Source organism: Parasteatoda tepidariorum, chromosome 3 (assembly GCF_043381705.1).
Source record: "Parasteatoda tepidariorum isolate YZ-2023 chromosome 3, CAS_Ptep_4.0, whole genome shotgun sequence".
Lineage (NCBI taxonomy): Eukaryota > Metazoa > Arthropoda > Arachnida > Araneae > Theridiidae > Parasteatoda > Parasteatoda tepidariorum.
The window spans coordinates 48,223,519-48,277,243 of record NC_092206.1 but is presented as its reverse complement, the minus strand read 5'-3'; the positions used below and the strand labels follow the sequence as shown (position 1 = coordinate 48,277,243).

General features: G+C 29.6%; 2 protein-coding genes across 13 annotated transcripts in view; both read right to left on the bottom strand.

Moving 5' to 3' along the window:
* LOC107452304 (Aryl hydrocarbon receptor nuclear translocator homolog tgo) overlaps positions 1–2,804 on the bottom strand; it is a 112,492-nt gene extending 109,688 nt beyond the window's left edge. For 2 of the 12 annotated variants that reach the window (XM_016068683.3, XM_071178561.1), the window contains exons 1-2: positions 2,570–2,795; positions 557–660 (exon numbers count right to left, since the gene is read on the bottom strand). In XM_016068683.3, the coding sequence (XP_015924169.1) occupies positions 557–575 (19 nt within the window). In that variant the 5' untranslated portion in view covers positions 576–660; positions 2,570–2,795. The other 10 variants (XM_016068681.4, XM_071178560.1, XM_043043119.2 and 7 more) reach the window with 9 other exon arrangements.
* A 15,187-nt stretch (positions 2,805–17,991) lies between these two features.
* LOC107452306 (chaperonin containing TCP1 subunit 1) lies at positions 17,992–52,614 on the bottom strand. The gene is made up of 12 exons (XM_016068695.3): positions 52,329–52,614; positions 49,846–49,931; positions 46,563–46,691; positions 41,660–41,757; positions 40,351–40,461; positions 34,997–35,178; positions 30,894–31,020; positions 24,369–24,544; positions 23,794–23,917; positions 23,388–23,580; positions 20,731–20,894; positions 17,992–18,361 (listed from the first exon to the last, which is right to left on the bottom strand). The coding sequence occupies exons 1-12, from the start codon at positions 52,396–52,398 to the stop codon at positions 18,184–18,186; spliced, it is 1,638 nt and encodes a 545-aa protein (XP_015924181.1). The 5' UTR covers positions 52,399–52,614; the 3' UTR covers positions 17,992–18,183.
* Between the last annotated feature and the right edge of the window lie 1,111 nt (positions 52,615–53,725).

Here is a 53,725-nt window from a genome sequence, read left to right as displayed (position 1 = left end):
AAATATAAATATTTAAACAATTTTTGTGCAAAATTTTTCTGCACATGCATTTGAATATAAATTTCTGAGATTTTAAATCTGTTATTTTACCTTAATTTTAATTAAAAAATATTTTAAAACCTGCTGATTACCTATAGTATAATTAAATTTCAATATAATGCATGGCAACTGTTGGTAGTTTTGAAGTTTATATATTTTTTTGGCAAACTTTAGTTTTTGACATTTTTGACGGTTTAAACCATTATTATACCCTTGTCATGTCAAAAACCACTTTTTGACGTCAAAAACCCAACCCTGATATAAATATGTAATAAATATATCAAATTATATATTTATTGATTATTTATAAAATATCAAAAAATATACTTAAAATATATTAAATAATAAAATACTCAAAATATTATGTAAATAGATAATTAATGAAATTTAATTCAATATTTTTAAAATATAAATTAATCTAAAAAATGTCCCTTTAAGTTAATAAAAAATTTCATCGTTTTTAGCATGAAACATAGCAAATCAAAAATTAAATTAAAAGAAAACAAATAAAAAATACCTCCCAATAATCTTTCCATTAGAAAAAAGTAATATTTGACTTAGAGCAGATGAATATCTTTTCTCATAAATATGAAAAGACAGACCACTTCAATTTTTCTAAAACTAAAGAAAAAGAAAATTTTAATTTTTGAACCAAAAAATTACAATAATGAAACAATAAAAAGTATTGTTTTACTATAGGTTGCATATAATGACATAAACATAATTTGAATATACCATAAAAAAAATGCTAGAAAAGGAAACAGGAAGATCTAATCTTTAAATAAATTCCTCAAAATTAATTTTTTAAATTTTAAACATTTATAGCACTAGTAATGTGCAAACTTAACATTAATACCGAAAGAATTTATTTATATACTTATTACAAAAACTAAGATTTGAAACCTATTTAATTTATTAGAAATAAACTGACAAGAATAATTTAATGACAATTTGAAAAACAACTAAACAATAATTTGAATTCAGATATGTGTAGCATAATAAACAAAAATTGAAAGAAAGAAGGTACATAAAAATTTGATTTTTATAAAAATTACTTTCTCCCAATATCATTTTATGTACTTCCTATCTTAAAGAAAGACAGATCTTCATCTGTTAATTTAATTATTTTAAAATTAAATTGTTAAAAATAATGTTAATTATTTTAAAATTAATTTCTTTAATAACTATTGAAGAAATTTTATTAAGACTCATGTAAGATGATAGAGGAAAAAACTATACATTCTCACATTTCAACTAACACGTCAGTGGTAGATCAACCAAGCAAAGAAGCAAAATATAAGGCTATTTTTAAAAATATAGAATTTTCGCAATGTTTTTTTTTCTTTCAATTTCTTTAAAAATGTAAGATTTATTCAACAACTTCTATGCACCTGAAATAAACAGAATTCTGAAAGAAACCATTTAAAATCTTTTTAGTTGAATAATTATTTTTATTATAAATGATTAATAAGGTAGGATCCCATTTCAAACAATTTTGAATGTAAAAGTTTTAAAAATCTTATCCTATTTTATAATAATTATTTTAATCATATAATTACATTATCAATTACATACATTAACATATTATTACAAATTATTATACATTTAATAATAATAATAATCGATAATTTAAAAAAAAATAATAATTTTTGTTTAAATCAAATAATATTAAAAAATAGGAAGATTTTGGCATTTTTATCTGCGGCAGTAAAATTGCAGCAAGAAACTAAAAAACATTACATAAGGGGATCAATTCAAAGATTATAACTACATTTTCCTTTTAAAAAAGTTTGAAGCCCATTTTGCACTGTTAAGTTTTCACTTTTTTAACAAATTACATTTCAGGTGCATGTTTCCAATATGAAATAGCTATTACTCTTATTGACTTTGAAAGATTTTAATTTCATTTATGAAAAAAACTTTACATTGATGTTTAATGTAGGGTATTACAAATAAAGCATTATTTAATGCTTATTAAAACTGTTTCTTTAACTTTTTTGTGTAAGAAAGACATAAGACAAATAAAAATAAAAAATTTTTAAAAAAAGAAGAAAAAAAAGCAACTTTGAAACATTACTCTGTAAAATAGTCTAAAATAAACTATCAATATTTAAATACTTAACAGATTTTTCTAGGAAAACCACAAATATAAAATTTTCTTCACAACATAATCATAACTATTGATTATTGGAAAAATTTTAAAAGAAAATTAAACAAATAATTCTAACTACATTTCTGCTGTATACATATCAACGCTGTAACAGATTTTAAAATTATTACAACTCTATGAAAACAATGTAAATTAAAGTAAAAATTTGCATCGCATTTTAAAAAGGTCAACATTAAAATACGATGATACAACTTGATAAACACCTCACAACAGTTCCGCCAAAAATCAATAAAACCTAAGAAACTGTTTTGGCATCCAAACAGTATTGAACTTAAGATGGCCTTATATTATGTAAGAAACCATTTAAAGATGCACATAATTAAAATTCCAACCTAGGTTTTTTATTTGCGAAAGGCCTACCTGGTAGTGGCTGAGATGAGGTTGGTGCAGCGGTAGTTGCCATCTAATATTCACGATGACTTTGGTGTATTTATTGGCCTTACGCCACTTAAGGCCCAGGTATTTGAATGTGTAAACAATATCATGAAGGTATGTTTACAAAAAAAACAAAAATGAAATTTCATTCCAACATCCAAAACACTACGGCAGTCACCGTTGTTAAACGACAGTAGGGTTATCAGACGTAACTAACTAAATTCCATATTTGGCGAAAAGCTTTCTTCCAATGATTTCTCTAAACAGCTGGCGAACTTTTTGGCTATCTTATGGTCGGAGTGACGGGGGAAAAAATATTCCATTTGTTTCTCTAAGCATGGGTCACGGACTTAACTTTATATTTTGTTTTACTGTGCAAAATCCACAAGATTTAAAACGTTGAAGTTACTAGATGTGTGTTGAAAAGTGTACAGGGATTACGATGGAATTATTAAAATATTAACATTCGATAATTAGTTCAAGAATTACGAATTACGCAAGGGAACAATTTTATTTTTGTTTTCAACAGCAAGCAACTTTTTAACTGATCTTCGATAATTTCATATTGCTGCTTCCAAATATGCAATCTGTTTCTCTTTCTTTCTCCAAGTGTCAGAAAAATTATTTAAAAGAGAAAATAGCATTTTCCCCCTCAAGTGTAAGAGTTAATTAACTGGGGATCAAATTTTTTTATGGATTTATACAAAAATTTGATCTTTGCCTGATTTGATTGAGGGAATTTCATATCTGAAATTAATTTCGCACCAAGAGTTAGATTTTTTTATAAATGAAATTTTTAGTCAGTTTTGCCAGATTGGGCTACAAGTAGCGGATTGGGCTACTTTTAAGAGTCCCCGCTACTGAAAATCGAATTTTGGCTATCCGCTACTTTTTGGGCTACTCATTATTTTTCGAACGCTACAAATCTTAAAAATGCGCTACTTTTTTTAGAACAGAAATATTTTTTTCCCTTCCCATTATAAAATGATTCTGAAAAGTCTGCAGTTTCTTCGCCTTTTTTAAAAATGAAGCCTTTTTTTTTGTTGTTAAAAACGCATCTGCTTCAGTTGTGGATTCATGATTTGTTTTGCTGCTCGGAGTCTATTATCTTTCCATATCTATGCTTCAAATCATGAACTCGTGAAATCGAAAAGATATATGGGTGATTCTTTGGAAACATGACAATTCGGAGAAAAAAAATTTCTTCAAATTTCAAGTCTTCAAAATAATTTTTTTTTTTGTATATTTATTTAGTTGCATTTATTAATATCTTACAGATAGCAGTGTTGTTTATTGACATTGCTCAAGAAAAAAATAAAATAGAAATTCACCAAATTTTGAATGGCAGGAAAATGACTAGATGGCCAGGAAAATGACATATTAGCTTTGATGTTAAGAAAACAGTCATTTTAAGCTAAAAGTAAGTAACTCAACTTAAGAAACTCAAAAAAGACAAAGTTGAGAAGTTAATTTTAACTTTTTTATGTAAATAAATTCCAAAAATAATTGTTGTGAACAATTCTAATAAATTAGTTAAATATAATTAAAGTGAGAGAGTAACACACACATTGAGTTAGTTTTTAATTTTACTACACTTTAATTTGCAAAGAAATAGTTAAAACAAAGAAAACAAAAAACTTTGTAAAATTTCATTAATCTTGAAGCTTTCAGGGGAAATGCCTGGAAGATATTGGGTAAGAAGCAGACATTTTTGAATTTGTGACATTCTAAGAAATTCTGACACAGTCTTTTTTCCCTGGCCACTTAAAGTGATTAGCAGTCTGTTTGCCATCACGAATAATAAAGTTAACTTTAATATCTTTATGAACGACTACAAAAGCTTCTCCTACAGTAAAAATGATAATCTTAGGAATTTTTAAACTAATTTTATAAAAATTTACATTAAAATTAATTTTATAATAATTTACATCGGAAAATTTTTTATAATATTATTTAAATTTAAAATATTTCAAACCATTTTATTTTACCACTTTATTACATTTCTTAATTTATACACCCAAGAAGCGTTTAAAGACTATGACAGAAATAAATTGTACAGTGATGTTCTAAGTTTATCCTTTATATTTGTTAGCTATCTGCGTTTTGGAAGAAAAAAATAACCTAAAGCCTTTGCGTTAGAGATGAACCATGAATTGCTTAAATTAATTACTTTATCCACTGTAGAAAGAATCAAAAATGTTTGTTGTTGTTGTTGTTATGTACAGAATGAAATTATGTATCATTAAATAAATAAATAACTTTAGTTACATACGAGCATATTAAAATCTTTCATAAACTGGGTATTAGGTTAATATTTGCTTTCCCTCTCTTTACATTATAGTGTTTAAAAAAATTTCTTATAACTCTGTCATTTAACATTACTTTAATTAAAGATTTTGGCCTAAGACGTTTAAATTTCCGCAGGAAACATTGGGATTTCTTGAAATAACTAAGGTAAATGTAAATAGTCTATGTCATTAATAATTTCAAGAGGACAGGAAAATGACAGCATTAAAACCTTCTCAGCTTGTAAAATTTTTTGACTCAGAAAGTTGGTTCTTTATTCTTGTAATGAGACATGTTCTGATAGGAAAATATTCTAATAAATCTGCTAACCTAATATAATGATTGCTGGCGCTATCTATTTTGGTTATAAATTACTAAAAAAAGTGCCAGGAAAATGACGGATTTTCATGCGACAGACAAATTATTGACAGAAAAAATTATTTTCAACAAAGTTTTTGGGAATAATAGATACCCTCTGCATATATTCTAGAAATGCTTACAACGGTTCAGATGGAAAAAAATTGGATATTTAGAAACTTATGTGAAGTTTTGAAGCTAGTTATTATTGGAAATATTGTTTAAGACATACCAGGAAAATGACGTTTCGATATTCAATTAAATTTTTTAACTATACAAAACAGTCAATGCCAGTGCAAAGTCATTTTAAGATGCTAACAACAATGATATTTATTAATTTTTTTAAAAAAGTTCTTTTAGTAGTATAGTATTTGTTCTTGGAGCAAGAGACTCCGAATTGTCATATTTAGTGAGAATCGCCCATATATGGAAAAATGCACGAATAACATAGCATGATGGAAAATGATGGGAAAAAAATCTTTAACTCCAACCATTATTAATTGTTTATCTCCCAGAAAAATAAATCACGTGACCTTTAATCAGAGTTAAAACGAAATATTGATTTTGACTATTTAGTTGTTATATGATACAAAGGTTATAGTTGCATATTGTTAACAAGGAAAATGATTTTTCATTCATTGCTTCTCAGTGTGCCTCTCATTCTGTATTCCTAAGTTCAATATCTTTTTTCAAAGTACAGTTTAAAGAATAGCTGGATTTAAAAATAATTTCGTTCCGATTAACATAATAAAATGCTCTTACGTCGTATTATAATTATATATTTTATAAACAAAATGATAGTTTATCGGCTTTAAGAAAAAACTTAATATCAAAGAGGAATAACTGTTTATGCCAATAAAAGCAGACTTAGAAACAAATTTGTGCACGGACAGGAACTTTATTTCCACCACACGGCTTATCCTCACTCTATAATAACTCTTGGGGAGAACCAATTTGTCTCTATCATTGATTAAAAAAAACTTAAAAGGCAACAGATGACAATCCAAAATTATTGATATATTGTAGTTGTAAAAATAATTGATATAATCCTTTTCTCCTCCTCCCTTGATCTTCAATGATGAAAGAAGAAACCTCCAGGATTATGAGCTTAGCGAACTGGAGGTGGAGCAACCTAGTTTAATAAACAAGAACTATATAAATTCAACTTAGCCCTTTAGGATATGTAAAATTGTAGGGTCTGTTTGTAATAAATTTTAAAAAATACTTAGTCTAGAGTATTTTTTATGGAAACACTAAGTCAATTTGATACTTTAAAAAATTTAAATTTGTAAAAGTTGTTTAGATTTGAATAACTAAAAGGAACTCAAATCTCACTCATTTTACGAATGTTTGGAGAAAAAAAATTTCAGTTCGCGTTAAGTTTTTCTTAAATAACTGAACTAATGGTGACTTGTTTTAGAAATCTTATTTTTAAATAATCATTTTTACCAAACTCGTTTTAGATTTTGCTGTACAAAATTAGTCTTAAGACAATTGTGCGACATTTGAATAATTTCATTACTGTAAATAATTTCAATGCTATTTCATAATATAAGTTTATTGTATACAAAACTTTTCTATGTATATATATACCCGAAATAATATAATTACGTACAATGTCTCAGCCTACCGTCGTTAATCGATTCAAAGATTACTTTCTCAAGTTCGTCAGTTTTAACACCTACTATGCACGAAAATACTGTCTTGGGGCTATATAATGATTGTGTTTTCAAGTGATTAATATGAAAAGTTAGTTTTACAATCAATTGCAGTAAGACTGCTGAAAATAAATTTTCCTCAATTATAAACCAAATCTTTATCATTCTCTTTAAAAACAAACTTATCGAATCAAAATTTTAGAGCTTTTGTTTCAATTACTAAATTTAATGTGTGTACATTTTAAAATGTAATGAAGACTAATAATCTTTTAACACTTGAGCAAAGTAATTTCATATCATTGCATTGCAAGGAATTAATTTGCGCCGAGTATATTTTAAGTATTATAGACGCAATAAAATTTAAAAATTCGGATATTAAAATTGAAGGTAACCACAAACTGAAATATGGCATCACTCGTTTAGGTATACATGAAAGAGCGATCGAAAGTTAGGGTCATTTACACTTGTTACTCTAGTTGTATTTTTAAAATTCTATCCTGAAAGAACTCACAAATTTCCTTAAAATTTTGACTTTTATAATCATATCAATTAAGTTTGTGTAAAAATTTGTACTTACCTTACAATTCAAAGATTTTCAACCATTAGACAAAAAATCAAAGAATAACTTTAATGTCACTTAGACTGAACGTTCCCGAAAAACTAGGAAATTTCTCAAGAACAAAAATTACCTTTGAAATAAATCTGAGTAATCAGTGTGTACAATTGTATAGTGTACAATTTGTATTACAGGATTATTTCCCCAACATGAAGTATGCAAATAAAGCTTTTCAAAACAGGTCAATAGAATACAGATAAGAATGTTTTACAACAAATGAAATAGCCAATGTTTTAAAAGCAAACTTTTTTTTTTTTTTTTTATAAGAACTCCATTTCAAATGTTTATTTTAAATCTCAACTATTTCTAAGTTCTGTTACATTCTAGCATAAAATTATTGACAAAAGAGTGGTTAAACTGCCGAAGTCAAACAGCCAACGCACTATAAAAAACACTCGAAATAAGGCTTCAAATTATAATTAAATTTTTTAATTAAGTTTTTTTTAATATCATTTATTTAGTTAAATTTTTTATTAGAACTGCTAGACAATCTCAAAACTCTTATTAAAATTTTCATACTTTGCTCAAATTTAAAATGACAGTAAACAATGACAAAACCGAATCTTCATTAAAATATAAATTTTACAAGGAGTTTGCACTTTGCATATAGTGCTATCTATCTATTGCTAGATCCAAGATCTATTGCTAGAGACAGGAGGCGTTGGAGGGATATGCTAGAGGCCTTAAGTGCCCAAGGCACTTGGAGGATAAGTAAGTAAGTATATAGTGCTGTATCAGCGCATGACAACTTGAAATAACTACCAGCACAATTATACGAGCAAATGGTAGCATATACAGTCTGGACGAGGCTGCAGATGCTAGCATGGATGAATCGAGAAGTTCCGGAACGGCTGAACGAGTGTGAAACACGAAGTGAAAGCAAAACGGTTGTCTACCACTTTCAATTCGTGCTCCACACTCGTTCGGATATTTCGAAACTTTCGATCCTTACATTCCGAAGTCTCCATATCGATAAATTTCCATTAAATTTTAGCTTGCATTATTTTTCTGTAAAATACCTCAAATTCAAATTTCAATAACTCTTGAAAAATTTAATCTCAAAATTTAGTTATTTCAGAGAGTTTTCGCAAATAAATTTTTAAATAACTCGAATGCCAGAATTCCTGCCCTTTATTTTAAAAGCAAAATTTTTAAAGTCTGACGTTAAAGAAAAAAATTTGAATTTTAAAGATCGAAATAATTTGGATTTTTATTATTAATTTAAATATTTCACGCGAAAACTGACAAAAGAAAAATATAGCTTATTTTATCAAATACCGATAACTTTGAGTAACAATTTGCATTTGTAATCTTTTTCCACCCTGTTTGTTCAATGAAACATTAAATGTGAAAAGAATTCAAATTCAGTTTTTGGCACAACTATTTAAACTAGAGCTGAATAAATTCTTTATAACGTTGAAATTTCTTATTGAGATTATTTCAATTAGATGTTTTGTTTTTGTTCATTTACGTCGCACTAGAGCTGCACAATGGGCTATTGGCGACGGTCTGGGAAACATCCCTGAGGATGATCCGAAGACATGCCATCACAATTTTGATCCTCCGCAGAGGGGATGGCACCCCCGCTTCGGTAGCCCGACGACCTGCACGCGAAGTCGAGCACTTTACGGTAGAACAGTTTAACGAGGACCAATACCGCTCACCCTCGGTCCCTACGCAGACTGATCCAAGTGGTCACCCACCCGCACACTGACCGCAGTCAGTGATGCTTGACTTCGGTGATCTGCTGGGAACCATGTCTTAACGATCAGTCCACTGCGGGACTATTTCAATTAGAAGAAATCATTTAGTTTTGTGAAAAAAAATCTTTAGTTTTCAAGGTGAACAAAATTTGTTAAAAAAAATTAATTTATCTTCGACTAGTCTGAGAAAAATTTCATATTTGACGAATTATTAAAACTTATTACATTCACAGGAAATAAAATTGTAGTGCTTGCTCTAGTACCCTTTACTCAACCAGAATCAAATTTTTTTATAGCAGTATCAGAAAGTATACTTACTATCAGATAAAAATGGAATGCCGACTGCTGGTGATAACTTTCGAGTCACGAAATCACATTAGTTGAAATTAATAAATAGATGCATTTATTAATTTCAACTCGTGTCTACAATCTATATATGGGTCATTCTCACAAGAACAGTCATTTTCATGTCCCCAGTATATTTTATGTTTGTTTTACAGCTTACGAGAAAAAAAAATTCAGGGAAAGTGTCCTTCAGAATGCAAGCTAACAAAAGAATAAAAATAAAATTATCAATTTTTATTTTTTATTTATTTTAGGTAATTAAAATATACCAATATGTCATTCCCTCACTTGTCCCCACTGCTGATTTAAAAAAAGAAAAAAATTGTTTCTGAAATAAGAATTTTTTTTTTACAAATTCGTGTTTTTTATTTCAGAATACTGAAATATAGAATTCAGAAAATCAATTTTAAATTTAATTTCTGATAAAAATATTAACACAGCACTATTTTAAACTTTGTCCCCAGTGTTTCGCGTCATTCCCTCACAACAATGTTCTTATCACCTGCAATCTTCTTAGAATAAAAATATTTTAATAAAAACTTCAGAAGTTAACAACTGGCATCATAGAACAAAATTGCAGTATGTTTCCATCTTCAACTTAAAGAAGCTTTGCTGTGGAATAAATTTGAATGAATCAAACCAGGTAAAATTTTTTACATTTGTCATTCCCTCATGTCATTTTTTAGAGTAAAATAAAATACAACTTCATCGAGAAAGTGGATAATTATATGTTGCTTTCTTGTATGAATATAATTGTATGTGATTGACTTCAGAAATTAATTAGGCCTAACTGTTATTTTTAAATTTTATTGAATTCGTCATTCCCTCACTAGTGTATAAAGTGAGGGAATGACGCTGAAGTGAGGGAATGATTCAAGATGAGTATATTATCAAATTTTTTTTTGTTCAATCGTGCCAGCCAATTTTATTTCCCAAACCTGTAAAAACTATTAAATATATAAGACTAAATTATAATAAATATTAGATATACTTAGTATGTTATCATTTTCAAACTTTAGGTAGATGTAACTTAGATAAAAACATGTATTAAAATAAAATATCATTCCCTCACTATTAGTGTCATTCCCTCACTTTTTAAATAGTGAAAATAATTAATTTACTTATTAATTAATTTGAAAAATAAATTAAAAAATTAATAAATTAATTTATTAAATTAATTAATTTATTTATTAAATTAATTAATTAATTATTAATTATTATAAATTAATTAATTATAAATTAATTATTTAAAAAATTAATTAATTTAAATATTAAGTATAATTTATAGGATATATACTTTCTTTATAATGCCATTACATATTTCTATTAATATAAAAAGTTTCAGAGCTTTTTATTCACTTTACTTTTTTGGGATTTTATGAACTGAAAAATGACAGTTTTCGTGAGAATGACCCATATATAAAAGTGAATGTGTATTTGTTTGTCCTCTATAGACTCCTAAACCTACCGACAGAAAGCTATGAAACTTGGCATACAGATAGTTCAAAGCACGAGGAAGGTTTCTGTCGACATTAGAACATTCTGCGAAAAGCCGTTCCAGCGGTATCAGCAAAAATCTAAATGGAATTTTCTGATTGTTTAAAAGCTAGCCAATGTTTTAAATTTTGCTATAAGCGATTCAGTTTTCAAATATCTTGAAGATAACAACAGTGATATTTTCTGTATTATAACTCTATTAATTTAGAAAAGTAAATTACATATACTTTAATATTTAATTATAATTCGCGCGTTTCTTTATGTCAGGTGAGCACAAGCAAGTAAAATCAACGAGTTGTCATTTGAAAACTATTAGATTGTTTATTTATACAAAGTTTTCGAATTCATCCATTTTATTTCTTTCATTTAAAAAATAGATTTTTGTTTAAAATTTTATAATTTTTATATTTCTTATTCATTTCATTTTTATTGCTCTTTTTATTATTTAAAATATATATGCGAATTTTCGGTTTAGCAAATTTGCGACCACTGTCAAGTTTTACATTTCTTTTAGTTTGTCAGAGAGAATATTTGCAAAAATATGCCGACTAAGCAAATCGCTCTTAGTCGATCGACATCTCAAGCGCGCAAAAAGAGAACTACCAGTGTTTCAGAAACATCGGCGCAACGGGAAAAGAGGTCCCGCAGTGGACTGATCGTTAAGACACGGTTCCCAGCATATCACCGAAGTCAAGCATCACTGGCTGCGGTCAGTGTGCGGGTGGGTGACCACTTGGATCAGTCTGCGTAAGGACCGAGCGTGTGCGGTATTAGTCCTCGTTAAACTGTGCTACCGTTAAGTGCTCGACTTCGCGCGCAGGTCGTCGGGCTACCGAAGCGGAGGTGCCATCCCTTCCGCAGAGGATCAAAATTGTGATGGCATGTCTTCGGATCATCCTCAGGGATGTTTCCCAGACCGTCGCCAATAGCCCATTGTGCAGCTCTACTGCGACGTAAATTAACAACAACAACAACAACGGAAAAAGAGACTTGAAACTAATCGAGAACAGAATGCTTTTGCTGGTTCCTTAGAAACGTCTGAGCAACAGGAAAGAAGACTGTTAACAAATCAACTACGCACTACGCAAGCCCGTTCTTCGGAAACATCAGAGCAACGGGAAGCAAAAATGAAAACCGATCGAGAACGCACAACTCAAGCCCGTTCGTCTGAAGCATCAGAGCAACGGGAGGCAAGAATGAGAACTGATCGAGAACGCACTTCGCTATTCAGACGCTGCCAATCTCTGATTTGAATATCAGTGTTGTTGTTGTTGTTGTTGTTAATTTACGTCGCACTAGAGCTGCACAATGGGCTATTGGCGACGGTCTGGGAAACATCCCGGAGGATGATCCGAAGACATGCCATCACAATTTTGATCATCTGCGGAAGGGATGGCACCCCCGCTTCGGTAGCCCGACGACCTGCGCGCGAATTCGAGCACTTTACGGTAGCACAGTTTAACGAGGACCAATACCGCACACCCTCGGTCCCTACGCAGACTGATCCAAGAGGGTCACCCACCCGCACACTGACCGCAGCCAGTGATGCTTGACTTCGGTGATCTGATGAGAACCGTGACTTGACGATCAGTCCACTGCGGGACTTGAATATCAGTGCATTTCATTATGATCCGACAACCAACTATAGTTTTCCTCCAAGTGTCATCATCGGAAAAATAGACCAATTATGTATGTTTTGTAATGCTCTCAAATTTAAAAATGAAACAGATGGAATTTGCTGTTCTAGAGGTATACTGAAACTACAAGATTTAACGTCGCCTGGCGCCTGCCAAACCATTATCAACCTTCTTATCTGGTCAAACAAGCCAATCGAAAAAATTTTTGGTGAAAATACGCCGGTACAAATGACTTCATTCGGTGCTACATGTATCGTGAACGAGAATTACATGCCAACATTCAAAGTGCAAGGTCAAATTTATCATCGTGCAGGATCACTTCTTCCATTGCCTGGCGCAGATCATAAATTTCTATAGATTTATTTCATGGGTAACACAAATGTTCGAGTCAATCAACGTTGTCAGTTAAACAAAGGCACTAAACGTCATATGTTCGTGCATATGGGCAGTCCGATTTATTTATTACATTTACATGTCATCCTGCTTAGGTTGAAATTAAAGAGCTTTTGTAACCTAGGTAAACATCATCGGATCTTTAAGATATTACCGCACGTGAGTTAAAACAATTATTGAGCTTTACACTTGGTTTCATTGCGAAGCGTCATGCTTTTGGAGAGACACGGTGTTTGATGTATTCTATGGCAAAAAAGAGGATTGCCCCATGATTTGGCTTATTGAAAAAAATCACACCATGCCAAATTGGTCTTCTCATATCAGCAGAAATACCTGATATCGCCATTGATCCAGGCTTATTTCAGATCATCATCTAAAATATGTTTCATCGTCAGTGTGCATCACCATACATGTCTGTTTGACGGTTCCCAGCAGAACACCGAAGTCAAGCATCACTGGCTACTGTCAGTGTGCGGGTGGGTGACCACTTGGATCAGTCTGCGTAGGGACCGAGGGTGTGCGGTATTGGTCCTCGTTAAACTGTGCTACCGTAAAGTGCTCGACTTCGCGCGCAGGTCGTCGGGCTACCGAAGCGGGGGTGCCATCCCTTCCGCAGAGGATCAAAATTGTGATGGCATGTCTTCGGATCATCCTCCGGGATGTTTCCCAGACCGTCGCCAATAGCCCATTGTGCAGCTCTAGTGCGACGTAAAGTAACAACAACAACAACAACAACATGTCTGTTTGAAAATGCGCTAACGATATCCTAGAGAATAAACTGCTGAAACCATCACTGGTCTTTTTCACCATTAAATAAAATTCTCATTTCAAATCATAATCGCAAATCTCATTTACACACTTAAACACAAAATTGAAATTCAAACTGAAGTTGTTGTTGTAGTTCATTTACGTCGCACTAAAGCTGCACAATGGGCTATTGGCGACGGTCTGGGAAACATCCCTGAGGATGATCCGAAGACATGCCTTCACAATTTTGATCCTCTGCAGAGGGGATGGCACCCCCGCTCCGGTAGCCCAACGACCTGCACGCGAAGTCGAGCACTTTACGGTCGAACAGTTTAACGAGGACTAATACCGCACACTCTCGGTTCCTACGCAGACTGATCCAAGAGGGTCACCCACCCGCACACTGACCGCAGCCAGTGATGCTTGACTTCGGTGATCTGCTGGGAACCGTGTCTTAACGATCAGTTCACTACGGGACTCAAACTGAAAGCGTTGCAGGTTGCAACGCACGCAGGGTACAGCAAGTTTTAAATAAAAGAGAGCGCCGAGGATTAAATAACTGGGAAGTCTGAACTAGGCCTAGTGCCTTTAAACTGAATCTTTGCATTCTCCTCATTACCAAAATCAAGAATTAGTATTTGAATTACTTATCAATTCCCACTAAAAGCCAACTAATAAAAAAACCTTATCTGCAACTGGAGGCATTTAAGACTAACGAACTTTATAAGTTCAGTACTTTAATAGTTCTCAATAATCCTGATAACGATTATTTTATGTCTTAAACGATAACAGCAGAGAAGAAAAATTTTTTAGGAACACCAATGGTTCCTCATTGGCTAAGTAATCTCTCCTACCAAACGCTCTTTAGCGTGGAGCTAGCGGGTTCGAATCGCTCCGTAACCACGGATATATATTTGTGATGCTCTTCTCTAGCCTTTGCTCTCTGTTTTTCTAACTTGACAAGGGCTTATAAGCCGTATATTGTAATTATCACATAAGCTAGCTTAGGTATGTGCAACTGAAAACCAAGGTTTTTATGTGTCTAAGTTCCCAAATAACTACAGAGTAGTTCTTAGGTTCATGACTTGAATTAATTAGAGAACCAATAAAGCTTATCGAATTGCGTGTGCAACATGAAATTTTTTGACTTAGACCAATTAAACCTTACATTCAATTCAATAGATGGATATCGTACAAGTTCTTGATTATAAGATGACAATTTACTGTTTCAGATACGGTAGTGACCTGGATTAAAGATTTTTGCTGCTATATAGTAGGAAGTAAGTTTGTGTCTCCTCGTCAGTTAGCCTCAGCATTTTCGGGAAAATGGCACACAAAAGATTTTTCCACGTGGGGACAATTACTTTAAGAGTATTATTGTATCGACGGTAGCCTGCTGTTGACGAGTTGTTGAAACAACGGACTACGATAATGAAGAGATCTTTGGTTCGTGCCTAGAAGAACATTAACACGTGAAAACAAATTTAGTGCTCTATATTATAAGCATGACCTACATACACTCGTAAAAAACTGTCTCGTATTTCATATCTCAAAATTAAGCGAAATTTGTAAATACACGAAAGAGATAGGTACTGGTACATTAATTTACGTCACACTAGAGCTGCACAATCAGCTATTGACGACAGCCTGGGAAATATCTCTGAAGATGATCCGGAGACAACATACATACGCCATATCCCGTTTTACAGGGACACATTCACACACCATCCATCAATCCGCAGATCGTAAATTTGACCTGATCCAGAACACGATCAATCTCCGATTCAATACACCTTAGCAGAGGAAATTGATTGTCATGGGAACTTGGAGGATTTTATGACCCCTACAGATTTAGAGTGCACCAGCCACCAATTTGTGCACAGGGAGTCTTCGGCTGCCATTGATCGAACTCACGACCTCTCAGACATGGGCCCAACCAGGCTATCCCCGTGAAAAGAAGTAGGCAATAGTTTTATAAAATTGGACCTACGATTTCCAATAAAACACGTGATTTGATTTAATGGTGGTGGATAAGAAAATTCCTGCTGCTCGCATTTGTCTTCAAGGTATTGAGAAAAATCGAGAAATTATTACAAGGTACTTCAATAAACTGTCTGTTATTTTCTCAATTAATGGTGTTATGAGTATAAATATACAATAAAATTCATTAGAGATAACTGAAGTAAATTTATAGACTTTAAATGCCAATTAGAAATCTTAATGAAAACTATTTTAGCGTAAATTCAATGTTAATAAAATTAGACACACAAGTTGAAGACAAATTCTTCATTCATTACATAATCTTAATAAATAAATTTAAAAAAAAAGTAAAAGAAATCTTTACTGTTTACCAGAGAAGTAAACAAATTTTTATTTTAAAGTAATATTCCCTTCATCACGATCACCTGCATTTTATGGATTTTAATTTTAAACCACATTTCTCTAGGATAGTTATTAAAGATATTTACTCATTAAAGTGAAGGTAAAAAAGAACATAGCATTGTTATTGGATGCTTGAAAATGGATGATTTCTAGAGCCCCCCCCCCAGATGTGAAGCATCGCTCTGGGTATTTCTGATCCTCCAATTCCCTTTTCGTAAATTTTGGTGCGAGATCAAATAGTTTAGATTCTGATATCCGGCTTTTATGTGTTTGAAAACCAAAGAAATTTTAATATTGTCTTATATAAATGATGGCATCCTTATAAATAACTACACTAAGTAGTTGATTCCACTAACCATTATAACCTACAGTATTATATTAATATCTTCAGGGTTGCCACAGAAAAAAATGAACAAAAAAGCTGCTTTTAGTTGCCCAAATAAGAAATTTTTTTTCTTCAATAATATGACTAAAATTTTATTAAATGACTTAATTGTCATATACCATGATCCATTTAGTCACACTGGTGGCCAATATGATAATTTTTATATAAACCTTAGTGTTATAGCATAAATTTTTTTCTTCCTTTTATCAATAATTGATTTAGCAATTATATATATATTGTGAAAAGTGATGACTCAAATTCGAAATTCACGTATCGTATTAAAAGCTGTTTTTTTTAAAAATCATGCAGAATTTCGTAGTAACCGTTGAAAAGGCGACCGAGAAACAAAATAGACTTACAATTGAATCTGTGCAAATTGAGAGCATTAAAAAGCGATGACTCAAATTTGCAATTCAAAATTTTCAACATATTTATTTTTAAGGAAAAAAAAAATTATTGTGTTCACTGTTTGTTGCAACACTGCATTTTATACAGTTCTTTAACCTAAACAGGGGTGATTGTGAGCCCAACTCAAAAATCCTGAAAATGTCTAGAGTAAAATCATTAATGAAGCATTTCAAAAAATTAATATGCTTAAAAATTTAAATCATTGATATTTTTAAAATACGAAATTCTAAATAAATTATATGCAGCATAATTTAAATGAATAACTATAAGTTTACTTTTACCTCTTGTCACATTCACTATTCCACCAGAAAAAAATACTTCCAAATAAAAGAGATGCCAAGTATAAAATCTAGTTATTTTTTAAATAAAATAGACAAGAATTTTTATACATGAATGCGATCGATGATTTCCGGAAACTTCCAGATAGCAGTTAGCGAAAAATCCGGATTTTTTTTTGGAGCACAATAATTTCTGCCTAAAGGATATCAATGTAGTTAACTCAAATATGATGCAAGTCTGATTAGGTATTAAACTCGGCCAGAATTATTTTTATGCAATATTATATTGCTTTATAAATAAATATAACTAGATTTTGATTTTAACTAACCAACTGGGATTAGTTTTAGATGGTTAAAGGTGGAAGCACTGGACGTTTCTCAGGGCATCAATGTAGTTAATTTAAATATGATGAAAGTTTGATATTGTGCAAGAATTTTTTTTTAATGCATTATGTAATATTACATTGCTTTATAGATGAATATAACTAGATTCGGATTGGCTAGACTTAATTTTAGCTAGTTAAAGTGCTGGAAGTTCTTTAGGCTTTATAATAGAATATGATAGGAAAGCACTTTAACTGATCAAACCTAGGTTTATTTTATTTTTGCTTTATCTGTAACATGCACAGTTTAAAACAAGAATAATTCTACAAAGCAATAAAAAAAAAAAAATTATGCTTTGCTTACTTGTAAAAAAATAACAAGACATTCCAACTTTTACGTTATAATGGATAATTTATTAGGAAAAAACCAGTACCAAAGTGTTATTATACAAGCAAATGTGATCAACACATGATGAAATCATAACAAATATTAAGCGATGTTAAACAATGAATGCTTCATAAGTTTAGTACGTAGTTTAAGCACTGTGCAGTTCAGAGGTTTGTCCTTATATTTTTTTCCCTTCTCAATCATCACCCCTATCTTTTTGTTCAGGCGCAAGTTTAATAAGATCATCGATGCGAAGAATGGTAATTGCTGCTTCAGTTGCAAACTTCAAGGACTTTATTTTGGAAATAGCAGGTTCCAGAACACCATATTTCTTGTTATTTCGCACAGTTCCATTATATAAATCAAGACCTACCCTATAAGATAAAAATAATTATGATTACAATTAAAAAATTTAATGCATAATTTCAAAAAAACAAATAAATAATAATAGAATAAAAAATATATAAATTTTTTTTTAAATGAATCTAATATAAAAATACAGATCAATCATACAAAAGAGTTAAGAAGGATCAAATGAAAATGCACCATTCCTTAAATTAAGTTTTCATTAAATATGATTATTAGCAAAATATAAATTAAGTATTATAAAAGAAAGTTAAACATAGTACAAAAATAAAGATAAAATTATTAATCAATATTTTGTAGCATTCTCTAACATAAACCAAAGCCAACTAAGCAATTGAAAAAAGTACCAACGAAGATCAATATCGTTCTTTATTATTCAAAATAATTATAACCACTAAAAACTTCATTATAGTAGCAGAGTAGCTGAAAAGGTTGGGAGAGCCTTATACAAAATAAAATAGAACTCCCCTAATTTATCAAGGAAGATAAGGGTTGCTTGTTTTCGAATGCAAACAAGTCATGATTACCTTCAGCAACATATCTTAATAATATAGGCATAGTAGCTTCTGCCTCATGCCCTCTGTGTGCACCATATTGAAAGATATTGAGAATGGGGATACTTTCGTTTCTGGTTTGTCACATCTTAATTGGACAGCAAGACAGAGAATCATTGGACATCTTTATTGGTGCATAAATTTTTTTTTACTTTCAAATTCAAAAATAAAACTTTCAGAACTTAAAGATTAAAATCAGAAGTAAAAAGATAATCAATATTTTTTTTGCAAAGACAAATTTTTTGATAAAAAAAAATGTATTACCGTAAAATTTCCACAAAACAAAATAGTAGAAAATATTAATATGAGTCTTATTATAATTTTTTTAAAAAAAATATTGAATACATTTTTACAATTTTTCTTTATATAAATTAAGCCAAAAACTAAAAATCATCAAATGATTGATAGTTTTTGTCAAGCATCCATAACAAAATTATTAGATCCTTAAAAACAGAAAACGACATATACAGGGATGAGAGTAATCAAAAAGTAAAAAAGAGGAAATCCAATATATATATATATATAAACAAAAATTTGACAAAAAAAACTTGTAAACCACGTGAATATAAATCCCGATATGAGATAAATCACGTAACTATGAAACTCTACATCGAATTTAAAAAATGCGAAAATACAAATCATGATTTTTTAATTTTTTGATCACGATGCATAATTTTTAAATAGCGCGATATTACAATCACAAAAATGAATCACGATATTGGATTTTAAGCTCGCGTGAATACGAATTGCTACATAGGGCTTTAAAAGTTCGAAAATACAAATTGCGATATTGATTTTTTAAATCTCGTAAGTAAAAATCGCAATGTACAATATTTAAATCGACTGAATAAGAATTGCAACGTTCAACTTTTAAATCAGGTGAATACGAAAATCGAGATTTGATAATAAAATCGCGATTTTATAAATGCATAAATACAAAACACGATATTGGATTTTTAAATGTCGTAAATAAGAATCATAATATACGATATTTAAATAGCGTAAATAAGAATCGCAATGTGCAACTTTTAAATCAGGTAAATACGAAAATCAATGATTGATATTAAAACCGCGTGAATAAAAATCGAGATATTTGCAGAGTCTGGACTTGGGATTTCCAAAAGGCTTGTTTGTATTGTTTTTGTTTAGACATAATAAATAAAAATTTACAAGATTAATTGAATGAGCAAATAAATATTTTCACCGCAAATCCACCTGTATTTTTTTCCTCTTTTTTTGCTTGTTTTCACGCCAGAATACAAGAAGCAGCGACGTCTGAATTACGAAAATAAGAGCTATCCAGCCGATGGATAAAAAATACGGAAAATCTTATTTTCTGTGCGTGAAATCGGAGAAAATAGCTAAAATAAGTAAAAATGCGGAAGGGTCAGCAGCTAGGGCGTAGATTGAATTTTCTGTTTATCTTTGAAAATCGTAAATAAATATAATTATTTTACTTCAATGACTGAATTTAAAAAAAAAAAAAAAACGGGATATTTATTTAAAAAAAAACGAAACTTTTAGAGAATCGGAGTTTTTGATAAAAAGGCTGAAATTCGAGAGACAAAAAAAATCTCATCCCTGGTCAACCAGTTTTATCTCAAGGAAATGATTTTTAGAGAAACTTCAGAGGCAGGAAAAGGGACTTCAATAATTTCCCCCCTCGGAAAATTAAATTCCTCATAAAATATTTTAACTTGTGCAAAAAAAAAAAATTTCAGCGGAAATTAGCGGGAAAAATGGAAAAATCTGAAAAAAAGCGGAAATCCGAGAATCCGCGGAAGAATCTCATCCCTGCATATAAAAATTAAAAGCAAATTTACCATTTTAGATCAGCATGTTCCTGTACTGTTTGTGAACTATTATGATAAGCTCGAAGCTTCGAAACTAAATCGCTAGCATCTTTAGCAGCATTGACAGCTAATGTTTTAGGAATAACTAGCAGACTTTTTGCATATTCAGCAATAGCTAACTGTTCCCGAGAGCTCTGAAAGATAAGTGTACTAGTGTATAATAACAAAATAACTATTTGTAAACTAAAATATAAACACAATTATGCAATAAAAGTAACACATAGCTGCACGTCTATTAGGCTGGAAAAAAAGTATACAAATTGAAAAAGAAAAAATTGCGAAATGTTACTTATAGTTATTACAACATACTTCTGCATGCTTTTTAAAATCGCAAAGATTTAATAAGATTTTATAGTGTACCATGAATTTCGAATAATTATTTTTTATTTAGACAAATTCGATTAGCAAAGATTCCACTATAAATCCATTTGGTTTGCCAATCGCTATTTGACAGCTATTGTTACAAATTTCCAAGATTTTTAAATTCTCGACATTTTAATATATTATTATAGCATACTGCTAATTTCAAACCATGCATTTGAGTAATCATTTTTAGACCCACCTGTTAACGATGATTCTACTGTCAATCATTATTGCAGTAGTTATTAAAACTGATTTTCACATGATTTTTAAACACTATATTATCACACAATGGAACTTTCGGAATTTCTTGATTTTTTACTGCCCCATAGTTTTGTAAGGGAAATTTTTAATCATACGTACTGTGAAACGAAGAATAACATTTTATGCACTCGCTTAGCGATAATTTGATAGTAGTTTTTAAAATTTCAATTTCTTTTATGATATATTATGATCCTCGAATTTCACGTAACGCTTCAGAGTAATTTTTATAACAGTCTAGTAATGGCAATTTCATTTCAAATTTTTTCAAAATGCAAGAGTCTAGTGTAGATTGAAACAAAGTATGTGATTCTTGGCTGCAGTAATCCTTCTGCGTGTGAAGAGAGAAAAAATGCTGCGGTGTAGTGAAACGCCGCCCTAATCACAAAACTACGGACGTAATTTTTATGATGTAAAATTTTTTTCCTTCATAATATAGATGAAAATTGATAAAAATGTAACAAAAGTCAGAAACCGCGTAAAAAAAATAAAAATAAATAATAATAATAATAAAAAAAAAAAACGGAGGATTTTTCGGCTTAGGCTATTATTAAATGTTTATCTAATGTTTGTTAATTAGAAAGCTTTGATGGTCATTTTGTTTTAGTAACGAAAATAAATCATAACTTAAGAAATCTTTTATATTGACCTATAAAAACATTAAAAATTATAAAGAGAACTTGTGGATGATTAGTCAATAGTTCTACTGATTGCCCTAAGTTTCCGTTGGAAACTATAAAATAAAATTCATATACACAAATATTTTTTCCATTATTTCCCCCCAAAAAACCTGATTTTTTTTGGGGATAAAAACATTTAATACTTCAAAATAGTATAAAGACTTTTCTAATAAAAAATAGTGATTATTAGGGACAGTTCAAATATTATACATAAACAGTGTGTTAATAACAATTTTTCAAAAATCTTAACATACAAAAGTTGCAATGATACACAGAAATAAACTGACGGTTTTGCTAGGTAATGGTTAATAAAATAAAAATAAACCAGATTCACATACCTGCCAACTTTTACGTATTTGGCGTAAAATTTTATTTCTATATTTAAAGTGGTAGTAAAATGAATGCTTTCTATATATTCCTTGCATTTATAAACTTAATTTATAATATTTCTGATCCACCACTATTTTTAAAAAAATTAAGCATATATATTTATATAAAATACAATTTTTGTATTACGTATAAACTTTTTCAAAATACAGCGAATGTTTCTGTCTAAAATTGCAATTTAAAATTCATTTTGCTACCACTGGGCAAAATCATCTTTGAAAAAATAAAAAATTGGCAGGCATGGATTCAAAATAAAGAATGATTTCAGGCAGGCTTGGTAGGACAAAGTAAGGACTTTCTTTTGGCAGAACAATGGAAAACACAGGCAAAATTTCAAACTCATGATAGCAAATGTGTTGCGCTAAATTCTGTTAATTAAGGAATAACAGCAGGAATATAAATTCAAATTGAAAATATGTATGTGTAGTAGCAACAATTTTAAATCTCCGCTAAAACATATTTCAGTATAATTCAATAAATACTTCTATAAGAGCAATTCTACCAATTTAATAAAATCCTTGAGATTAATAAATCATGAGATTTAAAAATCATGAGATTGTTTAGGTATTTCTTCAGACTATACTTAAATTTTTAATTTTAACTAAGTAGTCTAATTATATAGAGAATTATTAATTGCCTCCCTCCAAATTTGGCAAATATATATATATTTTTTCAGATGAGAAGGGCAAACAAATTACATATGTTTTATTTTTATGTTAAAAAAATTAACAAAATTTTATTTCTGAAATATTTAAATAGTATTTAATTTTAAACTACAAAATAAGATTAAATTTTATGAAATTTTTAAAAACATACTAAGGAAAATAAAATACAAAAACTGCACACAAAAGCTTCAAATTGTGGCAAAAACTTGCCAAGCCCCGATTTCATGCAAAATGATTTTCAGCTTACAATAAAGAGCACTTAATTTGCACTTACCAATGAAGTAGCAAAATTTTCTAAGTAGATTGACAAAGCAGCTTCAACAGCTCCTCCTCCAGGAACAACTGTCTTTGATTCTAAAACCCTCTTGACCACACACAAAGAATCATGAATGGATCTTTCCATTTCATCTACATAAAAGTCATTGGCACCCCGCAAGATGATAGAGCTGGCAGTGCGAGCTTTTGGCCTACAAAAAAAGTTAAGAAAAATAATCACCCCAAAATTGGTACACACAAATAGATATTATGCATTTTCCTAAATTACAACTTAGCTGCAATGGTAAAATTTTTCTCCATAAGTTGCAAATTTTTTTTTTACTTATTTGAGAAGTTGTAGCATAAACAAAAATAATTAGATACATTTTGAGGTAGAAATCTTGCGTAAAAATAATAATACAAACCCTTTGATAAGAATAAGTTCATCATCACATATACGTTCTTGGCAAACTTCTTCAGCTTCTCCAAGCATAGATGCTTCAAAACTCTCTTCTCCTTCCAGGTTTGCTAAGCTTTGCAAAAATTGAGCTATTTGAAAAAGGGGAGGAAAAAAATCAATTAAAGCAAGCAATGTGAAAAATCAAATGCACAAAACAATGTTTTAAGTGCCTAATTTTACCAAATTCTTTCTGTTTCTAAGCAAATTCTGTTGCTGAGAAAACTTTATTAAAATTTCCTAATAAGCAGTCAATTTTTTAAATTTAATAGTTGCAAATCAACAGACCTTTCCACAGAAGAAATTTCTTATAAATAACGTTGGCAATATAGTGTATAGCTTGTATAGATTAAAGTATGGTGATAAAAATAAAAAAATTTTTTTTTTTTTGTAAATTTTCAAACTTTACTATTTAGTGCCTTGTATCTTTTGAATAAAATAATTTTGTTCTGTTTGAGAAATAGTAGGTCACGTGTAGTTACAATATTAAAAACAAATAAGCAGAAATAAGTATGAAAGCCTTCATTTGAATTAACCACATACCTCCGGTAGCTTTGGCTATTCTTTTCAAATCTTGTTTTTTGCATCTCCTCACAGCCATAGCACCAGCTTCAACAAAATATTTCAAACACAAGTCATCAATGCCACCAGTTGTAAGAATAACATTAGCACCTGCTGATAATATCTTTTGAATTCTTTCCTTAGTAATATCAGATTCCCTGGAAATATTGAAAATGCTTATCAATATTCTTTTCACATTACATAATTTGATTGTAAAACTACAAATAAACATGCTTATTTGTGAGCATTAATTAAACACATTCTAACCATTTGGTGATCTAACAAATAGTCACCAAATGCAAATAGTCTAAAAATTATTTAAGTTTGAAAACAGAATGCATATACACAAGTATAGAGCTCTGGTGGACAGAATACACAATGGTAACAGAATTCAAAATGCAAGAATAGGTTATGTGCTAAAAATAAAGTCTATGCTTGATATAATGTACGAGCCCTGCCATTTAACCGAAAATTGATGTTAAAACGTGAGATCTCTACATCATGTGAGAATAAGTACAGAGAATAAGTACTTTCTCATAACTAAAAAATGACCAAATTTGGAGAAAACCAGGCTATAGTTTAAAATTAATTAGGTAACTGATCAAATAATTTACCATAACAAAAAACACAGGCTTCATAGTGAGCCAAAGAAAAAAAAAATCAGGACATTCTTTGGAACAGTTTGCATATACCAGACTACTTTTAAAAAAGGAATATTTGCTTAGATTAATATAATATGTAAATCAAGAGGAAAGACCAATTTCAGCCATTTTCCACAAAAAACATTGGATCATCTTGCACATTTTGAGGATTACTAAATTTTCTCAAACCAATAGCATGGAAAATTGGTTCTCCACAAAAGTTATACAAAGGCTGTATAGTGAAGAAGACTGTCAGAAGACTAGAAAGAAAGTATTGATTGAGGAGAAGAAACGGTTCTTGATCTATCAGATTATTAAGTTTTATTTTTTCTCAACATCAAAATTTGCACACTTTGCTTTAATATTTTTAGGGGATGTAAATAAGTGCTTGTTATATTTGCCTAGACTTTTATTTTTAGGATTTCAATCTAATGCTTGCTACTGAAAATTCTCAAACCTTTAAATTAGTTTATCCTAGAATCAACAATTTAGACATAAATCATTCTTTTCCCTTGATTTTCATAAGTATTAAAAGCAAATTTTACTACAAAAGGATAATAAAATATACTATTTTTAACTTCAGAATTACTTGGTTTAAAAAAAAAAGTTCTACAAGTTTCCAATATAATGTTATCAATACTGAACAACTCTCAATAGTTTCAATTCAATGTATGGAGGATTTTTATAGTACCAGTGCATTAAAAAAACAAGCAGTATCAATTAGTTAACATTTTCTTAGTCAAATAATTTTAAAGTAGGGTTTAAATGATCTCGAAATGATAACACAGTGTATAATTTCTCATTCTTAATTCATTATTAAAAAAAATTCAGTATGACTTTTTTTTAAATTGTCGATTGGAATCAATTGTGAAACTATAAAAGTCCACCCAACAAATCTGTTATATAATAATATATATAATCTGTTATAACAGATGATCCAATATAAACTGCATTTGCTTAACAAATGCAGTTTATATTAAGTAATCATAAAAAGTCGAGTTAGTCACCAAAAAAATTTGATGACTTAAAATTGTAGAGTTTCTTTTTCATATAATAAATGAATTCTCAAAATGGTTTAAGCAATGGATCCTGTGACTAAAGCTATTATGTTAGAATAAAATTAGTAGACATTCACTAAATTGGAACTATCCAATTTTGTAATTTTTTTTAACATCACTTAAAAAGATATTAGTTCAAAAATACAAATTTTTCGATTCCTCAAATCTACTTTTGAAAACTCCACATTTGTTTTCTCAGAAAACATGATATTCTGAATACACAGAAATATCAAGACAAAAAACTAAAAACCAGGACAGAATATTATTTATCATTAAAATCTGTTATTAGGTTGCAGAATAAAAAGATAATTGAGAAAAGCATAAAATGAAATAATAATTTAGCTTTTAAATGATAGAAAATCTGCATATTTTTGCACGACATAACATACATTCAGAGTTAAGTTTTCATAAAATTTTCTCTATTCTAATTCCATCAATTTCTAATTTTGAAAGTCTACTTTGAAATGCTTGACTCTAAGTGTATTTATCATATAACTTTTAACCTCTGAAACCAAATTTTTTGAAAATAAAATTTATTTTAAACAAACTGATTGTCAGATTTTAATACTAGTGGAAAAGTAATAATTTATAAAATATCACACATTTATTTTTTAAGAATATATGCAGACTGATAAACTCTTATCTCTTAATTTTTAATATAAATGTATTTTTCTCATTATACTTAGGAATAACCTAATCTCTCTGAGCAAAATTTAGTTAAATTCATCATGATTTTACAAAAGATCATAATAATGAAGATAAATATGGAAATTTAAAAGTACTGAAAAGTTAGAAACGATATTCCATGAATTTTTCAAAATTTATGCTGGAAAAGACAGTGTTTTCAGTACAGCGTGAGAACGCAAGAACCGCACATATTTGTTTTCTTTACTCGCATAAAAAAATGATCACCGCGAGAAATTCGCGCATTCTATAAATCAATTTCAAAATTCGTGAATTTCTCGCATTTTGGAAAAAACTTCACATTACGCTATTTAGAATAAAATCAGTTTCACTTTTCTTCCTGGATCTTTCATTATTTTCAACATCTGCCCTGTTACCTAGCTTCTCTATTTACCAGTATTGTTTAGAACCTTTTTGAACAGAACACTACCCTTCCGAACCACAGAACCCCTTTCAGAACACATTTCTCTGTAACCGTAAGGAAGGTAAGGTTTCCTCATGTAAGACGTTCAAATTTTTTATGCACTAATGAAAGAGGGACAAATACCTTGTAAAATCAAAATCTTCTATGATGATACAGCAAAAATATTCAATGCTTTACAAAATAGAAGACGTTAAAAATGTATTATAATTAAAGAAATAATTTTTTTTCCACGTCTATTTGCATACTTGCCAACTTAAAAAAACTGCCATCAGTAAAACTTTTTTTACGAAAAATTTAAGACTATTCGAATTATTTAATAAGTAACAATACACCACAAATGAATAATAAATATATTAATTATAGAATCTATCACATGATTGAATGTTGATGAAGTAAGAACCAAATTTTCATTAAATTTTTTAATTGCACTTGTTAGAAAATGTACAGAAATATCTAATCAACCAACCATTTGTCATCTCAATTTCTATTACAATTATTTCAAATTCTATTACAATGATGCTACTTTTTAAAAAAATGCTATATGCAAAATAAAATAGTTCTTTAAGGGTTTTCCTCTAAATCAACAGCAAAAGAGGATGCTGAATTTAAAGAAGCTGAAGTAGCCTTCTTTGCTTTAATTAAAAAATCTTTTTCAAACACTTGTTCGTGACAGATTTTAGAAAATTTGGTTTTTAATATAAGCAGGCTTTCTAAAGTTTTATTAGACATAATTGTTCGCGATTCAGTACGGTTCTTTCTAACCAAACTAAAAATTCTCTCACATTCTGAATTTGAATGTGGTATGAGAAGAATTGACAATACAATGTTTCCCAATTTTTCATACTTAAACATGCCATCCGCACCTTTCATTTGACTTATCATTGACCACTGCACATCAATTGATCTATCTGGAACAGTTATTTCACTCAAATCTTCCAACTGAAGTTGGCAAAACTGTTTCTGCAGTTCATCCATTGCTGTAAGCTTGGTTTCATTACTTTTTGTTTTTAAAAGGAAGGGAAACAAATTTACAAAATATCTCACACTTTCAAAACTGGAGTTTTCAATTTTATTTAAGTCAGCAACTTCAGCATGTTTGAGTACTTGATCATTTAAAGGGAATTTCTTAATAATATATTCACAGGCAGTTATGAAATATTTGATAACAGCTGAATAAAACAATGATTTTTCTTCTTCCGAAGAATTTGAAATTAAGTCCATTGCTGCGTTGCCTATAACTAAATCTTGCTGATCTTTATGGTTGAAAGAAGAATGAAAATTGACACATGTTAACTCTTTTCCTTTAACCTCAGAAGGTTTAACAAACTTCGAAAAAAGTTCTTTCAACATATCCAAAAGAAGAGCTCTTAATCGATGAATTTGTGGGGAAGATGACTGTAAAATTACATTTACCTTTTCAAATGTAGGGATAACATTTAAAAGAAATAAACTAAAGCACTTATTCAAATCTGAAGATAAAAACATAAAAATTTTCTCTTCTTTGGATAAAGTTGAAGAATCTTTTTGAGCTTTATGTCTTTTAACAATATTCACAATTTCTTGTTGTGAACTTTTCCTTTTTTTATCATTAGTTGGGTCCTGCTTATGTGTCTTAGTTTCCACTTTAGGCTTATCCTTCAATTTTTCTACTCTTGTGTTGCTTTCTGTATCAACTACTTTTGGTATTTTGAAAAATGACAAAGTAGATGATACAGACACACTGGAAGTGGAAACTTCAGCTCTGAAATAACTTGTAAGTGGATCCCACTGATTAACCAAGCGTGTAAGACTTCTCCCTAACGATAACCAGCGAGTTGACACATGCTTAAGCACTTTTTGTGCTTCTTTACCATACATTTCCTGAAATTTCTTAAGAGAGTCCTTACGATTAACGCTCCTTTTTAAGTGGTAAAAAATATCTACCAAAACTTCATCTATCCTAACGGGAAAAGTTGCAGCAGCTTTTTCAGAGGCAAGATGTATTAAATGGCAGCAGCATCCAATTGATATTATGTGCTCATTTTCTTTTTCTAAAAATGAAATCACACCATTTTTCTTTCCCTGCATAACAGAAGCATTATCTGCACTGAATGCTATACAATTTCTAAAAGGAATGTCATATTTAGCAAACACATTTAAAAGAAGGGAGCTTATATTTTCACCTGTGGAGTTTCCTTCCAAATTTGGGATTGCCAATAAAGTACTTTCAATGCGTTGAAGATCCACGTTAAAATAACTCACCACAACTGGGTACAACTTATAATCAGCTTCGTGACTACCATCACATGCTGCAGTAAATGCTTGTTCTTGCAAATATTTAATGATTTCTGAAGTTCGATCCATAGCCATTTCATGGACAAGGGATGCAGTTTTGGTTTTAGCACATCCGTAACGTTTCGCAATTTCACTTTTCGGAAACATCTTTCGAAAAAGCGGACCCACATGGCTGGCGGCATTTAGCGGAACATTATGCTCAACTAAAAAAGAGGTAAACAATAACTCAGCACGCATTACTTCATCTTGGACATTATCAGGTGGCTTAAAAAATTTGCTTAGTCTTTGGTTATTTTCAGCGTTTTCAATGTTCTTGGCATGATTCGGTCCGGTCACGTGGCGATGTATATCATTTCTACCTCCGTGCGATATTAGAAAGTCAGAAAAACAAATCGTACAATAAGCATACTTTTCTCCTTTGTTTGATTTTTTTATGCATGGAAACTCTGCAGTATAAGAATTCTTATACGATTGAAAATAAGTTTTCTTCGGTTTCATTTTTAACGCACACCACGTGATTACAAGCTAAGTAGTAGTCGACAGTTCAGTACCGTTTTCGTTCGTTACAGAGGGAGGGAGAACGACGTTTGGATCGGCTAGTTCAGTGACGTAGTAGAAACGGGGAGTGGCAATAATGACGGGAACAGCGCATTCACTAAAGGAGACTGGAAGCAGTTAGGAGGGAGAAAAGGAGAATAACCAATCAACTGGTTTACACGTGAACGTGCCGTTACTATGGTTACGAGGATAAGCCACTTATAAGGGGTGTGTGGTTACCGTGTTGCTTTGGAATAGATCGGAAAACTCCTGTCATTTTTTCTGTTTTCCCCCTTTACAAATGGTTTTACTCTAGCTCCGTAGCAGCTGATAATCGCGGAATTTTACCGATGTGCTAATCGTGCAACGCTAAAAACGGGGGATCCGTATAAATTCCAGGTTAATCCGTAGGCCCGTAGAATTAGACGTAAATCCGTACATTTTACGGATAATCCGTAAAAGTTGGCAAGTATGTATTTGTGTTTTATTTTAGTTTTTTGAAATCTTACCCTGTTTTTGAGAAAGGGTGAGAAATTCTCACCCTTTTTTTTTTCTATGATGAAAACACTGAAAGAGCATAATATAAACACAAGTGTATTGCGCTACACTACAAATATTTATTTGTACAGAACAAGAAAAATAATATTGCTACACACCAAATCACCTTTGATGAAGCAGGTCAAAAATGTACACTCAGGCTTCAAACAAATAATTGAATAGACAAGAGGTAAAATATATTACTTATCAATCTCAATGTAAATTATTTATATGTAGTTGTTTGAAATATGACCAAAATTTTAACTTCATTAATAAACATCCATTATTATTCAGATACAAATGCAGCTTCAAAACAAATACACAATTATTCGACTGGAAATATATCAAATACCTTTGTCTAATAGCATCTAATTTCTCTGGATCTGTGATGAGAACTTGAATACCAAGATGCATTTTAACTTTTTGAAGTGAGAAATCTATGCAAGCTATCTTTGCATTTGTTATTGTCTTAGGCATAGCTGAAAATTACAACATATTTTAATCTTGTGAAACATAAAAAGTCAACATTTTTTTCTTTGTAGTCAAATAAACAAGTTGAAAGAAAAAATTTAGTTGCACAGAAATTACATTCAATTTAAAAAAAAAAAAAAAACCTTTATTGGTCTATTATATAACTTAAAATTTTCAATTGTATTTTTGCTAAGAATAACAACTCATTTGAAAATACCATTTTCCAATTAACAGTTAAATCTAAGAAAAGTTTTAGCAAAAAAATTATAGAATAAAATTTCTAGTTTAACTGAGAAAAAAAGTGCTGTTAAGGTTTATGATTTCAGCTCAACTATTTACTATTGATAACAGGGGTCTGTCTAGGTTTTTCTGAGAGGTACCTATTTTGTGAAAATTTAGACATAATTTGTAAAAAATTTAAAATTATATTAAAAAATCAACACAAAAATATGGATTTATCGTTTCTTAAGGGATACAAAAATGAAATTTTAAGAAAAAGTATTTTGTGAAGCTACCGTTTTTCCTAAAATTGAATTTGTGAAACTACCGTTTTTCCTAAAGTTGAATTTGTGAAGGTACCACTAAACGGTAGTAAATTCGGCCTGGACAGACCCCTGGATAAGCTCAGGAAAAAAAGTAATTTCAATATAGTACCCATGTTCTGGCAAACTACTAAAAATTTAAGTTAAAAGTTCGTAAGATAAGTTTAATTCAAGATAAAATAGAACAGCTGTAATTTAGAGAACATACCTGCTGTAAAAATGAGATGTAGTAATTTTTTTAAAAAAACATTCCATACAATTACTTATGAAATATTCTTAGCACAAAAAAAAGTTTATCAATAAAAATTTTACAAAAATGTATCTCGTTTAATTATTTCCTTCTGATCTGATTTCTGCATAAGATTATAAAACTTTAGATGCATTATCATGGAAATGACACAAATTTATTAGGAAGTTTGAATTTTGGTGTTTTTGACAAATTTTCAATCACTTTTAAGGAATAAAAGAAAACTATTTAAAAAAATTATGGTAGTTTCTTAAATAATTTGCTTAGCTAATTTTGGTTTTATTTACTTCCACAGTTGGCATTTGGTCGACAGTAACTAATTTTTGCCCTGCAGTGGCAGAAACTGAAGAACTTCTAATTGTTTTGATAATTACTAAATGACACTCGTGTAAGTAAATTAAAAAATAAGACTCCATTTCATCATTTAAAAAACTTGACATAATAATAAATATTTTATAATTTAATATAAAATTTTTGAAGCACAGTAATCGATCATTGTTGAAATTGCTCTGCATTAGAAATTTTTGTTTTATAACCTTCTTGTAACTTTTACAAACTATTCTTTTTATTGTTTGTAAATCTATTATTTTGTTTACATTAAATATAAAAGTGTATATCAAATATTTATACAAAATAGAGTAATGTTAATAAATATAAATATTCTAGATTTCAGTTTTTTATTAGATCCAACTCTAAAATTCCCTTATTTACTATTACTTAACATGATTGAATGAAGCCACTTTCAAATAGTTTTCATTGAATTTTATTTATTTACCATTGACAACAGAATTACTCCCGAAATAAAAAACTCGACTCTATCTGGCGAATAGGGCTGAGAAGATTTATTGAATCTAAGTTTCTTTCTAGAAAAACAAAGGTCCTAATCTACAAAACTCTTGTCCGGCCAGTCTTGACATACGCTTCTGAAGCTTGGACAATGACAAAACAGGAGGAAAATTACATCACAATATTTGAGAGAAAGATTTTGCGGGGTATACTTGGTGGTGTAAATGAAAACAATAGCTGGAAAAGGAGATTTAACTTTGAACTGTAAAAGATTCATAAACAACCTGATATTATTAAATACATAAAAATAAATAGAATGAATTGGATTGCCCACATGATTCGAATGAGTGACGACAACACAATAAAAAAATATACTGCTTTTCAGACCCACTGGAAAAAGAAAGCGGCTGCAGTTGAGATGGGCTGACTCAGTGGAGTGTGATTTTTTCGCAATTAATGAAAAGAATTGGAGATCAAAGATAAATCGGAAGATATCATGGAGAAATCTTCAGAGGAAGGCATTGGCTCACATTGGGCTGTCTGGCCAACTATGATGATGAATTTTTTTTTATGAAGTCATTTGCATCGCAAAAGTTAACAATCCAATCATGTAAACAATTTCATTGGTTGAAACACTTACACACATTGGTTGTCACATTTACAGTGACCATGTCCATGTGACCAATAGGTAAGCTGTTCTTCTATTCCTGCAATTTGTACAAAATGAGCTTACTTACAGTTATCTCTGAGCTCTGTATGCTTAAAGAGTACTAAAAAACTGTGAAACCACATATTCATGTACCTTGCAATACACGGTGAAATAGTTAGATAAGAGTCGTTTGTAAAGAAATGCTCATTTTATTTGCAGATACTTGAAGAACATGAAGATGATATTTATGAGAAAGGAATTATTCAGGTCATAAATAATGTGATTACCTACAAAGAAGTCAAAGTGAAAAAACTCATAACTATTGCCCTTGATTTAGTTCAGAATGAGAACTGTTGAATTGCAGATGTTAGTAATATTTTGATTAATTTAACGTAGAGAATCTTAAGGATGCTTATGAAAGAGAAGTGATATACATATTTAAACAAGCAGCTACTGACTATTTTTCTCTAGATTATATGGTGTCAGCCAAAGTATTTGGATTGAAATTATGTACTGAAGAAAGAAACTGTTAGAATTTTGCTTGCCAACACGTTTTAATTTCTCACTATTTATTAAGAATGTTCATTGATTTTTAGATGGTATAATTTCTAAATTTACCCATACTTCCAAAGTTTTCAAATTTTTTCTTAAAAGCTGAATTTTTTGTTAATATTGAAAGGCTGAAACTTATTAACTTTAAAATGTGAAAAAAGATTTATTTAAGATAGAAATAGTAAAGTTATATACGCCGAAGAAATTTTCAACGATTTATCTGATTCATTAGAATGTTTGTACAACCCTCTGTCTATGTTGCATATTCTTATGTGTAGATAATTTAATTGACAATATTTAACTTCTTTAGCTAATACAGTCAGTGAACTACAGGAGTGAACTCCCGGATATAGTGAACAAAATGTTAGGTCCCGTGTCTTGCTATACACGTATAATGTTATTTTTTGTGGATATAGTGAACCAAAAAATTTGAGGAAGTTGGATATAATGAACTTTTTTCTGTTTTCAACTGATTTTTTTTGTAATAATTTCGAAATTTTTACTTTAAAATAAATACATATACCGATTTTTAAAACCATCTATAGAGGGGAATTTAGAGATAAGCTTCTTTTATCTCACATTCCCATCCCTAAACAAACCAAGCAGATATTTCCAACCCTGGCAGATAATGCACCTGTAAGGTGTCAGTGGGATCAATATGCATTTTCTGTCAGGATTGCTCATCAGTTAAAGATTACTAAATTCATTTTTTTTTTGTAAGCAAGACAAAGAGTAATGAAAAATAACAAATTTTTCACTACTAAATAATATTTTTCATTCATTTATTTAAAAGTGTAATAAAAGGGAGGAGTTTGGGAACCATTAATTAAATTGCCTGCGTAACGGATATAGTGAACCAAAATTTTGGTCCCTTGAAGGTTCACTATAGCGAGGTTTGATTGTATAAAAATTAACCACATTTCCCCCCCCCTTTCCTTAGAATACCTCTGGGAGTACTGAATTGAAAATTGATCGTTCTCTGGTTCAGGTCAAAATTAGGATCTGTGGATAAATGGATGGATCCGCCCTATAAAACAGGCTGCAACGTGTTTGGCTGAAATAGTATTCTTGGCTAAATATGGCGTCACTGAAAAATAAAAAACACACACCCTCTGCTTTAAATTCGCTTGGTTTCCTAAGCAGGCTTGCTGGCACTGGCAATAGAAAGAACAGAAGATAAAATAAAAAAATAATAATTTTTTATATACCTTGAGATGCTACTGTGCAATTCAAAGCATATCCATTTATCAGCATGCTCTCAGTTGAACTTCTTCCATGAGCTTTTAAAACATTGACTGCTTTGATAGGATAAAGGAAACCTCCCTTGCCATCAGAAACTTTAACAGCCATGGCAGCATCAACTACCATATTGGCAAAGAAATCACTTTCACTGGTGATACATTAAGGAACCATAATCTCAAATACTTGGGAAAAAATAGTTCATAATCATTGACTAGACGTTCCCAATAATTTGCGAATAATAATAAAATATATTTTTATTTAATAATACTAAAAAAATACTGTTAAATATAAACAATTACTTTGAATTAAAGAGATAATTATTACAGGGTTGCCTTTAGTAGCCTAAAGCATGAAAACAGTTGCCAAAAACTATGAAAATAGTTGCCAAAAACTATGAAAATAGTTGCCTAAATAAGAATAAATACTCAGCAAAAATAAGACTAAAATTTTATTAAATGACTTAACTGTCATATACTATGATACTGTGGCGCTTTTGAATACTAGTGGCGTTTTTGCATACTTGTGGCGTTTTTGAATAATTTTAAATAAAGGATAAATAGAAGTCTTACTTTTAACTAGTAACATTTTATTATTTAAACAATTTAAAAAATAACATTAATATAAGGATATACAATTAATTCAACTTATTTATACATTAATTCTTACGTGCTTTTATAATAGATGGAGAGAGACTTACCAAGTTTAGTCATGGTTCGGCCTTTTTGTCACTTAGGCTGATTGCTTTTTTCGTGATAGCTTTGAACCCTTTCCTTCGGCTGCTTTTATATCGTATTTTTTGGGTGATAAAAAGTTACAAATCTGAGGAAAGGTCAAGTTCAAAAGTCATTGTTGTTTTCGAGTTTGTCCAGTGATGGGTCAATCACATGATGGGGGTGACATTGTAAGATTTAAACCTAATCGTTTATTTGAATTACTTTATCCGTATTTAACTTACTATTTGCCGATGGAGATTTCCCACAGTAGTTTTATTTAATCGAAGACTCTGAAATGTTCTAGAAATCTAATCTTAGCCCTTTCTCTTGATTTTAATTTTGAGTGACGATAAGCGTCACATCTTCCTCAAAAGCCGAGAAAAAAAAAAAAAGTCTTGCTTAACCAGTTAAACTCAGAAGGAAAGTCTCTCTCTTATTTAACACATAACATAGTTTTCATTGTTTTTTTTAAAACTTTAAGTAAACAATCATCATAAACACGATTAAAGTGAAGTACAAAGCAATATAAATAATATGCAAGAAAAAAAATATAACATATACATAACAATAGAATACACCTGAAGATCTTGCATTCACAGGAATGAAATATTATTTAGACGAAAGATTTTCCCAAATTTGACAGAAGAATCCTAACATTGTAGATGATACGTACATTGTGCAAACTAAATTGGTAATTTATAATTTGTATTTCATTTTATACAAAATTTGCACATTATATATATATATATATATAAGAAAATAATTTGTATTTAAAAGAATTAAAATACATAGGATTTAAAGAAATGTTGTTTGATGAAAAGGAAAGGATAGTTCGATACGTTCTAGGAAACTTATGTATCGTGATATTCCATTAAAAAAAATCTTTTCGCAAAGAAAATATACAATATATATATAGGAAAAATAAAAATATTTAAAAAAAAAATATCCAAAATAATAGAAAATAAAATTTACATTTCATCTCCTACAACAAGTAATGCAAGTTGAGATGATGGTAATGCTTAAACAAATAATAATAAGAAAAGCTCCAAGCATTTTGAAACCAAAAAATACATTACTCAATGTAGAAAAAGATAAAAAATTAAAGAAACCTGAGCCAGAAGAATCAGAGCTGGTTATCGCTTTAGTGTATGAGGAATTAAAATTTAAGAGATTTATACTAGGCTCAGTTAAACAAAATGAAAGAAGTTTGCAATGCTTCATTTCTCTTGCTACAAGGCATAATTTTTCCTCATAACATTTTTGTTCAGCCTGAAATTTAATAACGAATTCCCGTGGCTCAGTCTCCAATACAAATGATTGAGTGTATAAAACAATTTTTTGAAGTTCAACAGATACTGTTCCAGCTTGGCAACTGGAATGAGCAGTAAACTTCAGCTCACTTAAAATCTGGCAAGAATAACAGCCTTTTGCCGTTACCTCACTTTCCATAATTTTGGGACAAATTTGTGACGTGTGTAGCATTATCTTGTAATCACTAAAACTAATGGAGAGTTTAACAGCTGCAGTTGCCAAGAGTTGTGATACTAGGGAACCCTTGTTCATAGAAAATAAGTGCAAGTCTCTGGCCAGTGGAAGGGCTTTTTCCTTTGAGCCGGTTATCAGGGTAAGGCCATCTGGTTTCCTTGTACATCTCAATGTTGTCTCGAAGAAATCACACTTAGTGATGTCGGGATCAAATATGAAACTTTTGGTGAAGCTTTCATTGGCCTGAATCTGACCCACCAAACCAGCCATAGGAACATGTTGAGGGCTAGCGGGCGTCAGATAAGCCTCTGATGGATTTCCAACTCGAACAACGAGGGAGTCGGAAAAATGAAGTTGTGGTTGGTTTAGCGAACCTTGAATTTCCATAAAAATTCCATCTTTTGTTTGGGCTGATAAAGGGAATGTCAGTACTTCTGACGTACCATTTTATAATAGATGGAGAGAGACTTACCAAGTTTAGTCATGGTTCGGCCTTTTTGTCACTTAGGCTGATTGCTTTTTTTCGTGATAGCTTTGAACCCTTTCCTTCGGCTGCTTTTATATCATATTTTTTGGGTGATAAAAAGTTACAAATCTGAGGAAAGGTCAAGTTCAAAAGTCATTGTTGTTTTCGAGTTTGTCCCGTGATGGGTCAATCACATGATGGGGGTGACATTGTAAGATTTAAACCTAATTGTTTATTTGAATTACTTTATCCGTATTTAACTTACTATTTGCCGATGGAGATTTCCCACAGTAGCTTTATTTAATCGAAGACTCTGAAATGTTCTAGAAATCTAATCTTAGCCCTTTCTCTTGATTTTAATTTTGAGTGACGATAAGCGTCACAATACATTTAGTTAAGTTGGTGACAAATATGATAAATATTCTATAAACTATTCGTGTAAATATTATAATATCGCGTAAATATTATGTATGGTGAGTTTCTGTGAAAAGTGATTACTTAAATTCGAAATTCATGCATTGTAATACCACATTAAATTTTTTTTTAAATCATGCAGAATTTCGTAACAATAAACGTTGAAAAGGCGATCAAGAAACAAAAAAGACTTATGATAGAATCTGTGCAAATTAAACACATTAAGAAGTGATGACTCAAATTTGTTATCTAAATTTTTTTTATTTCTTAATGTTTTAATTATTTATTTAATTTTTTAAAATTTTATTGTTTTTATTTTTTAAGAAAAGAAATTCAGTGTGTTCAGAAGATTTTGCAGACTGCAGGTTTTCAACCCAATTTATGCTAAAAAACATTGCTAGAAGTACAGAAAAGTCTCCAAATAGTCTCCTTTTCCTGAAAACAGTTGCTTTTCAACCTTTTTAGGCAAAAAAAGTTGTCATAGTCGCCTCATGCTGAAAATAGTTGAATTTTAGTCGCCTGTGGCACCCCTGTTATTACAAGAAAGGTAAAAATTAGCTTGTAGTTATCAAAGCATTTGTAATTAAGTTTGGAAAAAACTAGGTTCAAAATGAAAGAGAAATAGATTTAAGAGTTATCAAAAAAGCAACTTTGGATACAACGCTCTTGATTAAATGAAAAGATTAGAATGGGGAGAAAGTTGTCAGAAGAGTATTACCATTCACATATTTTTTTAAAATAAATAATATCGGCTATTGAACAATGCACAATCAAGGTAACCACTGGCTTGCTAGAGCCTGCAAAACACACTAAAATGTGCATCAGGGAATTCATTGCCACAAGGGAAGTTAACAATTTACCACAAGGGAAGTTAATGTTCATATATTGGCAATGAAAATAAATAAGATTGACTATTTCACATTTAAAATAAAAGCAATATATTTGCATACAATATGTGTAGCAATATATTTGCACACAATATGTAATCATTAATATCAAAAGAAATAAAATATTATTTTGAAACAATTTAATGTAATAAATAGGATACTAACCTAAACATACATTCTTTTTTAACTTTCAATGCTACTAAGTATTTTTTAAAGTCATAAGTTATAAAAACCCATTTTAAAAAAACTTTTAAAAAGTTTTTGAAGTTTAACCAACTAGTGGTAACACTGACAATGATAGAATATCTTTTTGTAATAGTACAAAATTTACTGAAATCAGGGATGAGAGTAGTTAGAAAGTAAAAAAGAGGAAATCCAAGAATGAATATATATATATATAATATGTAGAAGCTACGATATCTAAAAATTTGACAAAAAAAGTGCGATTTTTAAATCATACGATTATAAATCTCGATGATTAATTTTAAGATTGTATAAATATGAATTATATGAAAGATTTTAAAATGCTGTGAATAAGATTTTAAATTGAGAGAATATGAAGCCTGATATGTGGCTTTGAAATCTTGTGAACATGAAACTCGACATTGGATTTCAAAAATATGAAAATACAATAAATCATGATGCGTAATTTTTAGATCGCGTAAATACGAATCCCGATGCTTAGTTTTTAAATTGCGAGAATAAAAATCGAAACTTTTAAATCAGGTAAATACGAAAATTGATGTTAGGTAATAATATCGTGATTTTAAAAAAGTTTTTAGTAATTCGTTTGTTTTTGGGGCCAGCAAACAGTAAGCAGCCATGTCTGAATTACGTAAGTACGAGCTATCGGGGAGGGGGGATACGGAAAATCTTATTTTCTTTGCGCAAAAGCGGAGAAAATAGCTAAAATAAGTAAAAATACGGAAGGGTTGGTGGCTATGTAGTTTGAATTTTCTGTTTGTGTTTGGAATTCGGAAATAATTATTCTATTTCAACGACTGAATTTTCAGAAAAAGCGGAATATTTATATTAAAAGAAAAAAAAAAAAAAAAAAAAAAAAAAAAAAAGAAGAAACTTTTAGAGAATCGAAGTTTTTGATAAAAAGGCTGAAATTCGAGAGACAAAAGCGGAAATCCGCTAAAACGCGGAAAAATCTCTTGCCTGTGAAATTTAATTATGCAATGGTATCATATGAAGGTTAAATAATTCAGCTGAAAATATTAAGGTAAAAATTATCAACACAAACATTAATACTTTTCTATTTAAAAACATATTAAAAAAAATTTAAAATAAGAAATTTATATTTCTCACATTTAAAACTTTAACTCAAAAATAAATACATAAAAGGATACGCTCCAATGAGTTTTGATGATAGAGACGTTTTAGCAGCATTGATGATGCATTCTTTGCCTAAACTATCGGTATTTATAGTTAAATGTTCCTGAATATACTTGCAAGCTTCCCTGTAAAATCAAAAATAAATATTAGCAACATTAAAATATTTATTAAACTTCATAAGGAAAATACATACTTTAAAAATTTTAGTAGGTTTTAGAAAAATAATTTGTTTTTATTAATGTTCTTATTCAAAATAAAAAATACATAAAAGAGAAGAATTTTTAATTATTTTATTAGTTGTTCGGTAGCTAATTAAATATTCTTATCCTGAATGCCTTTTTTAGTTATATTTTTTCTATGAGTTGATGTTTTGGGGCAATCATGCAAAATTTTATTTATACAGTAGAGAACCGATTATCCGGAACGATCGGGACTATCGCTATTCCGGATAACTGATTTTTCCGGTTTTCTGAATCGCTACAAAAAGCCGTTTTTTTAGTGTTAAACCCAACTAAAAAAAATAATATTTGGAAATAATCTTAAAAATAAGAAAAAAAGATGAAGTAATACACTAATGATTATTTCTGAAATGATGCTAAGGTAAACATCTTTCAAAAAAGAAAGAAAAATCCTAAAATCTTATGAGGAAAAAAATTTTTTTTTAAAAAAATTGAGGGAAAATTTATCAAATTTCGTTCCGGTTTTTTGGTTTTCCGATTTCCGGATAACGGGTTCTGTACTGTACTTCTAGAATAATAGTTTTAAATTTCTAGATTTGTAATTATGACAGCTTTTTTTATTTATTTAGTTTTAAGGAAAATGAAAAAAAAAAAAAGAAATTTTTTCAAAAATAGAATATTAATTATGCATAGATGTATAGTTCGTAACAAAAATGCCGTTCAGTGTATGATCTAAGTTTTCTCTCTCCCTTCATTAAAACGTTAATTGTACAATCATATGGATTAATTCCTCACTGAATTCTACAAAAAATTAGGACTTCACAATTTCAATAACGCATAACTGTTTTATAATATAAACTAATAAATACTAATATATTTTTAATATTTATTAAATTTGAAGCAGGGTAAGCAATTTGAGAGTTTTAACCCAATTAAAGTGTCATATCAAAAAAGTTTAAAATGCATCCTTGCATTAATATAAACATTATTCACATTTCCAAAATCACATGGCAGGTATAGCCAAATATTTAATACTACTTTCTATTAATAATTATTGTTGTATATTATAAAACATTCGTTCAGACATAGCCAGTTTTAACCATAATGTCTAAAACCAAACTCTGATATAAATTATTCTACTAACTTGCAGGCTAAACGATAACCACTGATGATAGAAGTAGGATGAATTTTACATTTAACCAGTTCATCTGCATTTTTTAGAAGTTCAGCAGCAATTAACACCTAGAAAATAATTAGAAAAGTTTTATTACAGAGGGAAAAGTTAAATAAATAAATAACCAAATAAAAAAACAAACTTAATGTAAATTTTAGGAAGATAAATAAAATGTGACAGGCTACATCTATGAAAATTTATTGAAATGACTGATGTATTATATGCACTGATGTATTATATGACAAAAAGAAATAAAATAAATTTTTCAAATGATATAGGATTATTTTAGAATATATTGTTACAAAAAAAATCAGGATTTTTAATATTATGTAGAAAAGTGTAGCAATCTGCAAAAAAAACTATTTAAAAATAACTTGGATTAGATGATGAAATGGACAAAATTTAAGCACACCAAAAGTGATTTTCAAAACCATTAAAAAAGGCGTAGCCTTAACTGGACTATGTGAGTGTTGAAATAATAAGCATTAAAAATATCAAGATTTGCAAAATTAGAATGGAGAATTGAAAAAGCAAGTTCTAACACCCCCCCCCGCACACACCTCTTAAAATTTTGTTGTAGTATTCCCATAAAAACGATAAACCCCGGGTTAATTACTCATTTCGATTTGCAATGAAACCCTTCCGTGGATTGTTATTAAGATGTAATTCGCTTCCCATACAGTTTGTAAGAAGAGCGTTTTTTCTCCCCATGTCTGGCTAAAAACATGCCGGGATGCGAAACTCTGAGATAAAAGAAGCAGCAGCCACTCCGTTTCTTAATTGAAGTGGAGGAAAAAGTGTTAGTGCCATGCAAACCCTGTTCTCATTTCAATCCATGGAAAAATTAAGGAGCTTTTGCGAGGAACTCTTTTACGAATATTTAAAATTTGTTAAATAAAGTAGTACATTGTGATAAGCCTAACCGGTCGCTCATGCCATATAATAGCAACATTTTTTCGCAGGGTTTTTAAAAATTAATTGATGAGGGTGTCCCTCTGTAAAGTTTACTGGAAGTTGAAATCCAAACTGTTATTTTAAACATTGTTCTAAATTTATTCTAATGGACCTTTATTTTTTAATAAAACATTTTTTCTCTGTGAAACTTTTTTATGTATGACCCATTCTAAAATATTCTCATAAAGAAGATAACTTTTAGTGCTAGTTCTGTTAAATATATGTTTTTATCAGAGTTGGGTTTTTGCCGTCAAAAACTGGCTTTTGACATGACAGTGGTAAAAACCGTCAAAAACCTACTGTTTTCTTTAATTTATGGCATATAGCGGACAATATATTATTTTCACATCATTGCCTTAACCCCTTAACTGCCGCAGGCGTATATATGCGCTTTCCCGAAGTACCATGCTTTGTATTGCGCTGCTATAAATAGAACTACACCCCCTACTTCTGAATGCAGTAAAATGGCCTTGAAAGTGTTTGCTTTGCGAATGTATTACTAATTTCGGATGAGGGGGAATGGGAAAAGGATGTTATGGAAAAGTGACATTGTATTAATCGCTTGGTTGTATTTATTTGAGTAGGGTCGAGTTTATTCTTTTTTCGCTTTCGTTTCCCGTATGTATTTGGTGCTTTTTATTATTTCCATCAACGTCTTCAAAGAAAAATGCATCGCGAAAATGTGCTGTTGGTTCAAGAAAAAAAATCCCGCTATCAGTGCGATGAATGTGATGTGTCCAACCATGTTTCAGGATTTATCATACAACAGCTAAGTTTTAACATCTTTTATATTGTATTTTTATTATTTAATTTAAATTTTGTATTTTCTTTCTTTCCTTTTTCTTGTCTTGTAAAACTAAACTGTTTTTAAATTGCAAAGCGTGCATCATTTTTCCCCACCAAAACACCGTGTAAGGAAGTGCACTTGAGCGAAAAACGGTGGCACTGGGGAGTGAATCACGTTAATTTCACTCGGCAGTTAAGGGGTTAATAAATGAATGTTGTAAATGATTGCTATTGATTTTGCAACTATAAACATGTATACTTATTGAAAATAGTGATACTTACTTTTTTCATTATAGCTTGATTTGCAAAGGATTCAAAATTTTGCACTTCTTAATTGTTAGAAATAAACAAACAAACAAAAAAGCTTGGAACTATTAATAAGTACAAGAACTAAAAAAAAGAATTTAAAATTTGGCATTTCTTCAATATTAGAAATAAGCTAAACAAAACTTGTAACTACTTACAAACTCTAAGTCAAGAATGACTTGACATTCTTTAGTAATGTAATATGCCAAACAAAATTATCAGGGTTCGTGATTTTTTTAAGAAAAATCAAAAGAATCAGATTTTTTTTTTTATTTAAATCAGATTTTTTTGATTTTTATTCGAATACTCTGTAAGAACTTTAATTTATGATTAAAAAAAATTATAAATGTTTAATCAAATTAACTTAATATTAAAACTATATTGTAACAACATTTTAGAAGCTCTAACTAAAATAATTTTTCATTATAATACATGGCTTTAAATGCATAGCAACCATTTTGAAACAAATGCATGATTAAAATTTAAAGACTAGATGAAATAGACAATTTAAAGAATACTTCAGGGGTCTATCTGTCTGGGTTTTTCTGAGAGGTACCTATTTTGTGAAAATTAAAAATTATATTAAAAAATCAACACAAATATAGTAAAAATATGGATTTATCGTTTCTTACGAGACACAAAAATGAAATTTTAAGAAAAAGTATTTCGAGTGATTATTCTATCATTTTTCTAAAGTTGAATTTGTAAAGGTACCGTTAAACGGTATTAAATTTGGCTTGGACAGATCCCTGTACTTTAACTATTAAAACAAAGTTTCACTTAGCAAACCATAACTTTAATTTAAAATTGGGATTTTTTTTTTCTCTTGATTTTTAAAATGACAAAATAAATGTAGCAGACTGTGTTTAAAAATGTAGTCATCCATCAAAAAATAAATAAATATTTAATCTAGATATTTTTATATTAAAATATTCATTTTTAATTCTATGTCAAAATAGATAAGTTAAGCTTTAAAAAAAAAATTAGAAAATCTATGGACTACTCATTGGAAATTTTTTTCACAAAATTTCTTTATAGAAAATCAGATAATGTCAAAGATATTGTAAACATATTATGAGAAAAAAATACCAGTTAATAACCCTATTGCATCAAATAGTCTTTGAAAGAGTTTGAAAGGGAAGAATAACATTATATTATAAAAAAAGCATCTGAATTCATCAGCCCTTTTTTTTTCTGTTTTTGGCATATTAAGGTAATTTCTTTTTAATATAACCGTAAGCTTCAGAAATATACATTTTCCACCAATAAAATATGATGTAGATTTTAATTCACGCTTTTTCATTCAAAAGGTAGAATTTTAATTTACATTAATTGTATTACTTTTTGAAAAAATTCATGTTTATTAATTACTTTCTACAGCTATGCAAGTCTATATTAAGACAGCATTAAATGTTTACTTTAATCTGTACTTTCAATCTCAAGAATCAAAACATTTTTAAAAATGTAATTTCTAATGTGTTGGAATTTAACACACACCAAGAAAGTAATTTCGTTAACTAAAATTAATTAATGCAGCAATTTATTTAAATTAAATTTTAATACTAAGAAAAGAATGAAAGTATCAAAAATTTAAAACACTGTTTCTTAACTTTTAAAATCAATATATATAGATAAAAAAAATTTGTTGATTTAAATCAATGATTTTTTTAAAAAAATCATTTGATTTAAATCAAGCTGATTTAAATCAACGAACCCTGAAAATTATGCTTGGAAATGTTGAAAATTTTGTTTTGTATCCTAATATTTTACTTCATATAGTATGTTTTGATATAATCATGTTGGGAAAATGCAAGAATCTGTTATTAAATATCTTTTAACAACTTTTTTTCTAATTTTATTGCCCAAAAATGAATTAATTATTATAAGCAGTTAAACTCAAATGAAAATACAGTTTTACCAAAACTATGGGTTTTTTGACAGAGGGTTTTTTAACATGACGGTAAAAACCGTCATGTGTCAAAAACCTGCGAACCCTAGTTTTTTATTAAATTTAAGTTGAAATTTTACTATGGACAATTATTTTCGTGGATTTTTAAATTTGGATACAATTTTAAGCCCAAAATTTTACAGTAGCAAAATTTTTTTTGAACATATGTAAAAAATATATTTAGAAATTTAGCAGTCCTAAATGATTTTTATCTGTTACTATTTCTGAAAATGTTTTCTTTTACCATATTTTTGTGTTGATATTATAATGTAATTTTTAATTTTCACAAATTATGTTGAAATTTTTACAAAATAAGTACCTTTTTTGGAAAAAAAAAACTATACAGACCCCTGATATTATTATGACTTGCGAGTTTTGAATTGAGCATTTTAAAATGCTTCATTTGTACCAACTTCACCGGAATTCCGAACTGTTTTGCATTTCAGCACTTATTGTTACTCATTTCTACAATTTTGTAAGATGGACAAATACCTTGTAAAGGCAATATCTTCTACTCCGAAACGGATAAATGAAAATGAAACAAATGTGGGTAGAAACGATCAAAATGAAACAAACACGCATTTGGGCAACCTAATGAGAATAGCTGATAAAAAAAAGTAGATGTAGAACATTTTCCATATGATGATGCAAAAAAAAAAAAATATTCAATGCTTTAAAAATTAGAGGAGGTTAAAAATGTATTATAATTAAACAAAAGATTTTTTTTTCGAGTCTCTTGGTGTTTTTTTTTTTTTTTTAGATATCTCACTTAACTTCTTGAAATCTCACCCTGTTTTTGAGAAAGGGTGAGAAATTCTCACCCATTTTTTTTCTGCGATGAAAACACTGAATGAGCTATTGAAAATTAAGTTTACATACAACAGATGTAGTTCCATCTCCAACTTCTTGATCTTGTAGCTGAGCAAGTTCAACTAGAACTTTGGCAGCAGGATGCTCAATTTCTAGTAACTTCAGTATAGTAGCTCCATCATTTGTACATGTTACATCCTGTTTCATACAAGATTATATTCAAATAAGAAATTTCATAAATAATTTACCAAAAATCATAATTACACATGAAAATTGAAAAGTATAATGCTGAGATTTAATTAAATATTTCTATATAAATATAGCAAATTTTTGAATGACAACTAACAATATTTCGAGTAGTTTATTCAAGCAAAATTGTCAACAATTTATTTTCATTAAAATTAACAGGGACTAAATCTTTATTCTGTTTTTATAAATAAGATTTTGAAGTTAGTTAATCCTTAACTAATTACACAGATAATGACACAAATTTTAGAAAATGTAGCACAGTTCCAGAAATGACTTATCAGTGTAGAAATAAAAAAATGAAAGCTAACATGAACTAGAGGGCATTTTTTCTTTTTCTATGAACTCTGAGTTTAAATTTTAATTTAACAAAAGAAAAAGTATTAAATTTTTATACTAATACCTAAAAAAAATACCAGTTTATTTGTTAAAAAGAACAAAAAATCATGTTAGAAATCACAATAGTCTTAATGACAAGCTAGGCGTTTTTATAATCAGAAAAATCAAAACAAATAATTTTGAAAAAATAAAAAAGACAATAAAAGAAAAAAAAATTTCCGCAACAAATTCAAATAAAGTCAACCTGGCATAAATGAATATCATTGGTTCCAGCTAACTCTCTTCAATTAAAAGGGGAGTGCATTATACACAATTGTACACAGTGCGCTGGTTCATTGAATACTATAATTTCAACAAAAACATTACAATATTTTAACAATTGTAAATAGCCAAAATCATCGCGCTATTGCAATGGAAGCCACGACTGGCTCAAACAAGAGTTCAAGAGAAACCTGAGCAGTTCACAACAATTGCTACAGATGGCGCTTCGCTTAAGACCGAACATGCATTATTCAATTTTAAATTAAAAATTTTACTTTTTAATGGTATTTAATACATAGTATAGTGTTTTAATTAAGTAAACCCAATTTTATTATCAATAAACAATTATATTAAGTACTGTGTGTTAGCATCAATAAAATACAAATGCTATTTAAAGTTACACAAAATGAAAACTATGCTAATGAAAAATATAATATAGGTTCTATAAATAAATATTATTTTATTCCTTCCAAAAAAATCTATAACTGACTGTTTTCATACCTGTTAAATTTATCAAAATTCACCTGTTAATTTATCAAAATTTGTTTCTTTCTGTTTCTATTAAGACTTTCATGATTTGCGTATTCCCTTCAAACAATCATTCCTTTTTCTTGCTCATTGTGCAACTAACTCAGAATTATTCACTGAAGTAAAAATTATTATGCTACTTTATAGAAAGACACACTGCACACTAGTGTGTTAGGTTTTTGAAACTTTCTTATCAAGGCCAATAGCGGACTACAAGTCTTGACCACACGACAAATAACTCAGTAGGTACTTTGTTTACATTCTAAATGATGTGCGAGTGAAGTAAGTCAAAGAGGGGTAAAGCTCCTTTTATTTACTCTAATGTATAAGCTGCCAGCAAGATTTGATCAAATACTTAAAATATATACTCTTAACGTCTGGTATAGCAACAAATGAACAGGACGTTCCTTTTGAAGTGACCATTTTTATCTTCTTAACAGAAAAATAGAAACTCTATTCTAGCTGGTGAAACATTTCTAAAAAATAAAATATACTTTTTCCATTTCAGTATTTCTTCTTTAAGCAATTAAGCGAGAATTGATAACAATTATAAGCTTAAACGGGGAAATTTAACATTAGTTTAATACAAAATGATTTGGTTCCATCAAATTTGCTTTGTATAAGCGGGTTATTCGATTATCTGATATGCAATTAAGTGGAGATGACTGTATTAATAATCAAGATTTTTGAAAAACACGAATTTAAAAGATAAGGGAATTGTGGTGACCCATAACTATTTTCCCTTTAAAATCTTAATGGTTAACCTGTAAACCTTCTGATACTTTAAGTGTACCTACACACCACAATACCATAGAATAATAAATTCATATTTTTAAAATACTCAAAAAATATGAAATTATATTAGTAATAATAATTAAGAAATCAAGGAATATTTGAAATTTAGATTTGTTTAATTTGATTTTTTATTGATTTACCATATTAATTTCATTCTTTACTAATTTTATGAAAGGCAAAATTTTTTCAGAGAATTTCATTTAGATATTATGCAACAGGGTTGGAGTTTTTGCCGGCAAAAAGGGGTTTTTGCCAGGACAGTGGCAAAAACCTGGTAAAAACCGGCAAAAACTGGTAAAAACCGGCAAAAACCAAATTATCTAAATTGCTAATTAAATATTATTACAAAATACTTTAAACAAATTTAAATCAATCATAAGGAATAATAATTTTGATAAATTACATGAAAAAATTATTTTTAACATATTAATAATTAATATATCTAAGGGTAATAATTTTTAAAAGATTGAAAATTTTTGATCTCTTTTCATTTTAGAATCCTAAAATAAATGTTTTTTTACAAATAAATATTATTATTTGTATAATACTATTATTTATTATAAAAAATTATTATTTGTACAATAATTAACTACACATGTTGATAGATATTTTATGCTTTAAATTATATTTGTATTAATTTAAAATAAGCTCATTTCACTGGAAAAAAGAGAATAATCACAAATTTTCCAATCAATAATGTTTTATACTACTAAAATGATACATTATCATTTAATTATGGAAAAATAGTTTTGTTAATTTTTTTGTAATTATTTATATTCATAGTATATATTTCAATTTTAGGAATAATTTTGTATCAAAAATGTGTTTTTGTCCTCTCATCTTGGAAAATATAGGTTTTTGCCACTTTGGTTGGCAAAAACCTGTTTTTGCCAGGACGGTTTTTACCGGTATTTACCATGGTTTTTTCCACCAGCAGCAAAATCTTGCCAACCCTGTTATGCAACAATTCTATTCCAAAAGTTTCTTCCTTTTGTCCCAATAAGTATCTAATGTTAAATAATAGGATGCAACTTAAAAATTACAATGCATGATACTTAGAACCCATTGGTTGTCGAGCAATAAGCAACAAAAAACATTGTGGATATATCTGTTAAAGTTATAAGTAAAACAAATGCTATTTTGCTAAAATACACAAATAACAGAGGTAATAAAATTTATTCACCCCAATATTGTCAACAAGCATTTTATCCAATCCAATGGGTCCCAAAGAGCTCTTTACAATGTTAGCAATTGCACAAGCAGCTGTCACTGAAAAATAACATATACAGAAGTTAGTAAAATATAAAAATAATTTTAAAGTTAAAAAAAAAAGTTAGCGCTGTTTAAACAAAAAAAAATTCTTAAAAAACAGTATATTCATAAAAATTTTGATTTACTTTACAAAATTTTTTAGATTTTTATTCTTATCTAAAAATATTAAAGTTTGATATCTTATCTAGACTTATTTCACGAGGCTAGTGAAGATAAGTCATGATATTGATTACTTAATTTTTCGCTGCTTACGACAAGCAAAATCAAAATCAATGTTATGACCTACAGCAAATAGCAACAGAACTTATCAAGTTGGTGGCAAAAAGGACTATTTTTATATAAAAAATTAAATACTTTTAATTACTAAAATTCATTCTTTTTAATTGATTGATTTTATTAAAAGTTACTCCTGGGTTATTGCCCAGTAGACGACAAAATTTGGCAATTATTTTGAAGTAGATCACAATACCGTAATCTTCAGGACGATATTTCCACATCACTAAGGAGCTAAATTGATTTTAAAATGAAAAAATGTTAATAAAAGAAAACAAAAAGCATTGAGGTTTGCTCGGGAAGCTTTCCGTATTGTGATCTGTGGCAGAATAATTGCCAAGTCTTGACAACTTCCGGGGGAGATTTCCGCATCTTGATTTGTGGCAGATTATACGCCAAGTCTTGGCAACTACCGGCGAGACACTAAAAAAAACTTCACAGAAAGGGACTAACTCAAAATGTATACCTTGTAGCCACCCCCCGGACCAATATCTACATGTTTTTCTAAAAAAAAATTCAAGTTTAAAATCTATTTGTAATTGGCGATTGTAGTTGGCACAACAGATCATGATACAGAAATATCCCCAACTTCCAGGCAGCGGCCTGCAAGAAACTAAGAAAAAACATCACAGAAAGGAACAAACACGAAAGGTATAACACGCAGCCACTCCCGGGCAAACATCTTAACATCATATTTAAAAAAAAAAATTGAAAGTTAAAAATTTATTTGTCACCTTGGTGATTGTAGTTAGCACGGCAGATTACAATACAGAAATATTCTCAGCCCAGGGATGGTTAGAGTTATACCCTTCGAGATGGTCCCTTTCAACATTGCTTTTCTTAGTTTCTCATGGGCGGCTGGCAGGAAGTTATAAAGACAAGTTGATTATTCTGCCACAGATCACGATATGGAATTCCACCCACCCTCTGTTTTTTTAAATACAATTTTTACTGTAACATTACTTAATTTTTAACTCACGTGTGTAACCATTCAACCACATTGAAGAAGTTTTACTAAAAGTTTTGAGAGAAAATTAAATTATTCCAGTTACCTATGTTATATAACTTTACTATTTCAAATGATGTAAAAGAAATCCTTACGTCAATATTTGGAACAATTCTTCGCTAAATTTGATGTGATAATATACTATCAAATTTTGATAATCAGTGTTTTCACTACAGCGCGAGAATCTCGCATATTTTTTTCTTTTCTCGCATTAAAAAATGATTACCGTGAGAAATTCGCGCATTCTATAAATCAATTTCAAAATTCGCGAATTTCTCGCATTTTGGAAAAAGCTTCGAATTACGCCATTTAGAATAAAATCCGTTTCACTTTTCTTATTGGATCTTTCATTATTTTCAACATCTGCCCCATTATCTAGCTTCCCTATTTACCAGTATTGTTCAGAACCTTTTCGAACAACAGAACACAACCACGGAACCCCTTTCAGAACACATGTCTGCAACCACGCGTTTACCGTAGGTAAGGTTTCTTCGTGTAAGACGTTCAAATTTTTTATGCACTTATGCAAGATGGACAAATACCTTGTAAAGGCAAAATCTTCTATGATGATGCATCAAAAATATTCAACGCTTTAAAAAGTAGAAGACGTTACAAATGTATTATAATTAAAGAAATGATTTTTTTTTCAAGAGATTTTGTGTTTTTTTAGAAATCTCACTTAACTTTTTGAAATCTCACCCTGTGTTTGAGAAAGGGTGAGAAATTCTCCCCCATTTTTTTTCTATGATGAAAACACTGATAATGTATCAGAGTATGAGAACTGAATTTGTAATTAGTATATGCCCTAATTAAATTTCGTTGAATAAACAAGATGTGTTTAGATTTCAAATAATAAATCGAATTCTAGATCAGAATTTAATTTTTAAATGGAAGCATTAAGATACGTTGTGCAAACTTTGTTAATTTATTTAAGATCGAAGAAACACATATTTTACGAGTAAAAGACTGATTTTAGATGTGTTTAGAGTCCATATCTATATTTTAACATCATACACTTTAGTAATTGTAATTTTTAATTTTGAAATGTCACTTTTGTTTGCACGTGGTATTGCCGGTGAAGTGTACCATATAAAAGAATAAGATCTTATGCATACCATTTTGGGTACGAACGGGCTGCCCTGTTGTACGGGATCCACCCAAATGAAGCATTGCACCAGTAGACATTGTTAAATTTATAATAAGCAACAATCAAATTATATTCACACAAGATGATTTTTAATTGACATAAACAGTCTTCAATCGTCTTTATTTTGGGAAAGGAAGGGTAGGTGAAGAGAGGAAAGCACGTTTGAAGTGAAAGTAGAAGTTAATTCTCTGATCTATACAAATCATTCTTTGCGGCTCAACCGCACGTGCGAGCGATCCGCAGTTGCTGGTGTTAAACTATGACACTGGCACCTGGTGTTAAATATATTTACAAAAATAAGGTAAAATCGTACATTAATTTGAATGAGTGGGAGGGTGAGAGAAAGAGAGAGAAATGGCATTATAACAAGTTTAATTAATCATTAGAATAAAATTTTTTTAAGCATTAAAATAATATATTATAGATATTTTTTTTTTGAAAACTGACTTAAAAACAGATTTCTCTTAAAAAAGAGTAGAGAGAAGAGAGTTGTTAGTAGGATTATTAATTTGAAGATTTTTGTTATGTAGAAAGTAACAATTTTTAAAAAATTGAAATTTTGTGAAAAATACAATATATGTTTGCCTATTAATTCATTATCTTTTGTTAACGAATCTCTTCTTGCATTTTAGATTATTATTATTTTATTTTTTATAGAATCAAAGAAATTGGCTCAAGGTGAAACATCTTGGTACATCATAATCTGCTGAGCCATTGGATGTTAATATTTGGGAAACAACTATTTCGAGTTCTTTTCTTTTAACCTTGTTAGTTGATTGAATTTGAATATTAATGCAGCGGAAACCTTTCTGTTTAGTCAGCATAGGCTAAAATTGATCAAGTTACAAAAAAATTTAAAATATATTTTAAATTTACTTATAAGTAAAGATAGATTCAGTTACAGACAAAATACAGCAAAGTTACAAAGGTTTTACTAAGTTTCAAAATAAGTTGTGACTATCATGTAAAAAAAATTACTCAAAGTGGTCACTTTGAATGGTCACACCAAATTACTTAAAGTGTACTCCTTGGTAGTGATTTAATATGAATTCCTTGTTCGTAAAAACCAGAGTCACAAAGATTATTGTTCAACAGTAAACATTAAAAAAGTTACATGAATTTTGGCAATTTTTTAAAAATTAGCATCATGAATTTTTGAACCAAAAATTTGATTTTTACAGAGATTTGGTTGTGGAGGGAATGAATTCCTTAATAATAAAAACACACGAAAGCATTTGTTAAATAATTTGCTAAGAAAAGTTTTATCAACGAACAACCGGAATTGGTCTTCGCTTTTGTTCTGTCGTAGTTAGGCAGAAATTTACAAGAATTTGCTCAATGTGTCAAAATATATATATATATATA

Excerpts from the sequence above, each read along its gene's own strand:
- LOC107452306 (XM_016068695.3), bottom strand. The coding sequence starts at position 52,398 with ATGTCTACTGGTGCAATGCTTCATTTGGGTGGATCCCGTACAACAGGG. Across the intron at positions 41,758-46,562 it reads GAGATGGAACTACATCTGTT|GTGTTAATTGCTGCTGAACT; the intron begins GTATGTAAACTT and ends ATTATTTTCTAG. Across the intron at positions 18,362-20,730 it reads GAACATGCTGATCTAAAATG|GGTAGGTCTTGATTTATATA; the intron begins GTAAATTTGCTT and ends TTTATCTTATAG.